At 34.3% G+C, this 72,089-nt stretch overlaps 3 protein-coding genes across 4 annotated transcripts; 2 read left to right on the forward strand and 1 right to left on the reverse strand.

The window, feature by feature from the left end:
* Positions 1 to 7,377: 7,377 nt before the first annotated feature.
* LOC145315485 (enkurin) lies at positions 7,378 to 14,614 on the reverse strand. Its single transcript, XM_080155468.1, has 7 exons — positions 14,481 to 14,614; positions 13,318 to 13,404; positions 12,766 to 12,956; positions 12,299 to 12,435; positions 10,954 to 11,037; positions 10,351 to 10,497; positions 7,378 to 8,059 (listed from the first exon to the last, which is right to left on the reverse strand). Exons 2-7 carry the CDS (start codon positions 13,401 to 13,403, stop codon positions 7,871 to 7,873), a joined length of 834 nt encoding a protein of 277 aa, XP_080011594.1. The 5' UTR covers position 13,404; positions 14,481 to 14,614; the 3' UTR covers positions 7,378 to 7,870.
* A 6,222-nt stretch (positions 14,615 to 20,836) lies between these two features.
* On the forward strand, positions 20,837 to 28,762 carry LOC145317323 (fibrillin-2-like). Its single transcript, XM_080158345.1, has 11 exons — positions 20,837 to 20,979; positions 21,367 to 21,404; positions 21,842 to 21,925; positions 23,019 to 23,091; positions 23,343 to 23,458; positions 24,427 to 24,501; positions 24,688 to 24,782; positions 25,491 to 25,597; positions 26,533 to 26,627; positions 27,162 to 27,281; positions 28,626 to 28,762. Exons 1-11 carry the CDS (start codon positions 20,915 to 20,917, stop codon positions 28,730 to 28,732), a joined length of 975 nt encoding a protein of 324 aa, XP_080014471.1. The 5' UTR covers positions 20,837 to 20,914; the 3' UTR covers positions 28,733 to 28,762.
* Positions 28,763 to 29,066: 304 nt separating this feature from the next.
* On the forward strand, positions 29,067 to 55,904 carry LOC145317322 (fibrillin-1-like). 2 transcript variants are annotated; one of them, XM_080158344.1, is made up of 30 exons: positions 29,067 to 29,154; positions 29,636 to 32,238; positions 32,409 to 32,490; positions 32,787 to 32,851; positions 33,216 to 33,276; positions 33,746 to 33,840; positions 35,651 to 35,720; positions 36,362 to 36,513; positions 36,745 to 36,821; positions 38,405 to 38,514; positions 40,350 to 40,491; positions 41,260 to 41,312; positions 41,662 to 41,828; positions 41,996 to 43,562; positions 43,826 to 44,084; positions 44,496 to 44,550; positions 44,914 to 45,019; positions 45,924 to 46,005; positions 46,106 to 46,158; positions 46,673 to 46,778; positions 47,166 to 47,228; positions 47,482 to 47,525; positions 48,329 to 48,407; positions 48,831 to 48,964; positions 50,727 to 50,820; positions 51,362 to 51,434; positions 52,209 to 52,342; positions 52,802 to 52,840; positions 52,922 to 52,994; positions 53,282 to 55,904. In XM_080158344.1, the coding sequence occupies exons 2-30, from the start codon at positions 29,755 to 29,757 to the stop codon at positions 55,106 to 55,108; spliced, it is 8,346 nt and encodes a 2,781-aa protein (XP_080014470.1). In that variant the 5' UTR covers positions 29,067 to 29,154; positions 29,636 to 29,754; the 3' UTR covers positions 55,109 to 55,904. The 2 variants fall into 2 exon arrangements, with proteins under 2 accessions (XP_080014470.1, XP_080014469.1); XM_080158343.1 differs by lacking the exon at positions 52,802 to 52,840 and having other exon boundaries at positions 52,883 to 52,994.
* Positions 55,905 to 72,089: the final 16,185 nt, after the last annotated feature.

Here is a 72,089-nt window from a genome sequence, read left to right on the forward strand (position 1 = left end):
TTTTGTTTATCATCATTAGAGATGTACCTCAATTTAACGTCCATTGTCTTATCCCTTTTGATCCTAGAGTATTAACATATTCAATACTAGAGATGCTTAGAGCCTAATCTTCCCAAAAAGCATTATTCCAAAAATTTAAAACATGTTTTAAACCGACCTACCAACGCTATAGAGTTGCTATGCTTTCTATGTTGAACCTTCTTACAGGATTTAAACATTCGTAGTTTTAAATCAATAGGACAATTCTAACTTTCAATAGGAGCTATCTGTACAGATAAACCGACCGATTTTGATTTTAGAAAATCTTCGTTAAAAAAGGTACTATTGTAAGTGAAATACATAAAAGCAGTCAGACGGAAAACAGACATACAAGTTATAGAGTTGATACGGTGGCAAAAAAAATAATAATAATATGATGACCAATAGTGAAAAAGTATATGTTGGCCAGGGAGTGGAGGGGACATTGGTATGTAAATCATATTGGTCCCCAAAGTTTTATCCCTTCATTCTCACATAAACGACCCCTTTAATAGTGGATGTAAATATTCTTTTTTTCTCCCCGAGGTAGTCATTTTTTTCCCTGAGGTATCATTTTTTTCCCTGGTATCATTTTTATCCCCGAGGTAGTCATTTTTTTTCCCAGAGCATAGCAACCAGTGAACAGAATCCCAGTTCTGCACCACAAGCCTCGCACGACTGAAGTTCCCATGTCTATACTTTTTTTTGATGATTTTAAATTTTTTGGGGAAAATTTTAGAATTTTTATTAACTACTAAAAAAAGCATATAATTACCTCGGGGAAAAAAAGACTACTTCAGAGAAATAAATGAATTTTTTGCCCAAGTGAATAAATGATGGGGCAAAAAATATTCATTCCTAAACAAAAAACTGGATAGGAATACCCCATTCATTCGTTGGACACTTTCAATAAATCTTGATTGGTTGGTGTAAAAAATGCTGTCAAAACTATTCCAACAATAAGTTTATTACACAGAATGGGTAATATTGTCTATTATAATTGGATGTGTACAACAATTTATTTCCAATGTATTATTTCTTTAGTTCGCTGAAGTTGGCAAAGAAAAAATTTATTCACATCAGAATCAGATGGTCGATATATTATCTACAAGATTTGAACAGTTGGATTAGTTGTTCAGTCAACGAGTATTATAGACAGCTTTCTGCGGATATTAGATATAAAAATTTTTAAAACCAGTTTTGTTAGCACTTTGGGAGCGAACGCCCAGGCTAAAAAATCTCGTATCAATTTTAGGATTTTTATGTTAATATTCGTGGGAAAATGTCATTAATTTAATGCAATACATGATTTTTCAGTATGCCTGAGAACTGATTCTATTCCAGCGGATATTAATCGGTTTCGAAACCATACTTGAAAAATATTTCCATAACTATTGTAGTAAAACGTAAAAGTTTTAGTTTTACAAAGTTTAAATCGAATCTTTTTCACATTTAGGGTCAATCCGTTCCATTACTTAAAAGCCCGTACTTATATTTTAAATGTGCTGCTTAGAGTTAGACACTAACTTTTTCTATAATACAATTATCCTGTAAATATTTCATATTGATTACTAGTGCGACAAGATACAAAGTTATAAGTAAAGCATCTCGAAAGAAAGTCCCAAAAATGTAAGAGGGTCATTAAAAAAATCCTGTATTTACGCAATTTTGCAACATATTTGTTTAAAACCTTATTCAGCTTTAAATTAACAGTTTATATCAAGTTCTGACATATTCTAATTTTTTGGGCTTCGCTTTTAGTTTTATAGACGTTATCATATTTGTACTTTGTATACAACAAACTGTATAAATCTTGTAAGAATAGCGTACAAACTAATGTCGGATAAAGAATTATTAAGATGGGAATAATTTGTTACGAGAATGTATAATAATAATAATACGGTGTTCCTATGATATAAAAGGGAATAATTTTTAATGTATTTTCCGTTGTGTGTTACCATTTAGTCAAATGCGCTTATTAAGATTAAGAACAGTTTGACTTAATAAGCGCATTTGACTAAATAGTTACACACAACTTTATGAAAAATACGCGAAATTTTTTTTTAATAAATGAACATAGGAAGAGGATTAGTAGGGGAAGGGAGGGGATAATGGACTGTAAATTATACCCAACGTTTTATAACCTTGTTAACTTATTAGTTGGCTCAAAATCTTTTGAATTGGTTGTTTGTCTATTTGTTTATCAATAAAGGGGTTGTATATTAATTTATTGTCAAGTGTCTTATCCCTGTACATCCCCGAGGATTAGTCTTCCTCTGGTGTCAGGTCAGTATTGGAATAAGTATAGGTTGTAGAATACTTCAGTTGCATTGACCTATCCCTTTTTGCCTTATATTACAAACTTTTGTTAAAGTAATTGATTATTTGCAGTGTATTACTCAAACGACTGGATGTAGTAGTCAGGGAAGCTTATTCTATCTCCCAAGAAGGGAAGAGAGATCCATAGAATTATACTTCTATAATATCTAACAAATGCTATCATTAGAAAAACGTTTCAAACTCAAAGATCAATCTATCTCTCTTGATTGTTGTCGGATTTTGAAAAAAGCTTAAAATCAAACTTTTTACTAAAATTGGTGTTGGCTACTTGTGAACATAATTTTTATGCTTTGACAAATGAACACCATTGGTAATATATCTTTTTATTAATTATACTGTTCTCACACATAGATCAGAATATTGATTGTGTGTCCTAAGGAAACTTCACTAGAAAGTTGAAGATTAGATAATCTATTAGAATCGAAATATGGTGGTTTACGCACTAAGCTCAGGTTAAATGCGAAAAACTGAATTAATAGACTTTGCACTGTAGTGTATATGATATCAAACGGTAAATATTTATTCTTTTGATTATATATTGCTCCTCTAAGTATTCATTTTCCAGTATAACTTCGAAACCGATTAATATCCGCTGGATTAGAAACGGTTCTAAGCCATACTAAAAAATCATGTATCGTTTCGAATTATATCCAGTTTTCTACGATTATGGTAATAAAAATCATAATATTAAAACCAGTTTTTTAACCCCCTGCCCTCGGCATCTCCAGGCTACCAAAACTGGTTTTTATCTTATAAATGTTAATGTTTATATCCGCGGAAAGCTGTTTTTCATACGTTTCGATGAATAGCTATTCTAGCTTTATGAATGATTATCCTTGTTCTGTCTACTGAATTCTATATCTTTCTTTATTCCAAATATTGCCTGGCTTCATGCAGGGAGGGAAGGGACATTGGACTGTAAATTATGCTGGAACCCAAAGTTTTAGAAACACTCTACTCATTTTTTGGCTTGAAAATTTTGGATACTTGTCAAATCTTGATTGGATGGTACAAATTTTATAACAAATAATTTTAATCTAAAGAAGGGACGTATTTTCTTATCACTTAAGATCCCTGTTATATTCAAGCGACAAACCCAAAACTGTCCAGATTTGAGCAAGACGATTCCAAAAGAGATGGGAGAAAAAGGAAGAGATTTTCTTCCCCCCTTCCCTTTTTATATGACGTCACAGGAATCGTCTTGCTCAAATCTGGACAGTTTGGGGTTTGTCTATTCAAGCTAGTATGTTTGTTCTGAATTTGAATTCTTTTTTTTTGATTATCCCTTTAATCCCTGTATAAATATCTAATTATCAATAAATCTATAAACCCGAGGACTTATATACTAATACTAGCGGCTACGCTTCTAGCATCTAGAGCCCCTATGTTCGAAAGGGCAGAGGGGTACCAGAAAAAAAGATTAAAACCACCCCAAGACTTGCCTAACACTATTACAAAACCTGTACTAAGCTTGTCCAAAAAAGAAAACCCAATCGGTTAAGCTTCAGACAAAAATCCTTACTACTTAATGTAATAGGATTACCTTCACCACTAGTTTCTATGTCTCTGTAAATAGTTGGGTAAAAATCAGGAAAGGGCGTGTTTTAGAAGGTTTAACCCCCATTTGTAAAATAACAAGGATGACAACATCCATAAAAGCGAAGCACTGAAACGGTAGGACAAACGGACATTAACACTTGTATAGTGACTGAACTGAATAATCAGAATATAAAAGTATCGAAAGAGTCGAAGCAAAATTGTAAGTAAATTTGTTGAAAAACTGCTTGATACAGGATAATGTTTATGGACATACTTACATTTTTAGGACTTGATTATAGAGTTGCTTCGCTTCTACTATTGTTCTTTGTTGTCCCAGGAATCAATATACCAAAAATCAGATCAAACGGATAATTAGATCACAAAAAAATTTTTTTTTTAAAAAGTAGAAAAATCAACATGTTTAAAATGGACGTACGGACATTCTGGTAATGATTATAGAGTTGCTACGCTTTCTAAATCGTACATAACTACTACAGGAATCATCATGCAAAGTTTGAAATCGATAGGACAATTCTAACATGCCTAAATTAACCAATAAAAGCTATCTATCTCGAACGGACGGACGTACGGACCTACCCTTCCCTTTTGAAAATTGGATTGATCTCCCTTCCTCTTGTTTTAGCCCTCAAAGCTTACACAATCTTTAAAAATATATGTGCAATCCACTCAAATCAATTCGTAATCAATTTAGCCATTCTAAAAGCATTATATACCAAAATACAAATAGAAAAATTAGTCTTTTATACAATATCTATTTAAACTTCGCATAGATTGATATACATTATCTAAACTTCGCCAATAAAGATAGCTTTTTATTTACACAATAAAGCTATCATATACACATGTCCGTCTGTCCTTCTGTCTGTATCTATGAAAATACACTAAGACCTCATAAAGTGCAAGACCAATCGCTAAGTATTAGTCGAGGACAAATTGTAAGCTTTCGTTGAATGGTATGACACCCATATTACAGATATGTCCACAAAGGTTACCCCCTAAAAACATTTCTCGTATTCATTCGAATCCGGTGGATAGGAACCGGTTCTCATCCATACGATAAAACTATGTCTAGCATCGTATTATATCCAGCTTTGTACGAATATAAAAATGTACAATCATAAGATTAAAACCAGTTTTTTAGCCGGTAACTTCGGCACGCCGGGGCTAAAAAAAACTAGTTTTAATCTTATAATTGTACATTCTATATCCGCGGAAAGCCGTTTATAATAGGATGCGAGAAATAACTATTCTTTACAAAAGATAAGTTTGGGGCGAAACCTCCTGTAGAATCTATTAGTTTTATGTAAAATATATAATAAATAAAAAAGCTATCAACAGACGCAACATGTTTTACTGGGAAGCTACGCTCCTATCAAGACGTTTCTTTGCATTGATAGTTTTGTGATGTAAATAGTTGTACACAAAGTTTCAGAGAAAGAGGAACTGTTATTTATAGCTGCCCAACTAATAAATAATATGTTAAATATTTAAAATCACTAAGTATGTTAATCTGCCTATTGAATTGCGTATCAAATAACATAACTGTGCTTTACTTCAAAGTGACTTGCAAGCGAAGCAGCTTATAGTGCATAACAAAAATGACAAATTATAGGCCAGTATATATTTTACCATAGGTCAATTACAATGAATACTGTCCCATTATTGGTCATTTGTATTGTATGAAGTCATTTTTTATTTGGCACTATAAGCTGCTTCCTAACACAGAAAATCTCCCCATAACCCCCATTCTATTTTTCCCTAAATTTCCCTATGTTTTACTCCTGGCATGATATATTGTGAGTAGGAGATACACAGGGAGGAAGGGAACATAGGACTGGCTGTAAATTACACTGGTACCCAAAGTTTTATCAATATGTTAACTATTTGTTATCTTATGTTAACTTTGGGTACTTTTATTAAATCTTGATTTAAAATTAAAGTGGCTAAACTTTTCAACCAATAATCTTGATTTACCAAGTTATATTTTTTATGATTAATGGGGATGTACATCAATTTATTGTCCATTGTCTTATTCCTTCTAGTCCTGGAGATACATAAATTCTGTATCCTCCAAAAAAGGTGATTTTTTCAATCTCTTTTCCATTGTTATTCTATAATCAACTTTGTTGTATATCAATGTATTTATGTATGTATTTTCACATGTACATGATATACATATATATATAAAATACGTAGACAAAGACTAATACGGTTGTAACACTTGAAAATTGCATAACAATGATTTTGATTGTAAAAACTAGTTTTTATATGGCATATTTAAGTTGTGATAAGATTTTTAAGGGCTCCTTTGGGCGAGTTTTCGCAACTACATAAAAATAATATTGCGAAACATAATTTTGTCGTATTTTAAGCGAAAATGCATGAACTACACTAAAAAAAACATATAAAATAAGATGAAAAAGAATGAATTGCGCCTAAGACAACGAAGTTACTTATAGAGTAGCTTCGCAATTAAAAAAAAAACTAAAAATAAAGTGTATGAATTTATTAAATATGTAGAAATACAACAGTGAAAAAATTTTAGAAAGGTTTTTACAAATCTTATAAAAGAAATTTTTACAACAAAAAATCTATGTATATTGTGCTTTTTAGTCAAGACGATATAATTATATACACATTATTAAATTAGTTTTTTAATTACATTTTGGAAGATTTTTTAGAGCACAGCAGCTCAATAGATATATGTAAATGTTCGTTCTTTTTGTATAAAACTGACCTCCACATTATGACAATTTATTGATATTTAGTTTAAATTCTCATTTTTTCTTCCTGTTTTATTTTATTACTAGTTGATTCGCCCCTATCCTCTAGGGGAAGATAAGTGATATCGAGGCGGTGGGGGTGTGTCAGGAAAATAGCTTAAAACGTGCTTAAACATTTATAACGCTTCCCAAAAAAGTACAACCCATTCAGAGCAGTAATATCCGAGATAATAAGGGTCAGGTAAAAAAACTTTACTACTTTATATTATCGGATTAAAATGTTGTATTAGGTACTTGTGGATAAAATTACCCTTGTATTTAGATTAGTATGAAATATTTCAGTTTTAAAAAAATTCAATGAAAGTTGTTATACTTATAGAAAGATATAAAATTCTAAAACAATGAAAAAAATGCAAATAGTTAATTTTCTTCTTATAATTTGAATATTTCACTTTTAATGTATTTTTTTAATGCAGAGCTTCAGGACAAATAAGCCAAGTTTTTTTTGTCCTCAATGAATGATTTTTGTTGCCTTATTTACATGGTGGATCTGTAAAATCCAATTAACTTTACGTGGTTATGAACCTAAAAGTATGTATTCAACCTATAAAAATGTTTTACCCCTAAAGGGGGGGTAAAAAAATTACTCCTCCCATCAGATTTCAGGTAGGGTTATTACCCCCCAAAGCAAAATTTTACCCCCAGGGTAAAAATTTTTTTGGGGGGGGTAAAAAATTCGCGCGCCATTTAACCCCCCCCCCCAAAAAAAAAAAAAAAATTAAAAATGCTTGGACGCCCCTGTTATCATTACTTGGACCTTACACCAGATTTTTATGTTCTCTAATAAAGTGAAACACGCAGCGGGATAAAATGTCGATTTCCTACTTCCGTCCCCTTTACCCCATCCCCTCCCTCCTACAATGTTAGCAAACTAAAACTTAATTGACGACAATTGTCATAATTTCCACGTATATTCTACATTCATTTCTAGAAGTCCATAATTGGATTAAGGTATATTCTATCCCCGCCATCGGTATGGTTAAACACATTGGTGTGGGGCAGGGGGGTGTAGGGGTCAATCAACGACCCTTTTAAATTTTTAATTAGGAAGTCCTTTTTGCCTTGTCCTTTTTTAAATTGCTGTGCACGACACTGGTTGAGTACTTTTGGGTCTATAGTTTTGAAAAGTTAGTCCAGATTTGACTGTATACTAAATTTAAAATCTAGAATCACAACAAAGCATACGGATTATCAGCAATGTATATGACCGTGTGCTTCTCCAGGATCTGGATGAACCTCTCCAGCTTCTGCAGCTGCTCCTCCACCTTCACCTTCCTCTGCTTCTTGTACAGGGTGTCCGTCAGCAGGGAGAGACCCTGGTAGGTCTGATTTACCAACGACCAGTTACATCGCAAACCCTGTAATGATAAATAAATTTTAAGATTTAGAAATATTTTATTTACAAATTTTGCTGCAATTAAGAAAATAAAAGGGTATAGTCCCAATCGTGCCAACGCCCCTTAAGAGGCGATTCGTCGTATTTTGAAATTGGCTTTTGATAGGCTATTTTAGGTTAGGTTAGGTTATATTCCACGAAAGGGACTATACCCAAATAATATTATACTGGCTGTATGTAATAACAAGGATGACAACATCCATAAAAGCGAAGCACTGAAACGGTAGGACAAACGGACATTAACATTTGTATAGTATCTGAACTGAATAATCTGAATTTAAAAGTATAAGAGTCGAAGCAAAATTGTAAGTAAATTTGTTGAAAAACAGCTTGAAGCAGGATAATGTTTATGGACATACTTACATTTTTAGGACTTGATTATAGAGTTGCTTCGCTTATTATATTGTTCTTTGTTGTCCCAGGAATCAATATACCAAAAATCAGATCAAACGGATAATTAGAACACTTGAAAATTTGTTGTTAAAAAAGTAGAAAAATCAACATGTTTAAAATGGACGTATGGACATTCTGGTAATGATTATAGAGTTGCTACGCTTTCTAAATCGTAACCAACTACTACAGGAATCATCATGCAAAGTTTGAAATCGATAGGACAATTCTAACATGCCTAAATTAACGAATAAAAGCTATCTATCTCGGACGGACGGACGGACGTACGGACGGACGGACGGACCGACCCTAATTATAGAAAAGCTTCGCTTTTAAAAATGGAGTGGGGACAAAACACCTAATTTAAAAATACCTAATTTAAAAATGCCTAATTTTATAAATGTCTAATGTCACAAAACACCTAATTTATAAATACCTAATTTAAAAATGTCTAATTTAAAAATACCTAATTTTAAAAATGACTAATGTGACAAAACCCCTAATTTTAAAAATGCCTAATTTTACAAACACCTAACTATAAATACCTAAGTTTAAAAATACCTAATTTTAAAATACCTGATTTAAAAAAACCTAATTTTAAGTATATCTTAGAACTGTTGTTAAATATATTAAACCGGCGGCTACGCTTCCTAGAGGCCTCTAGGGTCGATTGCAGTGCGGAGAAGAATTCAATTAAGTCTTTGGGGAGGGGGAGGGTGAGGGTTTATGACCCCCCCCCCCCCTCCAGAATTTCAAAGGTTGAAGGACAAGGAAACAAATGAATTTTAATTTTTATTGGTTTTGTTCCCTAACCTAAGTAGCCATAGTGTCTCTTTTTTTTCTTGGGGGTGATAGTTGATCATCCCCCATTTTCGTTCTAGTTTGATAAAGAAAGATTGAAGAAATATTAAAAAACGGAGGGGGGGGGGGAGGGATTTTTTCAAAGGGCGATTTCTCATTGGAAGGTGTTGGTAACCTCCCCAAAACCTTCCCAACCTTATATAAACTATCCCATGACATACGGGAAGCTTCATTGTCAAGATGAACCATATTGGTTCATCGACTAGCAAGATCCTTCAGCAATAACAATCAGCCAATTGGATTAATGTTATCAAAATTTTAGGTATTTTAGTGAAAATATTTGATATTTTAGAATTAGGCATTTCTAAATTAGGCGTTTGGATAGTTTATAAATAGGTATTTTTAAAATTAAACATTTTTAAAATTAGGTATTTTTAGTTAGGCATTTTTAGTTAGGCGTTTTTAAATTAGGCATTTATAAATTAGGTGTTTTTAAATTAGGTGTTTTTAACGTAGGCGTTTTTAACATTAGGTATTTTTAAACTTAGGTGTTTTTAGTTAGGCATTTTTAGTTAGGCATTTTTAAATTAGGTGTTTTGTCCCCACTCCATAAAAATTGACCCTTCACGGTTTTGCTTACAGGAATAGTTATTTCTCGTATCGTATTATAAACGGCTTTCTGCGGATATAGAATGTACAATTAAAAAAACTGGTTTTAATCTTATGATTGTACATTTCTATATTCGTAGAAAACTGGATATAATACGATGCTAGACATAGTTTTTTTCGTATGGATGAGAACCGGTTCCTATCCACCGGATTCGAATGAATACGAGAAATAAAATTATTTGACTATTTTATACAGTAAATATATAAAATTTATGTATAACAGAACGCAATAGCCTGTATTTTCATTAGTCAAAAACGTGGTGTCGTTATCAGATATTTTTATTGTCGTTTGGCCATTTGTTTCAAAAACCCTGTTCAGTTAATCGTTGTACAGGGTGCTTTGCGCAAAACGGCTCTGATTTACATGACAAAGTTTATTCAAGAATGGTTTACCTGTAGAAGCGCCTGTCTCTCCTCCTCTGAGACCTTGAGGTTCTCCTTCCTGTTGTTCTGCCTGACCACCTCCTCCTCCCACCTCTTCTTCTCCTCAGCCAGCTCCGCCTTGTACCTCTCCAGGTATGCAGGCGTCCGTCCGTACGTCTGCAATTAATAGAAAAATATTATATTTTAAGAATGTGTGATAGGGGGAATTCCGCAAGAAATGTGTCAGGACAAATCTGACTTCATGAAACAATTTTTAAATATTTTAAATAGTGATGAAATAAGGAAATGCAACACTTTTTAATATAGGCATAAAACCTCCTATAAAATGAAAGGCATAACCATAGAATGTCTGTTAGTCTGTCTGAACCATTTTGGGAGAAATGTTTTTTTTATAAGCTATTTTTGAAGATGAACAGCTGATTTCTATGAAGATTCCAGTATACTATTTACTTAAAACGTTGGTCTGTTGGCCATTCTAAAAAGGCATGTACAATTGTACAATATACATATAAAAACATCTTATTTTTGGTTTCTCCATTCATGATTTTTTATGATTCACTAACTATGGATGTTGTCATCATTGTTATAGTAGAAATTTTTTAGAGAATTTACCTTTTTGTTCGTGTAAACGGGTAGGAGCCCAGCTTTTTCTGCGTACTGAAGGCTTCCATTTGGCTGGTCCACCAATTTAGTCTCCTAAAAATCACAATTTATTGAATTCAAAATTTTGAACTGTATTTGGAGAAAAAAATACGTAGTTTTGTAATGGATATAGAAAATTGTCATTATTTAAGGTTGTTAACATGAACATCATAAAGACGAAGAAAGTCCCTCAATGACGTCATAAAAATGAGGGACGAGTTGAGGAGGAGTGGGAAATAACCCCTAAAAAAAGAGATAAATAATGCCTCGTTTTTATGACGTAGCATGCTGATTTTTTAGAGACTTTCTTAGTCTTCGAACATCATGTATTGGTCAGTTCGTTCATCCTGTAGGAGAAGAAAGGGTGGGATAAAGGGGATAAATAGGGGGATTGTTTTTTTAGTCAGCAGTATTTTTTATAACTAATAAATAAAAAATCCTAGACTTTGTATCATGTGTCCTCTTTTCTGTAAAAGATTTCAATTTCATTGAAGAAAATTGTAAGTACGACGACTTTTAGACAAAGTTAATTTTTTTGAATAGATAATTTCTCAAACAAATATTTCTAATCTAATAATTAAGGGCTTACGTTTTACTATGTCCATGCCGTGGTGGTTATTTACAGGAAAGCTTCCTTTTGAATAAATATTAAGAAGAAGCTTATAGTGCCTATATAAAATATGAAGTCATACAATTCAAATAACCAATGATAGGCCAGTATTGGTCAATTAAAAAGTATACTGGCCTAGTATTGGCTATTTGTATTGTATGCCGTCATTTTTTATAGGCACAAAAAATAGTCTCAAAATGTAATAAAGGTCATGGCCGCAGTGCTCGGCCCCCTGGCCTGCCTAGCCGCGGGTGCTCGGCCCCCTAGCATATAACCTAACCTAACCAAACCTATGTTAGCCTCAGAACATTTATTTAAGAAAAATATCATCAACTGATAATACATAGGTGGTTTAGAATTTCGTGGATTTTGCAAAAAGTGGTTGATAGATTTTTACAATTCTTAATTTTGTTTTTACAATTTTTAATAATGTTTTTACAATTTTTTGTTAGGTTAGGTTAGGTTATAGGTTAGGGGCCGAGCGCCCGCAGCTAGGCAGGCCAGGGGGCCTCAGCGCTGCGGCCAAGTCCTTTATTAACAGTGGATGCTACTTTCCTTAGGAGGCTACTTTGTCCGGAAGCTACTTTGTCCTGAAGCTACTTTGTCTGAAGCTACTTTGTCCGAAGCTACTTTGTCCAAGATCCTTTCTAATCATATAATTTCCCCTGTAGGGCTCTAAATCCAACCCTGCCCAATCATACTTGCCTGTTGTCTGGGAGGACATGCCCTCATTTGATTCAATGCGTTCCAATGGACAATATTCTTCCTTGATTTGAAAAGTTTGGGCACTGATTCGGTTAATTTGGGCACTGGAGCCTTTTTCTTCTCTACTTGTAACTCCCCTGAAAAATAACACTGATAAATTTGTTCGTGGAATATAAGTCAAAACTTATAGCCTATAATATAATATATAGCCTGAAACCATCCGGGACCTAAGTGAAAATTCCCTAAAATAGAGAACTCAATCGGTTAAGTGGTTAGAGGGATCATGACTGACTAAAATATCCTTCTACTTTATGCAATACTAGTAGCTACGCCTCTAGAGGGAAGTCGACCCCCTACACTTTCAATTGTAGTTTTAAAAACAAAAAGTTGTAACAAAATTTTTTGTGGTTTAATCATTAAAGAATGGCTAAATAAAGAATAAAGTAGCTGCGCCACAAGTAACTTACTGTACGTTTTAGCAGAGCTGGACCGTTGTTTAATCTCCACCTTGCGGCCAGCCCCCGCCCCGCCGCCCTGATACTTTCTCAGGTACTGCTCCGGGTGGGGGAGGAGGGTGGCTGCCTCTCCCATGCTCAGATGTCCCTGGCGCCCCACCTCATACTCCTCCTGCACCTGCTCCGCAAATCTGGATTTGAACCTACAAATAAATATTTTAGAGTCAAGAAGTGTTTCATCAATCTTCATAATATAATAACAGGAACTCTGTCTGTCTGTTTGTACAGAAGGATCTTGCTTACCGCTGTAACGATATAGTTCTCCTTTACAACGAAGCTTATACTTTTTCTTTTTAAAACTAAAATAAATTTTGGGGGGTTAACTCCACTCCTGCCCCTACCTAAAGTGCATCTAGAGGCCCTAGGAGCGTAGCCGCTAGACTCATATAAGGTAAAATAACAGGATGTCTAATACGATGCTAGACATAGTTTTTTTCGTATGGATGAGAAACGGAATTCCTATCCACCGGATTCGAATGAATACGAGAAAAATGTTTAAGTTACCTTGGAGGTTTTGGAGGTAGAGGTACATCTGGTTTTGGAATTAAATTTTCTATATTTTCCTCACGAAAGGATACCACAGTCGCCATTCTACAAAAATAAAGGATCTACTGCAGTTCACGGTAAAATATTGCTGGTACACAATATTTCCAAATGGATTTTAAAGGCTGCTAGCTGCCAAACGGCTGAACGTGCAGATCATGCCCGCACACTGTTTTAAGCGGCATAAGAAGGCCTACAAATAATCTGAAATAGCCATAAATCAATAATGCATAATTATCTCGCAGTGCAGAGAAATACGCGAAAAAGACCTATTTTACGCGTTTTTTCTTCAGTGAAGCTTTCCCTGTGCATAATTGGATCTTTCCTACTCTAGATTATTTGTAGGCCTTCTTATGCCGCTAAAAATGGTGTGCGGGTATGATCTGTACGTTCAGCCGTTTGGCAGCTACCAGCCTTTAAAATTCATAGATTTTTGGAAATATTGCTTACCAGCAATATTTTACCGTGAACTGCAGTAGATCCAAAATAGATATTTCATATATAAAAGATATAACAAAGATTTCGACTTGTATTAAAGCAAGCAGCCTTTGGTAGCATTGCCTTTACAGTCGAGGCTTCGGTTGAATTCAAATTTTAGGTTCGAGAATGGCTTAGATTGGCTGCGGCTGAAGGTTAGTGCTACTCGTAAACTAGCTTCTGTCATGCAAACAGAGCCACTTAACGCTAGATTCAAACTAGAGAAGCGTTTCCCCTCAAAGTGCCTAGCGACCACCGAAAACCCCTCCCCTCAAAATAAAATGAAAATAAGAAGGGTATTGTTTTTCTCCTATGACTAATATGAGTGGTCATACCTTTGCTGGGCTATCATATATACCATTTAACCTAAGTGTTCTAAAATACACAAAAAAATACCCAAACCTCATTTATTTTTAATGTAACGTAGGGGGGAGGGTTCTTTACTCGGCTAGGCACCTTGAGAGAAAACCAACATATTTATATGATGAGAGAGAGGAGGCAGATATTATTGTACATATAAATTTAAAGGTTATTGAGCTACAGTTAGTACTTTAATGCTTTAGGTGTTTTTAGACAATTTTTAGCATAAAATATATTGATGTAGATGGGGGAAAAAGCCGGTTGAATATCAGATCAAATAACCTTACCTGTAAATAATATTTCACTAATACAATAATAAAAATGGTCTTAATTACACAAAACTAAAACTTTTTTAACAAAATCACATTCTAAGAGCTGAAATTTCCATGCACTAATAACCTAGAAAGGTATTTTAATTTACTGATATCAAAATATTCCCTTATTTCATACAAACATGTTAAATATCAGAAACACAGGCAACGTTAAAAACAAAGTGGAATTGTAACTTTAATTAGTTGTAGCAAAGCTAATTTATAACTCAATTTGTCCGTCAGTCCGTAAGGCTGTCCGTAACGCTATAGAGAAAGTATGATTTTCTCGGCTACTATTTAAGATAGACAGCTGAAATTTTTTGTGATGATTCCCTGTACCATTGAGTATCCAGTTTATGATTTATTGGTCCGTCAGTTTGTAGGTCTAGCTTCAAAAGATTGAAATATATTTTAAAAAGGTTTTTGTAATTTTTTAACAAAGAGTTATCGCATTTTTACAAATGTTATCAAACTATTTTAATTTCTTCTCCATTTTACAAATCCCTTTCTCCCTGTTTTAATAGTAAATACATCGTCATGGAAACTGGATGTAAATAAATCTATGAAACATATAGTAAACAAAGACAACTATGTCCATAAGCAGCACAGCATAAAATAATCCACAACCATTGACGAGCCATGGGCAATGTAAGAAGTGTTAACACTACATTGACGAAAATGAATGGTTGGCATCACCCCTTGATACAAATGCAAAAATTGCCTAAGTTTAATAGTTTTGGGGTGTGTTTTACTATGAGTTATAGTAAGTAATAACAAATTGAAAAATATCAAGGGAGTCCTTTTTAGAGGAAAAGGGTAGTGGGTATAAATTGCAAGTGAATGCCTTCCCATTTTTAACCCTCGTTAATCTCTGTGCACGTTTCTAAACAATGTATTCAATTTTCAACATACTAGAAATCGATGGGGCTAACTCTTAGATTTTCTCAAACATTCTTGAATTTTCTAACATTAACAAGTATGTACTTGTAAAGGTATAAAATTGATAATAAGAGTAGTAGTAATAAATTATTCCCCCTCTGCTTTGGATATAAGTACTTGTACTATATATTTCAAACTTTTACTGTCCTAATGTATATATTTTCCCTATACAAATGTATAACCTTTCCCTTTTTTAGTAATGTAGCTACTCTATAATTCACAACTAGGGTATGTGTGTCCGTAAGTCCAATCTTTACTGTAAATTGATTAAAAGACTCATGGTTATTGTTATATTGTTACGTCAAAATATGAATTACTAGCAGCTACGCCCCCTAGAAGCCTCTAAGGGCACTTAAGGTAGGAGGGGGGAAAGTCGACCTCATCTCATTATAAAATAGTTTAAAACCTTCCCAGGACCTATAAGAAACTTCACTGTAAAGGAGAACAATATCGGTTAAGCGGTTAGCGAGATCCTTCGGGACAGACAAAAAACGCTTACTACTTTATATAATAGGATTATGTCTTAAAACTAACTTTTGAGCTTGTTATAGCTGCGCTACTTATGGATAGGAAACAATTGTTCTTGTTGCTATTACTCTCTCTTCCCTGGCATACAAGGATAGGCAAATGGAGAATAATTAATCTTACTCCATTCTAAGATTAGATGGATAAAAATTAACATTGAAACAGATTGGAAAATATTGCATACATTGAAGAAAACATATTTTCCTTAGATATAAAATCAGAAATCAAGAAAAGTAGAGGGAAAAAATTCTTAAAGAAATAGGAAGATTTATTTGTTATTTATTCATAACATCAAAACATATTGGAATGTGTCATTTTTGTTAGGTTTGGTTATATGTGTAAACTTTAGGAGAGCCCTACAGTAATAAAGCCCTGCATGAACCGCCGTTTGTGCGTTCTAACTAAATAATACATGCAGGCATAAATAAAATAAAAACGTTGGGGCTCAGAAGGGTGGGGGGCAGGGTAAGGGCACCTACTTACCTTTTTAAAAAAAAATTTGAATTTCAGATAAACTAAAAAATCTCATTGTACCTTCGGTCTTTCTAGCGGCTACGTCTCTAGGGGCTCTTGAAGAGTTAAATTCGATAAAAAAGAAAAACTAAAAAAAAATGGAGGGGAGGGGGGCAATTTTTTTTATTTTAGTTTTTTTTTAAAGAATTAATAATTTTCTTTTTTGGGTGGGGGTAATTTTTCTAGAGCGATTTCTCTTATGAGAGTGGTGGTACCCCTCTCAAAATAGTTATAAATCTTCCAAGGACCTATCAGAAGCTACTCTGTAAAAGAGAATCATATCGATTCAGCGATATTCTTCGGTACAGATAGACATCCTGTTACTTTATTGTAAAGATTATTAGTTTCCTATACATTATTATTAGAATAGATTATTTAGTTAGATAGTTTGAACACCGAATAACAAACTGCGTAACACTTTCGCATATGTGTCAAATAAATGAACATACAGATCTTAAATAGGAGAACTCGATTTTTATTTGTTGTCATACTTTGACAAAGCCCAAATTGTGTTAAAATTGTGTCAAAAATGATCCATAATGATGTAATACCCATCTCTTTTTTAGGGGTTTTCTTTCCCACTTCTTCTTTCATCTCCCTTATTTTATTACGTCACATGGATCATTTTTGACACAATTTTAACACAATTTGGGCATTGTCTCATATTTTCATTAATCCTTTTTCATAGGGGCGAATATACTTAGAAATTACCATTTCCAAATTCAAGTAGGATGATAAGTTATGTCAAACGTTGTTGTCAAAATAACTAGAAAATTAACTGTTTACATTTTTTCACAGAGTTTTAGATAATAATTTTAATGTTGTAATGCTTTGTTTATTGTTACAGGAATCATTGTGGAAATCAATAGAACCATTCTAACATTATAAAATCTAAAACATCCGTTGCCGATTGTAAAAAATCTTCCCTTTTACTTAATTTAAAATAAACTATCTTAACAATCGTTTCATACTAATGTAAGCATTAAGTTAGGGTTGACTTCAGAGTTATCTGACAATCCTACAAAAAAAATAAACGAATCTTCTTCCCTAAAAGTCAGCAGATATATGTAAGATTTGGATTGTATGACTCAACTTACACCCACACACTCACAAACTAATTTTATGGATCTTATACAAAATAGCCTCGAATAAAATAACCTCTAACATAATAGCCTCACTAAAAAATAGCCTTGCAACATTTAATTAAGGAAAATAGTCTAAACTGTTAATAATGATCATAGCGCTCGGCCCCCTGGACTGCCTAGCCGCAGCGCAAGTTTTATCGACAAAATGTTTACCAAATGATTTTATGTAGTCCATTTATAAAGCTTTGTATCTTATTTTCAAAATTTGCTAAAAATACTAAACATTTTTTGCTGTATTGAAGAGACTCGATTATCATTTTATCTCCCCCCAAATTAAACTTATAGGCAAGTACATCGCGCTCTCCCTCCCTCCCCTCTCTCTCTCTCTCTCTCTCTCGCTCTTTCTATTATGTCCGTCAGTATGTCTGTCAGTGACACAGGCGGCGGAGAAAGCCAGAGCATCTTCTCCGGGAGCTACAAGTGATTTATTTTAAAGTTATAAACAAATATTTTGACAGTTTAGTGATTTATTTCCAAATGTTTATTAAGAGATATAAGTTTTCCGGAATTGTAATGTAGGGAGTAGATTTGAAATCTGCATCAAATTTTAAGGATTTTTTATAAAATTCGTTTTTTGTATAATTCTTTATCTAAAAGCGGAAATACAAATTAAGTTAATTAATTTTGGCATCTATGATTGGTGGATTTAAAAAATCTGCGCTCTGATTGGATGTCGTACATCATTCAACCAATTAGAGCGCAGGTAGTTTAAAATCCACCTATCCTATTGGTCAAAATTAATTAACTTAAATTGTATTTTCGCTTTTAGATAAAGAATTTTACAAAAAACGAATTTTATAAAAAAATCCTTAAAATTTGATGCAGATTTCAAATCTACTCCCTACATTACAATTCCGGAAAACTTATATCTCTTAATGTTTATACATGAAAATCCAGTTATGTTTGTTAAATGTTATAAGTACAAGTTACAAATTTGCAACAAAAAAATGTAATTTTATTGTAAATATTTTCGAAATAACAATTTAATATCTTTAACATAACGCACTTTGTGTTCTACAAAGGTACAGGGCATTTTTATGGGTGTAGTATGTTCAGAAGGCTTTTTAAACTCCTTATGTAATTTATGGGGGAAGGGGGGGAAAGTAATTTTTTTCTAAGGGGCGATTTCTTTTTGGGGGGTCGTGGTAACTTTCTCTAAAATAGTTATAAACCTTCCCAGAACCTATGAGTAGCTACACTGTAAAGAAGGACCATATCGGTTCAGCGGTTAGTGAGACATCGGTACAGACACATATCCTTTTACTTTATTATAATAATAAGTATAATCAAAATGTGGTGTTTTTCTGCATATTAGTTCAGGAAATTTTTTTTGTAATTATAATAAAAATAGCAATAATATGATATAGAAATAAAAAATATGAAAATTTTAGTTTTAGTTTAAAACTAATTTATCCATAGTTGAAATATCATTTGAAATTTTCATGACTGCAGTCTTTAAAATCAATTTATTTATAAAGTATTATTAGCATATATATATATCTGTATTTAAATCCTAAACGCTAGCTATTGTAATTATTACTTTGGGTTCAAAAGTTTCTGACACTGCTAGTTTGTACAACCCAATCATGACTTAATAGAATGCTCGAATGTGTTTATAAACGTTTGGGTACCTATAGCACTTTCACCACAGGCAAAAATAACCTAAAAATTATAAAATTATATCATCTATAATACAAAGTAGAACGATGTCTGTCTGTTTTTACCGAAGGATCTCGCTAAACGTTAAACCGATCGGGTTCTCCTTAACAAGGTAGCTTCTCATAGGTCCCGGGAAGGTTTATAACTATTTTGGGGGAGGTTACCATCACCCTCCCAAGAGAAATCGTCCATAGAAAAAAGTTTCCGCCCCCCAAATTTTTTTTTAAATCTAAATTTTAAATAATGGATTTTGGGATTCAAATCCTCCCTCCTCAAGTGCCCCTAGATGCCTCTAGGGGCGAAGCTGCTAGTTATTAATAAAGTAAAACAATAGAAGAAGATGGGGTAAAATAACTGTATGTCCCCACCCCGTGGAACCTGTGCCGACTTCCAATTGGGTCTATGAATAATGAATATCATCCAATAACGTTGGAAATATAAAAACAGCTAAGTCGCTACAAAATAGCAGAAATAAATTTGCTAGCTGACGATAAAGGTCCCCAATAACATCCAGGTAGTTATCTCGATTATATGCCCCAAGAGGTAATTATCAAAAAAAATTAAGTACCTCTGGAGCTGCCACCACTAATTTCAAATAATTTTTTAAAAATTGGGGGGATTTTTAAAATTTTTTTAGGGGGTTGAGGGTTTCCCATCCCCCAAGAAAATAGCCTAAAACCACCACAGGACCAGTAGGTATATTCTCTAAAGAGTAGAATCCGATCGGTTCAGTGGTTACCCAAATCTTGAGGGACAGACGGACGGACGGACAGACAGACATCATTCCACTTTGTATCATAGATTTATTTTATTATTGATATTTTAGATTAAAATGAATGTGCCATGATGAAAATATTTGATAATTGTCTAAAAAGTTTACAATGTACAGAAAAGAAGTGGCGACCCTAAAATGTATTAAAACGGAAGAATTATTGAAATCTGTTTTATCAAGTACAAAAACTTATGTGAAAATCATCTCAGTGAAAGTGGACCTCACGCTAACCCCCCCTCTATAAAAAAAATTATTTTGGGTTTTCTGAGAAAAAAGATCATCAAGTGAAGAAAACAAATTCTCATCCTTGTTTAAAATTATCATTATTTGGACACAATCAATTCTTCTATATTCGACTTTAATTTTATTTTTAATGATGGAAAGTTTAACTTTCTACACGGTCGAACCTAGTAAAAGTGTCTGACCCTGATTATGCCGTAAAAAAATTGACCAATATGGTAAAATTTATAGTGGCCTCTCATTGGCTAATTTTGTTTACGTCATAATCAGAGTCAGACACTTTTACTAGGTTCTATACGGTCATACTTACCCACCCAAAAGTAAAAAATTTTGATAATTTTTGTTGACTTGGGTTTAATAGAAGATTCCCATATTACTATCATATTAGTCTGATATTTTTGTCGTCTTTTTAAGCATTATTGATAAAAACTATATTTAACGAAAATCTAATAATGAAATTGATAATCAAATAACAGCATATAGTTCAACTTTGAAAATCTTACTCCAACAATCATTGAAAAAATTGCAATGGGGGGGTGGGTTAACTTGTGGACCACTTGTAGAATCAGGGAAGTTGCCCAATGAAATCATTGAAAAAGTGACCCAAATTTGTGAAAATGTGCAGCAAAATTATTATTTATGTTTTGTGTTTCATCAATTTTCTTCAGTTTGCTAACTCAAGGCAGGTTTTCTAATTTTTAAGTTATTTAAGAAAAAACAAGTTCATTTCCGCTATTATAAAAAGCATTTTGATTGCATGACCTTTGTCAAGAAGTCCTAACTGTGCATGAATTGCACCTGTTATGGGTCAAGGCATTCCCCCTACTTTCTGACTATTAATGTCGCGCAACTGACATTGCAGCCAAAAGAAATATTTTTAAAGTCTTTAGTTATGATGCGGTGCTAAGCCGAGATTCGAACCTATCACCTCCCCGATTGCTAAAATTTCATTACTAAAAAATTTAAGATACAATTATCTTAAAATGTTATTGAGTCGTTAATGTTCATAATAAGCAAATTCAGTTTCAATCTTTTAATACTTGTTACAAAAACCTTATGTGATATTCAGAGAAAGACAGTTTGCTTACCAGCAGCGTGGAGATCAAGGCAGGCAGCTACATGGAACCCCGCGGGGGAGTAGATTTTCAAATTTAAGGGTTTCAAGGCGAGAAGATTTTAAAATAGTTGTTATTTGTGCTGCATTACAGCTTAAAAACTCTTTCTGCGATTGGCGAAATCAAACTTTTTTGTAAGGTTGTCCAAAATTTTTCCCAATTATTTGATATTATACAATGTATTACATCCGGTTAGGTTATATAGGCTACTGGGTATCATCGCAAGGCAAAAAACTTCTCCTCAATTTTAATTTAATAAAAAAATAATAGGTGGGGGCCCTCAGTAAACTTTGAGGTAAATCACTGATTAATATATCACATTACCATGTCATTTAGCCTTATGTTGATTTAACAACAGTAGAAAAGTTTAACAGGATATTGACACATAACGTTATAAGAAGTTAATTATTGTAGCTGCCTGTCCTGCAGGTCCAGACCAGAGAGGACCATATGATCTCATTGAAAGGACAGGAACAACTACCAACACAAATAATAGAAATAATAATAATGGAGGTAAGTAAGTCCTTTTGTATGATTAGTCTACCCCAGTAATGTCTACTAGGAAACAACTCTATCTTATTCAAATGGATATAGAATACGTGGATTTGTGACAGGGGAAATTTTGTCGTCAATTTAGGTTGATAATATAGTTCAGATATTGGTTAATACGTTCCTCCATGGTCAAGGGAGGGGATTTGTGGTAGCTTTATATTGGCAAGCTGGAAGAAACATTTTATTAGTGTATGCACTGTATTTCTAGGGGGATATAGCTATGATCAGTCTAAAACAATAACCTCTACTAGAGAACAACCAAACCTTACTCTAATATATATTTCTAGGAGGATATAGCTATGATCAGTCTACTACAACAACCTCTACTGGAGAACAATGTTATCTAACTCTAATATTTTTCGAGGAGGATACAGCTATGATCAGTCTACAACAATAACCTCTAGTAGTGCATAATTTTACCTTACTCTAATATATTTCTAGGAGTATATACCTATGATCTTTCTACTGCAATGACTTCTACTATAGAATAATTTTAGCTTACTCTAATATATTTCTAGGAGTATATAGCTATGATCTTTCTACTGCAATAACTTCTACTAGAGAATAATTTTAGCTTACTCTAATATATTTCTAGGAGGATATAGCTATGATCAGTCTACAACAATAACCTCTACTACAGAATAATTTTACCTTACTCTAATATATTTCTAGGAGGATATAGCTATGATCAGTCTACTACAATAACCTCTACTGGAGAACAATGTTATCTAACTCTAATATATTTCTAGGATATAGCTATGATCAGTCTACTAGAACAACCTCTACTAGAGAATAATTTTAGCTTACTCCAATATATTTCTAGGAGGATATACCTATGATCAGGCTACTGCAATAACTTCTACTATAGAATAATTTTACCTTACTCTAATATATTTCTAGGAGGATATAGCTATGATCAGTCTACAACAATAACCTCCAGTAGTGCATAATTTTACCTTACTCTAATATATTTCTAGGAGGATATACCTATGATCAGTCTACTGCAATAACTTCTACTAGGGAATAATTTTAGCTTACTCTAATATATTTCTAGGAGGATATAGCTATGATCAGTCTACTACAATAACCTCTACTAGAGAACAACCATACCTTACTCAAATTCCAAGAGGAAAAATAGTTTTAAATGAAATATAGGATTAAATGTGATTTTCTCAGTTGCTATTAAAGATAGACAAATACCAGCTGCTTTTCATGATAAACTACTGTCTTCTTTCATGATTTTTTCTTATAGAATGGACTTAATTCGTTTGTTTGATTAACTTTTCTTAATATTTTGCTTATTATATTGGTTATATTTCTGTTCTTAATTTAATATGCTTGTTTTTATTCTGCTATGTCTAAAACTATGGATACTGGCAGGTGGACCCAATGTGTGCAGGTCTCGAGAAGGCAACCAGTGTTGTCCAGGCTGGAATATCAGGGGCAGTACGGGGCTTTGTCTTACCCCCACATGTTCTAATTGTGGTAATTCAGGTAGGTAAATACTTACCCAGGGGGTAATACAGGGTGCTATTGTCAATTATTAAATATTCTGGGCAGTCAAGGCTCTGTCTTACCCCCACATGTTCTAATTGTGGTAATTCAGGTAGGTAAATACTTACCCAGGGAGTAATACAGGGTGCTATTGTCAATTATTAAATATTCTGGGCAGTCAAGGCTCTGTCTTACCCCCACATGTTCTAATTGTGGTAATTCAGGTAGGTAAATACTTACCCAGGGGGTAATACAGGATGCTAATGTCCAGGATGTAATATCAGGGGCAGTACGGGGCTTTGTCTTACCCCCACATGTTCTAATTGTGGTAATTCAGGTAGGTAAATAGTAATACTTACCAAGTTGTAATACAGGGTGCTAATGTCCAGGCTGGAATATACGGGGCAGTACGGGGCTCTGTCTTACCCCAACATGTTCTAAATGTGGTATTTCAGGTAGGTAAATACTTACCAAGGGGGTAATACAGGGTGCTATTGTCAAGGCTGGAATATCAGGGGAAGTACGGGGCTCTGTCTCACCCTCACATGTTCAAATTGTGGTAATTCAGGTAGGTAAATACTTACCCAGGAGGTAATACAGGGTGCTATTGTCAATTATGAAATATTCTGGGCAGGCAAGGCTCTGTCTTACCACAATTGTGGTAATTCAGGTAGGTAAATTCTTATGCAGGTTGCTATTTTCCAGGCTGAAATATTCGGGGCAGTACGGGACTTTGTCTTACCCCCCCATGTTCTAAGTGTGGTAATTCAGGTAGGTAAAGCTTACCAAGGGGGTAATACAGGGTGCAATTATCTACTATCTATCTTTCTATTATTTTGCTATCTATCCCCTACGATATGTAAAACCCCGTTCTGATAGGCGGATATCAATCTCCACTATATATCTATCCTATCATATATAAACCCATATATGTATATGCTCTGTTTTTATCTGTCTATTTATCCTAGGGAGATGTGTAAAACCCAATATCTGTATATGTTCTGATGGGCGGATTTCGCCATCCTGCACTGGCGAACAACTCAAGGAACGCCCATTATCTAATATATTTTAAATTAATTCTGTGTTAATTTGATAATCTACCAACAATCTTTTAATATTTGACAAAGTCAACAAAAATTTGATTAAAACTTATGTTAACTTTTTTCCTTTCCGAAATAAGAATTTATTTAATTTTTTATATAATTTGATAATGAGCGTTATACTAAATTAGACAAGTGACTGTACAGCTACCTGTCTCAATGGAGGTACATGTTCTGAGGGGGTGTGTCTATGCAGGAATGGATATACAGGCAACTTTTGTCAGGTATAGAATAGAGAATATATTTAGCTACATGTTTTGAGGGGGTGTGTCTATGCAGGAATGAATATACAGGCAACTTTTATCAGGTAAATAATAGAGAATATATTTAGCTACATGTTCTGAGGGGGTGTGTCTATGCAGGAATGGATATACAGGCAACTTTTGTCAGGTATGGAATATAGAATATAATATGGTGCATGTTCTGAGGGGGTGTGTCAAGCAGGAATGGAATACAGGCAACTTTTGTCAGGTAAAGAATATATGTAGAATATGATAAGGTTCATGTTCTGAGGGGGTGTGTCTATGCAGGAATGGATATACAGGCAAATTTTGTCAGGTATAAAATCTTATTACATAAATACATGTGTTTTAGTAGAATTGGATTTACAGGAAAATTTTGTCAATTAGGGTTACATGCCTATAAGTGCAAGATAATAATTATATATCACCTCTTATTATAAGCTGATTTCCGCCGAGAGTAAAAAGAAAAATTTTCTGATTATTTCCAGTTTTGTCGGCCCTGAGGGGCCAAAGTCCCACGCCAACTAAATTGGCTTTAATTTTATGATTTTTATCTATTTTTACTGAATAATTGCCTTTCATAAAAATACGATACATGATTTTTCAGTATGGCTTGTACCTTGTTCTAATTCAATGGATATTAATCGGTTTAAAATAAATGCTGGAAAAAGTCAATTAATGTTAATTCAGGAACCGGTTTGTAGTACGAGCTGTCAAAATGGAGGCAGATGTATTGGTCCTAACCGTTGTGCATGTGTCTATGGTTATACTGGCAGATACTGTCAAGTTGATTACAGGTAGATTTTGATAGATAGATATGTAGTGATGTAAACAACTAATAGATAGATTGATAGACATAACTTATCTATCTTTCTATACCATGCTTAGTCCTTTGACACTGTACATTATTATTATTTGAATGATTTGTCATTAATTGTATTATTCTTATTCAATTTTATTATTTGTATATGAATTTTTAATACCTATATTATAATACTGTTATTATTATTAATTGTTATGTGTGTCAAAAAAATATATAATCTATAGAAGGATGGAGAAAGGGGACTGTAGGTCTATCTACCTTTCTATTAATCTATCTATTAATATATCAATCTATCTAGGACTTGACCATGCTAAAGAAGAGTGGAGGAAGGGAAGTGTAGGTCTATCTACATATCTATGTATCTATCTATTAATCTATCTAGGATTGGACTATGCTATGAAAGGATGGAGAAAGGGGACTGTAGGACTAGGTCCATCTACCCATCTATCTATCTATCTATTGTCTATCTATTAATCTTACTAGGATTGGCCTATGCTATAGTAAGGTGGAGGAAGGGACTGTAGGACTAGGTCCATCTACCCATCTATATATCTATTGTCTATCTATTAATCTATCTAGGATTGGACCATCCTATGGAAGGATGGAGAAAAGAGACTGTAGGTCCATCTACCTTTCTAATTATCTATCTATTAATCCATCAATCTATCTAGAACTGGACCATGCTAAAGAAGGATGGGAGAGGGTAATCTATCCTTCTATATATCAATCTATTAATCCATAAATCTATCTAGGACTGGCCATGCTACAGAAAACAGAAAAGTAGAGGAAGGTGAATGTATGTCCATCTATCTATCTATTAATATATATAGGATTGGACCATTTTATACATTAAGGGGGGAAGAGAATGAAGGCCTTTTTATCCGGCTATTAATCTATCAATCTATCTAGGACTGGACCATGCTATAGAAGGGTGGAGGAAGGGGAGTGTAGGTCAGCCCTACATGGAGTGGTGTGTACACGCCAACTTTGCTGCGCTACTATAGGTTAGTTCAAACCTAAAACGCGCAATTCGTCTTCTATACAGCTTATTTTTCTAACCTTTTTGCGTCTGTATGAATTTTTTGGACCATTTGAATTGTAAATTTGTATTCTATTTAAAAATTGATAAAGTTATGTACTCTGATGTTAAAGGTTTGGAACCAAGTATAATGTACAAAAGTTTTTCTAACTTAATTTTAGTGAATCTAAGGCATAAAAAAGAAGTCTATACACACGTTAAAAGTTTTCATACAATATCTAATCTTTTTTCACGATTATCGAATTATTGACAGTTTTCCGAGGATAGTAAAATGAAGAATTGTAAGATTATTTTTTGTTTTGTTTGGCTCCGAAGAGCCGAAGGTCATGGCCAATAAAACATTTATGATTTGATTTTAATTGCCAATGGAAAATTGTCTTCATTATGATACGATACATGATTTTTTTTCAGTTTGGCTCAGAACTCGTACGTACTATTTTAGTGGGAATTAATCGGATTTAGAGTCATACTAGAAAACAATTACCATTTTTACTTTAAGGAGAAGCCTGGGGTCACCCTTGTGAGAGGTGTCCGGATAAACTGGAATGTCCGGACGGATTCCTCAAGAATGTTCATTCCGGAGAGTGCAGAGATATTGATGAATGCGATGCAATTCCAGGTATAAAGATCAGGAATCTAAAGGGATAAGACAATAGCCGATAAATAGATGTACGTCCCCAATGATGATGCACAAAATTACCTCTTCTGTAGATTACAATTGGTGGTTGAAACGTTTGCTCACTCAACTCAATTAATCAACTGATAAAAATTTAATAAAAGTACTCAAAGTTGTTACGCAAACGAATAATTGGGACTAGTGAAATGAACACTGAACAGGTTCATATACCCTCCCTCCCTGTTTAAAGATAGTTAGAGCTTTCACACAAAGTACCTTATTGAGCCCTGACACCCCCTCCCGTCCTAATTTTAATTAAATTGAAAATCAGTGGGTTGTGGTATAGTTTTATGTTGGTTTGTTTATTACTTTAGGTCAGGTTAAGTTAGGTTATATTGGATACTGAGTAGCCTTACAAGGTTAATTTTCGGCTTTAACTTTTTATGAAAAAGATGAATGCAGAAAATTTGAAAATGAAGTTTGCCTTGAATTTTTGCAGAGACACGCAGTTAGATTTATAGTTAGGATTTTGAAAGAGTTTAGTAATATTATAACACCAAAAAATAACTTTAGAACAGCTTATGCTAGGTTTTATTAGGTATTTTCACAGGGTTAAAGCATCGCAGTAATAGGCCCCGCTGGTTAAGGGCCTCCTGCAGGTGCAATTATGGAATAGCCCCACCTCAAAATTCTCTTCAAGCTAAGTCACTAGGGGCTAGTAGCAATAGTTACTGACAGGCTACCCCCACATAGGAACTTACACATTTATCTGTTATTTACTTCAACACTATATTGTATACTAAGAGTATATACTAGAAGTAGATACTTAGATATACAATATACATTCAATCAAGTCTCAAATAAATAATTAAATCAAAGTAGTGCCAGATCTAGATCATCTGTGACTTGTGGGAATATTTGTTTTCTTTAGATCAATATACTTTTCAAAATCCTAACTGGTATAATTTACAAAACATGTTATTTTTCTATTAAAATTATGAAAATAATCATTATCTTGCAATTTTTCAATATCTATACATATGGCAACATTTTGTTTTGCAAGTTTTTTTTAGAAAAAAATGAAGAATTATCCACAAGTAGAAAAGCAAAAAAATTTAGGGCTGCCAACTTTTTTTTCAAATTTCAGGGCTATCAAATTATTTCGAATTGTTTAGAAAATACTTAAACCTAAAAATGAAATAACCTAAAACCATCCTTACACTGATGTGAAGCTTCCCTAAAACAAAGAACTCAATCGGTCAAATGGTTATCTTAAAATCTTAAGCTACAGACAATATAACGTTACTACTGTTTACAATAGTATATTTGTATTATTTTATGTTTTAGGTCTTTGTTATGGTGGAACATGTAAAAACACAGTTGGATCATTTATTTGTACCTGTCCTACTGGCATGATTCTCAACAGGCAGGGTTGGCAAACTAATTATATTTAGAAATGTATTTTCCCACAAAGTGCCTGTCGTGCAATGAATATTCCTTCCTTTTCTTTTAAAAAATTGACATAAAGAGGTAGGTAACATAACTAACCTATGTAGGAGGCTCTACCCTGCTGGGCTACCTAACATGACCAAAAAATTTGAATCCTCCTCCCTTTTTGATTAATTTATCTTAAAAATAAGTAGGGGAAATGGTTTCTAAGATAAATAGATTGTCATATATGGCTTCTTGAATTAAAATTAGTAAAAATAAAAGTAAATATTAAATTTAAATCTGTATTAGAAATTTAGAAAAAAAAGTAGTATCCATTTTTAATTTGGCAACCCTGTGGTCAGAGACCAGGAATGCGAGGACGAGGATGAGTGTGTGTCTGGCAACCATGATTGTCATAATGGTCGCTGTCTCAACACTGATCCAGGCAAATAGTCAGTCAAATTCAGGGTCTGCTATTTAGCTAAAAATTCCAATTGAAAATGCCGCAAAATTTAATATTTTGTTGGAGTAAGGTTGGAGTAAGACTTGTTTTTTTTACGTAAGTGAAGGAGGTTGGATAAGAAGGGAAGAAAAAAGAGAAGGGGGTTGTGGGGAAATTTTCCTTTAGAATTGTTTGTCAGAATCACATTCCCTTTTCCCTGAGTCACGTTAAAATATTTAATCAATTAAAACTTCACCCTTAGGGATACATAGCACTAAGAATCAATCTTACCTTCAATCATTATGAGAAGTATTGTTCTAAAAGCTTGTATGAAGGGTGATAATTGATTTATTGTTTAGTTTTCTCTCCTGAGACGGCAATTAAATACATTTTTTAACAAAAAAACGACTAAAAATTTTATTGCTTCGCTAGTTTTTACATTTTTGTCCTTGCTTTATAAATATTTGACTGGTCAATCCGACAGGTTACATTTGTATCTGCAATCCTGGGTTTATCCCCACCCAGGACCGAAGATCCTGCCTTGACGGCCGACAGGGCACCTGCTATACCGCCCTATCACGTGATGGACAATGCTCCAACCCCATGTCCTTCCAGCTCTCTAGAATTGACTGCTGTTGCGGCAAGAGTATCGCTAAGGGCTGGCGGTATAAGGCGGAGGGCGCTTGTGAGGCGTGCCCCGCCCAGGGAACGCAGCAGTATAATATTCTGTGCAACCAGCAGGCCATGCAGATTATTGCACCAAATGAGATTGATGAATGCGCCCTGCGCTCAGATTTGTGCCCTAATGGGAAATGTGTAAACACCGACTCTGGTTATGAGTGCATATGTGGCGAGGGATTTAAACAAAACTCAGAAGGCCTGTGTGTTGACAGAGATGAATGTCAGGAGGGATTGTGCAAGGGAGGCAATTGTGTCAACACTAAGGGTGGCTTTGATTGTCTTTGCCCGGTTGGTTTTCATCCAAGCTCCACGGGATCAGAGTGTATTGACCATAATGAATGTGAACAGACAGGCATGTGCGCCAACGGCAAGTGTACGAACATGGATGGATCATTTAAGTGCGAGTGTGATGATGGCTTTGTCGTATCAAAGTCAGGTCTCAGCTGTTCCGACATTGATGAATGCCGGGAAAATCCAATGATTTGCCTCAAGGGCAAGTGTGATAATATACCTGGATCTTATAAATGTTCCTGTGACGAGGGTTATGAACTTTCGGCGGACGGAACATTTTGCCGGGATTCAAACGAGTGCGCCCAAGCTGGAATATGCACCAAAGGCCGGTGTGTCAACCTTGAAGGCGGCTTCAAATGCATGTGTGATCCTGGCTACCAGTTGGCGGCCAATGGCAGGAAGTGTGAGGATGTGAATGAGTGCGCCAGTAATCCTTGTCAGGGTGGCCAGTGTACTAACACAAATGGCGGCTATGTTTGCCAGTGCTTGCCCGGATTTTCTCTTGGACCAGACAGCAAAACTTGTACTGATAATGTGCAAGGCGTCTGCTATGGTTTCTACAAAGACGGCAAATGTTCAAATCCATCAGTTGCACTGATTCCAAAGTCAAAATGTTGTTGTTTTTCTGCAGGCAAATCTGACCTCATGGGATGGGGTTCTTCGTGTGCCCCTTGCCCGCTGCCCGGTAGCCAGGAATATCAGCAGCTGTGCCCGCATGGCTCAGGTTTTACCAATGGCGGCAATGATATCAATGAATGCGCCCAAGATCCTGAAATTTGTGGTGAAGGAACATGCGAAAATCTTATTGGATCCTACAGATGTATTTGTTATGATGGTTATGAAGTTGATGCTACTGGCAAACAATGTGTGGATAAAAATGAATGTAATATAAATAGTTTGATATGCAAGGGTGGTCAGTGTAAAAATACAGTCGGCAGTTTTCAGTGTATTTGCCCCACTGGAACTTTCTACAACAAGGAGAGAATGTACTGTAGAGACGAGGACGAATGTCTAAGACCTGGTGCCTGCACTGGAGGCACTTGTATCAACATGCCTGGCAGCTATAAGTGCTTCTGCCCGCCAGGAACAACCTTGGACTCAACAGGTACAATTTGTGTTGACGCCAGAAAAGGATCCTGTTGGACCAAAATAGTTAATGGACAATGTGAGAATAATGTTCAGGCCATGACGTTGAAATCAGAATGTTGTTCTTCCATTGGCGTTGCCTGGGGTAGCCCTTGTGAACCTTGCCTGCCCAGTGATACTGAGTGTGACAAGGGTCTTGCCAAGACTGACGGCAAGACGTGTCTTGACATTAATGAATGCTTGCTGGATCCCAATATTTGTGAAGGTGGCAGGTGTGTCAACACTGATGGAAGCTTCGTCTGCTCCTGTCCAGATGGATTAACCTTGGATTCCTCCGGCAGAAAATGTCTGGATCTTCGGGAAGAGACGTGTTACATGGAGTACAGGCTTGGTATGTGCAAACATCCTATTGAGGGAAGATTCAAGAAAGAAATGTGTTGTTGCACAGTGGGACAGGCATGGGGATATCAGTGCTCACAGTGTCCGAGAAATGGAACTAAAGAATACAGTCAGCTGTGCAAGAAGGGGAATGGGTTTATGGGTGAGTCGGATGTTAATGAGTGCGCCAGCTTTCCCGATATGTGCGCTAATGGTCAGTGCAAGAATACCATGGGTTCTTTCCAGTGCATCTGTAATGATGGCTTTGCTTTGGACGCCACAGGCATGAAGTGCAAGGATATTGACGAATGTCGTCTTATTTCTGATGTATGCGGCAATGGATCCTGTGTCAACGTTGAAGGAACATTTGCTTGCTCATGCCACGAAGGTTTCAAATCTGGCGGATTTATGGAGCCATGCATTGACGTCAATGAATGCGCGGAGGATAGATTTTTATGCCGCGGTGGACGATGTCTTAATACCCCGGGATCATTTGAGTGCGAGTGTCCGCCGGGTCATGAGCTGGCGCCGGACGGACGGTCATGCAAGGATGTGAACGAGTGCAGCAGGACAAGTGGTATATGCTCGCATGGCGTCTGTGAGAACATGATGGGTAGCTATCAGTGTGTCTGTGATGAAGGTTATAAACAAGTGAGATTTTATTATTTTATTTTCCAGTGTACTTTCCCCTATAGCCCTTTAATATTATCTATGAAGGGGAGGAAAATATTATATTACATTACAAAGAGCCATTTTTTAGCTTTTAGTATTACTTATACATACATTTGGTGAAGAATGTATTAATTATTATAATTTTTAAGGTGAAGGGTGGATTGTCTTGTGAGGATATAGATGAATGTGTGGTTAATAATGGTGGCTGTGATGAACTTTGTATCAATTCTCCAGGAATCAAACTTTCATTTTAATGATGCAATTTTAAAATGCTGGCTCTTTCCCTTTCAAAGTGGGTTTGAGCACTGACCCCCACCACCTCTCCCTATCTTTAAATAAATTGCAAAAGGGGAAGACTTCTTTTTAGGAAGGCCTAAACCTTTTTAGCCAATACCTTACTATCATACCTTTAGTGATTCTGCCTGTTCATAAACAAATAAAAAATGTTCTAGTACAATAGTTTGACAAGATGACCTAACCCTCCTACCTTTCTCTCTCTCTCAGATTATGAAAGTTTGATAATGACACAGGGGCATATAGCTGCAGCTGTAGTTCTGGAAAAATGCTACTCCTTAATGGTCGTACCTGCCAGGCAAGGGCGTAGTCATCATATTTTTGGGGTTGGGGAGGGGAAGGGGTTGCTGATATCCACAAAAGAGTTTAATATGAAACATAACCGATAGAATGACAGACAGAGTAAATTAACTCTCGTACTGTTTTCTATTTGTCCAATAAGTACATAGTACAAAAAGTACAAATGTATAAATCGAATATTTATCTGTTTGGTACTTTCTTTCAAAAATTATTTTAGGAAAATAATTAAAATAAGGGGGGATTTCTTTTAAATGCCTGAAGTGCCATAAAAGTTGTGCTCGAATAGAAACTTTGAGAAATATCGCCGTCGTTGGTTGAATTCATTCCTCCTATTATCTTTTTTCTACGCCCTTGATTGCCAGGATATAGACGAGTGTACTGTGCTTCAGGATCCCTGTAACGGCGGTGTCTGCACTAATACTGAGGAATATTACAATTTTAGCAAACTTAGAGTTTTAAATTTTAATGGGGAATCCTGAATTTTATATGAAAAAAATAACAGGATGTAATCTATCTCGCCTAACCTATATAGTTCTCCTTTATAATGATGATTCTTATAGGTGCAGGATAGGTTTTTTTACTACTGAGAGTTGGTTACCTTAACCCTCTTCGCTTCCAGTGAAATCGCTTCTAGAAAAAAATTAATCCCCAAATATAAAAAAAATACTTTTTCTTTTGAAAACTAAATTTTTTAAGTTCAATTGGTCGACTTCCAACTACCCTCCCTCTCATTACTTCAAGTGCCCCCAGACCCTGCAATTGCCAAATAAGATGATAAATATTTTTTTTTATAAATTTCCCACCTCATTTGATTATGAACGTAATTTTTTTCCTCCTTACGGTGATATTAACTGACTGAAATTTTAGTGCGTTCAAAAATTGTAATAATGTTAGGGGTCGTATACTTGTGTTTGCAGTGGTGGTCTCATGATGGGGCTTGATGCAACCTCTTGTGTCGACATCAACGAGTGTAACATCAACACACAGGTAATGTGGGATCTATTATAATTCTGTGTATGTAAGGATGGTCTGATGATGACCTTGATGCTACCTCTTGTGTCGACATCAACGGGTGTAACATCAACACACAGGTAAACTGGGATACAACATCATTATATGTCTGTAGGGATGGTCTGATGATGATTTTGACGCTACCTCTTTTGTCGACATTAATGAGTGTAACATCAACGCACAGGTAAACAGGGATACATCATCATTATGTGTCTATAGAGATGGTCTTATTATGACCTTGATGCAACCTCTTGTGTCGACATCAGCAAGTGTAACATCAACACACAGGTAAACTGGGACATTCCATCATTATGTGTCTATAGAGATGGTCTAATTATGACCTTGATGCTATTCTTGTGTAGACAAAAACAAGTGTAACATCAACACACAGGTAAACTTGGATATTCCATCATTATATGTCTGCAAGGATGGTCTGATAATGACCTTGGCGCTACCTCTTGTGTCGACATTAATGAGTATAACACTAATATGTTTTTGTCTGTAGCTAGTTCAAGATTTTGATAACTACTTAACGGATTGAGTTCCTCATTTTATGAAAACTTCATATAGGTCATAGAATGGTTTTAGGCTATTCAAAGTCTTTTTTAGTTTTAGTTTTAGATTTTTTCTGCTTACCCTACTCTTTGAATAAAGAGCTCCTAGATATGGTTTTAGACTATTTTCTTGACATTTCCGTTTTTTCCTAGAGGCCAGGTGCACCTTAATAAACGGATTGAGTTCTTTTTTTATATAGAAGCCCTAGGTCATATAATGGTTTTAGGCTATTCAAACCTTAGATTTTAGTGTTAAGATAGTTTTAGAATATTTTTCTGTTTTCCCTACTCTTCGAATACAGAGCTCCTATATGCTTGGGGTGCAACCACTAGTGATTCAAAAACCAAAACTATCTAATAGTAATAGGCATTTTGGTCTTAAATGCTAATAATAATACACAATAATTGTATTTATGTTTATATTATTATAACTCATAGTGAATGCAATAAAGTACAATTAGCCTTTTTATTGTTTATATTATATCTATGTTAAATGTGCAGAAATAAATATGCAATTAAATCAAGTTTACAATACAAATTATTTTTTATTTTTATTTATTTAGTGACAGTTACCCAGTTGTCTGTTTATGTATTCTAATTTAAAAATAAGAATGACCACCATTTATAAAAGCAAAGCGAAGATGATTAAAGTCCCTCAACAGATTATGACCTCATACGATAGAATAGCCAATGAGAGGCCAGTATACACTTAATTGACCAATAGTAAAATTTATGCTGTCCTCTCATTGGTTATTTTATCGTATGACGTCAGAATCTGTTGAGGGACTTTAATCATTTAGAAGCAAAGCACTGAACGCTAGTACAAACGAACATTAACACTTGTAGAGTGTCACAACTGAAAAAGCAGAATGAAAAATGTATAAGTCTAGACAATATAAGTAAGTAAATTTGTTGCAAAACTGCTTAAATACAGGATACTGTTTAAGGACATACTTACACTTTAAAAAATTGATTATAGAGATGCTTCGCTTATAAAATTAAAACTTGTTGTAGCTGTTCCCACATGTCCAAATTAACAAAAAGAGCTAACTGTCCCGGACGAACAAACTTTTCAGCAATATACGTTATTGTTGCAGGAATCTTCATAAATAGGTTGAACTTGATAGGACGAATATAGCATATCTGAATTAACCACCAGACCTTTACACGACGGACGTACGGACAGACCCACGTTTTAGAGTAGCTTCGCTACAAAAATATGCATTATTTAGATCTGCGGAAACGGAAAGTGTGAGAATATTCTTGGATCCTACAAATGTCTCTGTGATGAAGGATTTTCAGGTATTTTTTTTAAATCAAGAGGTATTCCATAAGTCGCTTTGTCTGTACGTTCCGCTATTGTTCAAATATAATTTTCTACGCAGCTACTTAAGATAGTCTGCTGATTTTTCCTGTGAAGATACATCTTGCAAAAACGCATCCTGTAGTCTGTCAGTCTGTCGGTCATGCTACAAAAGACATCTTTTATATATTGATATGTAAAGATTTCGTGATTTTCTATCCAACATCTCATCCACCTTTCTTTTTCTTTTCCTTCCTCTTTTTAATAAATATCAGTTTGTGCATACATAAATTTTTATGCCTTGCTTCTTCTGGATTCTACCATGATAAACAAATTTATCCATCACTGCTAGTTTGAATCAACCAATCAAGATTAATGAAAGTACTCAAATTGCTAAGCAAACAAAAACTCTGCATTTAAGTATTATAATTGAAGACAGCGCAAAATGGCACCCAAAAAATGACGCCAATGAGAGGATATTATATATTTTACCATTGGTCAATTACAATGTATACTTGCCTCTCATTAGACAACTTTATTGTATGACTTCATTTTATGGTGCCATTTTGCGCTGTCTCATTAATTGCATTCCCATGATACAATGATTAAGACCTATAGAATGGCACCTTCACATTTCTAGTGACAGGTAACCTGGATGGTGGGTGCCAGGACGAGGATGAATGCCAGCTTCAAATCCACAACTGTGACAGATTTGCTACCTGCTCCAACACTAACGGCTCCTATGACTGTACCTGCCAGGAAGGCTTCACTGGGGATGGATTTAACTGCAAGGTTCGACCGCTTGTTATTGGCGCAGCTGCTCTTTAACAAATTTGGCTGTACAGCACCAATCAATGTCCGTTGTTCGACTTTTAATACATGAATCTGACAGAATTCAGAAAAATATAAAAATTATATTTTTATATAAAAATCTCTCAGGGAAATATATTTTAAAATTTAGAAGAAGGGAAGTGGTAAATTTCAGGGATATTAAATTTAAACTTTCTAACTTTGTTATTCTAGGATATAAATGAATGTTTGAAAGACAATGGAGGTTGTGACCAAGAGGCCCAGTGTATCAACACTGATGGAGGTTTCAGGTATGTTATTTTTTATACTCATTATTCTATATTTTTTTTAAGTAATGGAAGTTTAAGGAATATTGTTACTCTATACTCATTATTCTATTGTGCTTGAACGTTAATGGAGGTTTAGATCAGAACCTCCCTCCTTCTATGGCATTATTACTCTTAATTATGGCATTGTTACTCTTGACTTATTATTCTATGGAGCTTGGAAGTTTTTAAAAAGTACAAGTGTATCAATACTGATGGAGGTTCGGGTATAGTGTTACTATTTACTCATTATTCTATGGTGCTTGAAAGACAATGGAGGTTGTGATCAAAATACCTAGTATATCAATATATACTCATTATCCTTATAATAAAGTAACAGGATGTTTGTGTGTCTGTGTGTCTGTGTGTTTGTACCGAAGGATCTCGCTAACCGCTGAACTGATTGGGTTCTCCTTAACAGGGTATATTCCCATATGTCCCGGGAAGGTTTATAACTATTTTGGGGGATGGTACCACCACCCTTCCTAGAGAAATTAATTTTTTTTTAAAATTTATCGATTTAAGAAAGAGAGTTCAACGAAAAATAAACATCAAACGTTAAATAGCTATATTTTGAATATAAATAAAAACAATTAAAGTGCCACTAGAGGCCTCTAGGGGCGTAGCCGCTAGTTCTACATATAGTGTTTGAACAATAACATTCCATGTGTAAATATATTATTGTATGTATAGATGTGTATGTGACCATGGCTATAGTGGAGATGGGTAAACATGTGAAGATATACATGTAGATGAATATTCTATATACATATATTATTCTATGTGTAGATGTGTATGTGACCATGGCTATAGTGGAGATGGGTATACATGTGATGATATAGATGAATATTCTATTTATATATTATTCTATGTGTAGATGTGTATGTTACCATGGCTATAGTGGAGATGGGTATACATGTGAAGATATAGATGAATATTCTATATATATTATTCTATGCGTAGATATGTATGTGACCATGGCTATAGTGGAGATGGGTATACATGTGAAGATATAAATGAATATTCTATATATATTATTCTATGCGTAGATATGTATGTGACCATGGCTATAGTGGAAATGGGTATACATGTGATGATATAAATGCATACTCTATATATATATTATTCTATGTATAGATGTGTATGTGACCATGGCTATAGTGGAGATGGGTAAATATGTGAAGATATAGATGAATATTTTATTTATATATTATTCTATGTGTAGATGTGTATGTTACCATGGCTATAGTGAGATGGGTATACATGTGAAGATATAGATGAATATTCTATATATATTATTTTATGTATAGATGTGTATGTGACCATGGCTATAGTGTTGATTGGTACACATGTGAAGATATAGATGAATATTCTATATATATTATTCTATGCATAGATGTGTATGTGACCATGGCTATAGTGGAGATGGGTATACATGTAAAGATATAGATGAATATTCTGTATATATTATTCTATGCGTAGATATGTATGTGACCATGGCTATAGTGGAGATGGGTAAATATGTGAAGATATAGATGAATATTCTGTATATATTATTCTATGTGTAGATGTGTATGTGACCATGGCTATAGTGGAGATGGGTATACATGTGAAGATATAGATGAATGTTCTCGAGATCCTACTCTGTGCAAGAATGGAAAATGCATCAATTTTGGAGGTAAAGTCAGGAAGGGAGGGGACATTGGACTATAGAATATAATGGTCCCAAAAGTTGTATTTTCTCATTTGTTTTACTAAATGCTTTATGGGTTATTATTATATCTTAGTCGGCTAGTACAAACTATAACTGTCCAAACTTTTCCACCAATTAATTTGATTTTAAAAAGGCGTTATTTTATTTATCATAAGTGGTGAAGTCATTTATTTGTCCATTGTCTTATCCCTTGAGATCCCTGAAATATAGTTCAGAACAAGGATGATATCCTCCAATAAAGCAAAGCTTGGTAAATCAGAAAATCAGTCAAACAAATTTTTGATTATAATTTTCATTACTATCATAGAAATCTTCATGTAAAGTTTGAAATCGATAGGAATATTATTACAAGCTTTCTAATAAATTTTTAAAGGTTTTTATCCAATAAGAACGGGTCATCTCAAAAAACGCCTATCTCAGTAAACGCCTATCTCAAAAAACGCCCATCTCAGATTACGCCTATCTCAAAAAACGCCCATCTCAGAAAACGCCTATCTCAAAAAACGCCTTTTTCATAAAATGCCCACTACATTTTTTTTAAAAAAGCCTAATTTATAAATAGTATTCAATAGAATAATACAATACTTGTCATTCATGATCTCTTATCTAAAACACAGATAAACAGTTACCAAATCGTCCAGTTAATAAACTATGTACAAAGATGGATAAAATGGTAAACTAAAGAGTAACTGCTATATTAAGAGAATAGGGATAGTTTAAATAAATGGAAGAAAATTATTTTTTAATCTGGTAAAAATAAGAAGGAATATAGGGATAAGACATTACAATAACCTCACCCTATTTTCCCCCCAAATTCATCAAATATGTAGGTTGTTAAATTGTTAAATAGAAAATGTTAAATCGCTTTATGATTTATAATAATTATTCTAAACTAATTTTTTTATTTTGAGGAACAGCTATACAATTCTGATAAGTTTAAAGCATATCATACTCAATAAATATTTTGTATATTATTTGTGTATGTTAATAATTATATAACATGAATCAAAAATTTCTTTTAAGCATAATAAAAACTAGAACAAAATTTTGTGTTTTCCAAACTATTTATCCCTTCCTTACACCCTACCCAAATTTCATTACCCTATTTTTAAATTCACCCATCCAAAATTCCACAACATCTTTATGAATATCTCTTAACAAATTTACTAGGTTTAGTCATATTTACAACATTTCATCCTGATATTCTGTTAATTCAAGATATTAGGTCAAATAATAAAGAAAATAGATAATAAGTATGTTTTGATAGAGCTCATAGTTGTTCATCTTATTGTAATAACCGAAAAATAAACTGTGTTGTTTGCAGTAGATATATGAAATAAAGAAACTTAAAACATGAATTTAATAGGAAAAAGTTTTTGTTATTTAGTTGTGTTGTGATCAAGTGCCTAAGGAATGTAAAAGAGTGACATTATACTTCAGGGGTAGATATTTCAATATAAAGATTTATTATGTAAACATTGTACAATATTCACAATACCTTCATAGACTGAGATGTTTCACTGCAAGATAATTTTTAAAAATGTAGTAGGCATTTTATGAAAAAGGCGTTTTCTGAGATGGGCGTTTTTTGAGATAGGCCTTTTTTGAGATGGGCGTTTTTGAGATAGGCGTTTTTTGAGTATTGCCATAAGAACCTCATCTTTCATAGCCCAATTGTGTGAAAATTTCTACACACAATCGCTTCTATCAGCTGTTTAATTCATGTTTATCATCTTGAATAATTGTTCAAATTTTTGTAGGTTTTAATACAACGCTAATGACAGTCCAAATTTGTAAAGGTTCGTACCGCTGTGAGTGTAACAACGGGTATATGCACCCCAACCCCACCACCCAACAGCTATGTGTCGATATTGACGAGTGCTCACATTTCGACGACATCTGTGCACATGGACGATGTGAAAATGTGCCCGGTGAATTCAGGTAAGCTGCTGTTGATAAGGAAAGAGTAATGGAAAAAATCTTTATTTTTGATTCTTACTTATGATTGTTTAGCTTAAAAGTATTAGGAATATGATTCATTTGTCATCAATTTGAACCTCCCTCTGCATGCCAGATTAGAGGGATATAAATATCAAAGGATATAAAAATGAAGGACCGGATAAGTATATAACAAATAACGATGAAGATTATTAAAATTCTACCTTTTTGATAGCTGATTAACAATAATTGCCCCCTTCCATTCTGATAAATTCACTCTTTTAACGTGCCTTATTCGATTTGAACTGGAGAAAGTGTCTCTAATCTTCCATGTGACGTCATAAAATGAGTGATTATCCATCTCTTTTTAACCACTTCTCCTCTAAACTCCCTCATTTTTTTGACGTCACATGGCTGATTTTTGAGACACTTTGTCCAGTTACAATATTATTTAGATTCTTGTCAAAACAGTTTAATAACATTACTAGTCTTTTCCTATAGTGAACAAATTGTATTTATTTTTAAATTAATGTTTTGAACAATTAAATTTTTTTTCAAGTCATTTGTATGGCCCTTGGAACCCTAAAAAACAGTCGTCCTGTAAAATAATGGGATGTCTATCTGCCAAAGTACTAGCATGTATGTTTGTCTCTCTATATAATATTTTTCGTTACTGAGCCATTCTCGACGGATTTTGATTTTTTTTGCTTGTAAGATTGAAAAAGACATAAGCTTTCATGAAAACTTAAATTTGTTTCTTTTTAATTTTAGATGTATTTGTAACCAGGGTTATGTCAGAGATAAATCAAAGAAGAATTGTACAGGTTAGGTTTTAGAAATAATATTATGTTTATTGATATTCTTTTTTTTAAACACTTAATGTAAAAAGTCACGGAACCTTGTGTAACTGAAATCTTAACATACCAAAATTTACTTTTTTCTACTAGTTACACAAATAGATGTGTCTTAAATTTTGAAAATAGTGTACTTGACCCCCCTCCCCCTTAATTGAAATGAATTAACAATAGGTTTGAGTAGCGTTAGGTCGCATTGGGTACAAGGAAGCCCCGCATGATATGGATTTTTGAAATATAAACAAAGCACTTTTTACCAGTAATGAATGTTTGAATTAATATTTTGTTTTATATTTTACTTTAGATAATCTATTTTCAGACATCGACGAGTGTAGCGAGCTCGAGGCCTGTTTGTACGGGGCGTGTACGAACACCGAGGGGAGCTACGACTGTAAATGTCCCCCCAACTTTGAGTTGCTCCCCTCTGGGGCGGGCTGCGTTGATAAAAGAAAGGGGGTGTGCTATCTGGAGTTCACTACGACTGACACAGGAATACATCAAAATAAATTATTTTTGAAAAGATATATTCGACCCTGCTGTAACTAACAACTGAATTAATTCGAAGAAATATTTGGTAATTTTAGTAGAGTTTTTCGTGATTTTTCGACCAATTAATGACAATGAAGTGAAAACAAAAATTTTGATGATGAAATACAGGTATGAACATCTGTGGTATGCGTCTTGACGAGGAGGTTAGCCGGTCAGCCTGCTGCTGCTCCGGCACAGCCAAGGCGTGGGGACCAAACTGTGAACAGTGCCCGGACAAGGGCACAGAGGAGCACAAGATGGTCTGTCCGGGTGGATACGGGTTCAAACCCAACCCGGAGACAGCCATCCTGGAGGATATAAACGAATGTGAGGAAATGGAGAACATGTGCAAGAATGGGAGGTGCAGCAACACATTCGGCAGCTTCATGTGCACATGTGAGGATGGATTCGAACTTGACAGCTCGCACATGATGTGCGTTGATGTTAATGAGTGTAAACAAAATCCGTCCATTTGTGGGACTGGTAATTGTGTGAACCTAGCTGGCAGCTATGAATGTGATTGTCCGCCAGACTATATGGTCTCACAGGATGGACGGGAGTGTATTGATATGCGGAAGGAAAGATGTTACATGAAGTTTGCGGATAACTCTTGCAGCCAACCAATGACGCAGCCGCAGACAAGGATGGTCTGCTGTTGTTCCATGGGAGCCGCTTGGGGTGTCGGGTGTGAGGAATGCCCAGCCGACGGCAGTCAAGAATACAGGCGGCTGTGTGGTCAGGCCGGGCCGGGCATGATGGTGGACCCCATGACCGGTACAAGGACTGAGATTAATGCATGTGAGCTGATGCCGGGCGCGTGTCAGCACGGCAGCTGTGTCAACACAGTTGGCAGCTTTAGATGCGAATGCAACAATGGTTATGAATTTGATGAGGATTCTCATCAGTGTGTGGATTTAAATGAATGCCTACAAAGTCCTTGCTCTGGAAACTCTGAGTGTGTCAATATACCTGGAAGCTATACCTGTAAATGTCCAGAGGGCTACAAGCTGGGTCCTACCGGTCGTGACTGCCGGGACATTGATGAATGCAGCGAGATACAGGGCATGTGTGACAACGGCGAGTGCCGCAACCTTGCCGGCAGCTTTCAGTGCACATGCAAGGAGGGATTCACACTGACATCGGCTAGAGATTCCTGTGTCGATACGGATGAATGTTGGAATAATCCAGGTATTTGTGGTAATGGCACCTGTCATAATCATGTTGGCGGCTACACCTGCAAATGCAATCCTGGCTTTAAATTGGCCGCTGGTCAAGTGTGCGAGGATGTTGACGAGTGTAGGATTGATTACAATCTGTGCCGGCACGGCCGCTGTCGCAATATACCCGGCAGCTTTAGCTGCGAATGTGCTGACGGCTTCCAACTGTCAGCCGACGGCCGTACGTGCGAGGATAAGAATGAATGTGAAGATCCGAACTTTTGTCCGCCACCAGGCGCATGCGACAACGTCATGGGCTCCTCAGTTTGTACATGTCCGGTGGGATTCAAACTTGATGCCCAGGGAGCTGTTTGTCTGGACGTCAATGAGTGTGTGGAGGACAAGACCTTCTGTGTGGACGGGTTCTGCAGGAACAGGGATGGTGGGGCTGACTGTAGCTGCCAGGATGGATGGAGCCTGGATGCTTCTGGCAGGCAATGTTTAGATAAGAGACAGGGAAGATGCTTTGATCAATACAGGAATGTTTTTACAATACAGATATTTTGTTCATTCTCTGTTTTGAAATCCATACATAATGTCTTTCTTTTTTTGGCAAAATTTTCTCTCTCTCACACACACACACACACCATTTCTCCTACTTTTCTTTCTGATTTTTTTTCTCTTAATTTTTGTCTCTATTATCATCTTATCTACTAATTTGAACAAATTTACTGTTATTCAACATAATCACCCTTGCTGTACTATAATTTTGCTCTATTGTAAACTCTCACTTGTTGAACAGGCGGGACATATGTCTAGCGCCGCGGCCAGGCGTCCTCACCCGCAAATCATGCTGCTGCACCATGGGACAAGCATGGGGGGCTGACGCCGCCAGCGGTGGATGTGAAGAATGCCCGGCGGACGGCTCCGCCGAGTTTCTGAAGCTGTGTCCCGGCGGGATGGGGCGCGGCGAATTCGGCGAAGATTATAACGAGTGTGAGATGATGGAGGATTTGTGTAAGAATGGTCGCTGCATCAATACTGATGGCTCTTACAGGTTTGTGCATTTATCACCTGAAAAAAATAACTTCTTTGTCTTTAATAAAAATAAGGTTGTATAATAAAAGGGTGAAGGAAGCAAAACATGAAGTAATTTTTTTGCCCTCTAGCTTCAAAAGAAGCTGAGATAATTATTTGAATCCGTAGGTAGCTCGTTAGATGTATTTGGGTTTCACTGGAAATTGATTTAAAGAAATAGCTGGAATAATATAAAATGTAAAAGAAAACTTAATATTTATATAGAGGCTCAAGCGAGGGTTTTTATAGCGTGCAAATTGTGGAATAAAATTGTTGTTTTTAGAATTATGTTCACTCCAGATCAAATAGGCTTTTGATTACATATATACTTTCTATTTAAATAAGTTTAGCAAAATTAACCCCTCACAAGATTATAATGATCCTTGTTTAGATGTGAATGTGAAAGCGGCTATGTGTTGGATTCCAGCGGTCATGAGTGTGTTGACAGGAACAGTTACATACCTATACATCTGCACCATTAAGGAAGCACCTTAGAGTGCCTATAAAAAAATGACGTCATACAATTAAGATTGCCAATGATAGGTCAGCATACATTATACTGGAATAACGAACTGACCAATAAATGCCAGGGAAATAGCAACCAAAATTGACAACAATTTATCCCCTGTCTTTAATATCCACGTATATTCTAAATCCATTATAATAGTACCTATACAGAATAATATTAGAAACAACATTTGATTTTCTAATTTTTTTGTTTGTTTTGGAACTATTTGCAAAATAAACATTAGATTATAGAACAAATTACAATTATAACTATATTTAATTGGTATGAACTTCCCGTGGTTAGGAACGAGTGTGAGAGCCCGCGGTTGTGCGGTAATGGCACGTGTACCAATATGGTGGGTGGGTTTGTGTGCGACTGTGCGCATGGCTTCACTCCGGGACAAACAGGTAAACATGATCAGCTGATCAAGCACATGTACCATTGTGGCGGGACAAACTGGTAAACATGATCAGCTGATCTAACACATGTACAAATATTGCGGAACATACTATTAAATATGATCAGCTGATCAAACACATGTACCTACATGGTGGATGGGTCAAGCACGTGTAACATTATGGTGGGACAAACTGGTAAACATTAACAGCTGATCAAGAAGTCGTACCAATATGACGGGAGAGTTTGTGTGAGACTTCACTTCACTCCGGTACAAACAGGTAAACATGAACAGCTGATCAAGCAGGTGTACCAATATGGCGGGACAAACAGGTAAACATGACCAGCTGATCAAGTAAGTGTTCTAATATTGTGGCAGGGTTTGTGGGTTACTATGCGCAGCGCTTCACACAGAGACATACAAGAAAAAATGATAAGCTGATCAAGCAAGTGTCTAGTATTGTGTGGATAGTTTGTGTGCGAATCATGGCTTCACACAAGGACAAACAGGTAAACATGATCATCTGATCAAGCATGGGTACCAATATGGCGGAACAAACTGATAAACATCATCAGCTGATCAAGCAGGTATACCAATATGACGGGACAAACTGATAAACATGATCAGCTGATCAAGCACGTGTACCAATATGGCGGGAAAAACAGGTAAACATAAACATCTGATAAATATGTTGGGAGGATTTGTGCGCGACTGTGCTCATGGATTCACTCCAGGACAAACAGGTAAAAATAATCATCTGATCTAAAGGAATAATAGAATTGCCAATAAATTGATGTGCATCTCCAATGATGTTACACAAAATTACACCTTCTGTAGATAACAATTAGTGGTTGAAACGTTTCAATCCAATAAAGGTGTCAGACACACTTTTTGAAAGAAGTTCTCTAATTCAGGAATTTGCGAGGATGTTGATGAATGTTCAAACTCCCAACATGATTGTGCTTTCAGGTGTCATAATACTCCTGGCAGCTTCAGGTAAAACTTTGCTGTTGTCACTGCTAGTTTGAACCTATCAATCATGACTTTATTATTTTATTCTTATCAATATATTTTCATTATTACTTTTATAATTTAGATGCATCTGTCCATTTGGATATACTCTGGCTCCAGATGGTAAACATTGTCAAGGTATTATACTAGTTATTACATGCAATACATGTTCTATAAAGTTTAGATATACTGTTGCACCAGATGGTAAACATTGTCAAGGTATTATACTAGTTATTACATACAATACATGTTCTATAAAGTTTAGATATACTCTAGCACCAGATGGTAAACATTGTCAAGGTATTATGCTAGTTATTACATACAATACATGTTCTATAAAGTTTAGATATACTGTTGCACCAGATGGTAAACATTGTCAAGGTATTATACTAGTTATTACATACAATACATGTTCTATAAAGTTTAGATATACTCTAGCACCAGATGGTAAACATTGTCAAGGTATTATGCTAGTTATTACATACAATACATGTTCTATAAAGTTTAGATATACTCTAGCACCAGATGGTAAACATTGTCAAGGTATTATACTAGTTATTACATGCAATACATGTTCTATAAAGTTTAGATATAACCGTTATTATCCTATTTGATTATTTTTTTGATTTTATTTAATGCTTTGCTTTTTTAGATTTGAACGAGTGTGAGACAGATGCGAATAATTGTAGATATGAATGCAAGAACCTTATTGGAACCTTCATTTGTACCTGTCCAGCAGGATACAGGAAACCTGGCAGGTAACATGATTAGGTTCTTTGTTTGTAACTGTCCAGAAGGATACAGTGAAACCTGGCAGGTAACAGGATTTAATTCTTTGTTTGTACCTCTCCAGCTGGATACAGAAAACCTGGCAGGTAACAGGATTAGATCCTTTGTTTGTACCTGTCCAGCAGGATATAGTAAACCTGACAGGTAACAGGATTAGATCCTTTGTTTGTACCTGTCCAGCAGGATATAGTAAACCTGACAGGTAACAGGATTAGGTCCTTTGTTTGTACTTAGGAAACAGTTATCAGGGAAAAAAGTAATTTTGTGAAAAATAACTCAACTATTTTAATAAAATCTTATTGCTAAATATTCAATATTGTTAAAACATAGGACTCAATGTAGTAATATATATTTAGGGTGGATGATTGTGTTGATATAGACGAGTGTGGGGAGAATCCTGCCATCTGTGGAGAAGGAAGGTAAAATCCCTGATTTTTTTGGGGGGGGGGGGAAGATAATAGCAATTATCTAGTTGTAAAATCTTTTTTTTAAAAAGATTGATTTTGTTATTAAATTAAAGATTATAAAGGTTTGAAATTTTAGGTGCATCAAAAACGGAAGGAGGCTACTTATGACACGAAGCCCAATCTGTACTACTTTTGATTCCTGTGACGTCATAAAATGAGGGAGATGAGTTATAAGTTTTAAAATTTTCAAGGTTTTTAATTTAAGGTGTATAAATACGGAAGGCGGCTACCAATGTCAGTGTAAACAAGGCAGGACTAACATTTTAACAAATCAATAAAATACCAATCTAAGATTATTTTACATAAATTATATTTTACCTTTTTTTGATGGAAGTAGTGTTTTGAACCCCCAAGAAACTTTGTACAACCAGTTGGGATATTCCTTGATGAGCTTCATCACGACTGACGGACGGACTGTCAGACATTATTTAACTTTAGACAGTAGATAATTGTCAGAGAGGGAGGGGACATTAAGCTATTATAAAGTTTAAAATAACGTTTTATTAGTCGTTGGCTTAACTTTGGAGACTTAAGATTGGTTGGTTCATTAAGTTGAGTGTTCAAACGTTTTAACCAGCAATTGTTATCTACAAGTGAGTTAATTTTGAGTATCATCATTTGGGACTTACATCAATTTATCAGCCATTGTCTTATCCCTTTAGATCCCTGGATAATTGTATTTGTTCTTTATTTAGTGTTAGTTCGACTTTTTAAATGCATTTGATAGATATAACTTGTTCCTAAAAAAGTAAAAAATGAAGCACTGGAAAGTGTCATGTGTGAAGTCATAAAAGTACGTCTAAAAGGGAGGAATGAGAGAAGAAGTGGGAAAGGAAACCATTTTTAAAAGTGATGGATTTAGATGTATTTTTGTAACGTCACACATGACACTTTCCAGCGATTCGAAAAACAAGGGAGAATATGTCTGATTAGTTGGATAGGGAAAGATCTTTAAAGATCTTGGATTTTGGTAAAGCTTTATATAATTTAATTAGGCTAAACCAGTAACCCAAATTTATAAATAAATGTTAAAATGTCCCTAAACTAACAAGGATACGCTGTGTCCACAGATGGAAAGAAATGTGTAGATAACAGGAAAAGAGTTTGCTTCCATTCTATACAAAGTGGCAGGTATACATTTTATTCTATTCCACTGAGAAAGCGTTGTTTTTTAATCAAAGCTACCCTATAACTTACTTAATTAGACAGTTCTGAAAGAAATTTAAAATTTAATACATGATCTCTTTACAGAAAATGTGATTTATTGATTTGTGAGATGGCATCTGGAATTAAAGATTCTATAACCAGTCAGCAATTTATTTCTCTTAGCATCCATAATGTTCTTTAGATTAAATTTTTGGTTAAAAAGTGTAAACACTTCTAGATTGGAACCACCCAATCAAAACTTTGTGTACCAGTGTAATTTACAGTCAAATATCCATTCCTACCTGGTAAAAATTGAAATGAAAATTTGTTCACCTCTTATTGATATTGTGATTCTTTTATGTATCTTACAATTTAAATTTTTCTTAAAAACTAAATAAAAATATTTAGATGTGCTGACGGTGGCCAGATAGATGTGACCAAAACAGATTGTTGTTGCTCTATGGGAGTTGGTTGGGGACCTTCTTGCGAATTGTGTCCGGCTAGAGGCACTAAACAGTTTAAACAGCTTTGCCATTCTGAAGGTTAGTAAATTGTTGTAAAGACCAAATTGTTAGTTATATTTCCGCATGGTTACTTAGAATATTAATATATAAACGTTTGTAGCGGGACAAAGTGTCTCAAAAATTAGCCATGTGACGTCATAAAAATGTTGGAGATAAGAGAAGAAGTGGGAAAGAAAACCACTAAAAAAGAGATGGATAATCACTCGTTTTTATGACGTCACATGGCTGATTTTTTAGTCGCCTTGTCCCGCTAAAAACGTTAGAGAAAGAATGTCTACCTGATATGAATAAAAAGACACTATTCTAAGACATGAACATTTACTTTGATTTCAGTAATCATTTTCAAGTCATTTTGACATTTGTAGAAGTAAAGAAAATAAGTAAGAAAGTTAGTTTGTATTAGAGTGAGGGATCTAATTGTAAATTATGCCCCCTATAGTAGGGCGGGTCGATTTGCAGTCTTTTTTGGATTTTCACATTAGTAGACATTAGCAGGGGTTACTGGGCCAATATAAAACCCTGTGAAACTTGAAAGGGGTTTTTTAATCCAAAAACAACGGGTGCGCGGGGGGTATGAAAAGTGATCACGCCCTTATAAAACCAAAAATTGAAATTACTTTAAACACAGGCATGTTGCATATGAAAATGACCGCATTGAAATGATGATTACGAATCTGAAAACCGTTTTTAAAAACATTGCTCCTATTTCGAATAAGATCTCATTAAGTACCTAAAAACTGCTGATTTAGTCAAAATTGTTTATTTTGGAAGGTTATTTGAAAATCATTTCAGACTGAATCAATATTTTTTTAAGCGGTTTTCAGATCTGTAATCAGTATTTCAATGCGGTCATTTTGATATGCAACATGCCTGTGTTTTAAGGAATTTCAATTTTTGGTTTTATAATGAGGCAGGCACATTTTATATCCCCCGCGCGCCCGTTATTTTTGGATTAAATAAACCTCTAAAGTTTCACAGGGTTTTATAATGGCCCAGTAACCCTTGCCAATGTGTACTAATGTGAAATTCCAAAATCGACCCACCCTACCCTATAGTTGAATCAAAAACAATATATGACTGTCTGAAATAGTTGAATTTCATTTATGTTTCGATAGTAATAGACAAAGTTAACTTTCCAACTATATAACTTAATTATATTTTGTCTAGGAATGAATAATCGCGGAAAACAATGGCTGATCTCTTTAAAAATGATCATATTTTGTCTAGGAATAAATAGTCGCGGATAGGATATAGACGAATATAAAACAATGGCTGATCTCTTTAAAAATGATCATATTTTGTCTAGGAATGAATAATCGCGAATAGGATAAAGACGAATGTAAAACAATGGCTGATCTATGTCAAAATAAGCATATTTTGTCTAGTAATGAATAATCGTGGAGATGACATAGACGAATGTAAAACAATGGCTGATCTATGTCAAAAAAATCATATTTTGTCTAAATAGTAATGAAAAATCGTGGAGAGGACATAGATAACGTAAAACAATATGTAAAATTAATGATTATATTTTGTCTAGGAATGAATAATCGTGGAGAGGACATAGACTAATGCAAAACAATGGCTGATCTATGTGAAAATTATTATATTTTGTCCAGGAATGAATAATCGTGGAGAGGACATAGCCGAATGTATAACAATGGCTGATATGTGTAAAAATTATTATATTTTGTCTAGGAATGAATAATCGTGGAGAGGACATAGACGAACGTAAAACAATAACTGATCTATGTAAAATTAATGATTATATTTTGTCTAGGAATGAATAATCGTGGAGAGGACATAGACGAATGTAAAACAATGGCTGATCTATGTAAAAATGGTCAATGTATAAATACTTTGGGATCATTTAGGTAAAACTAATTTAAAACTAACTTTCTCATGTGTTTATTTAGTGGTAATTTTAAACTTGGGTCCATCTATTTTTGTATATGTTTTTTAAAAATCTTTTAAGGTCCATAAGTTTATCGTTCTACTAAGAAATTTAAATAGTAGGAACCATTGACTAGTATTTTTCAGCTTATATCCACCCATATCGTATCTCAACCCCTCCATAAAGAACTTTACAAGAATGACAACATACATAAGTAGCAAAGCACCTAAAATCATGAATAAACGGACAGAGTGAGTTTAAAAGCAGATGTTCAGTGTTAATAAAAAAGATTGAGTGAAAAAGTAAAGAAATATATTTTTATTAGTACAAACCAAGAAAGATAAACCGAGAAAATCACATCCACAGCATTACGGACGGACAGACAAAGTAGCTTCTTTCCTAATAATTTAAGAAATTATAAATTATTATAGAACCCTATTTATTCTAATTATTCTATTAGCCCCATTTCATTTTGTTTGACAACACAATTTCAAAACTTAATGCAAAATGTATTATTTTAGATGTATATGTGATCGTGGCTATGTACCTGACCCAACTAAAACTAAATGTCAAGACTTCAACGAATGTACTGGGGTAATATATTTTATGACAGACAAATTGAGGGTCTGATTTTGTACAGTACATCATGTGTACATATAGTTTTCTTGAGTTTTACAAATATTTAAATGGATTTTTGTACTAAAGTGTACAAAACTAAATTACATTTCAACTTATTACATAAAGAGAACGACTTTTTAATGGATTTATTATTACTTGGATGTTACTCCAGATTTTCATGTTCTCTAATAACATAAAATCGCAGCAGGCTAAAATAACGATACCCCAAATCCAACTTTCTACTCCATCAACTCCCCTCCTACTTGATAAACCAACTTACAAATATTGAGTTCCATTTAGCAACCTAAAATTGAAGATTATTTTCCCCCTGTCATAATATCCAAGTATATTCTATATCCATCACTATTCTCAACGTCTGTGTTTAAAATAAAAGTATAAAAAAGGTGTATTGATTTAAAATATTTTTAACAACTTTTTTTCATATATGTAGTAAACTAAAGTAGGTTAGAATAATTATGGCTTTTTATCTATATTAGAATGTCCCGTTGGTTCTTCTATTGCAAGATCTCCTTGACAAAAAATTGAAACAGTAATTTTATTCTGGTCCCCAAAGTTTTGATTGGGTTGTTCCAACTAGCAGTCTCCAAATTTTTACATTCATTAATTTAACGTATAAAAATTTAATTTTGTTTAGCAAAATTTGGATTGCATTTATTTTGTCGTTTATTGTCTTATTTCTTATGGTCCCTAATTAAAACTGATCACCAATTGATATTATTTTGTTGCTAGGGCCCGAACCCGTGTGAGCATGAGTGCTACAATACCTTTGGTTCCTACACCTGTTCCTGCCCGCCAGGATACATCCTTAATCCAGACAGCAGGACCTGTAGGGACATTGATGAATGCAGGACTGGTCAACACAGGTACAAATCATAGCTGGAGCTCTTTATTGTGCCTATAAAAAAAAGGACATCATACAGTACAAATGACTTACACAAAAAGCCAATACACAGATTAAATTACCAATCACAGGCCACCATACATTATAATTAAAAAATGGTAGGCCAGTATGATGTCATTTTTTGTAGGCACTATAAAAGCTTCATCCTAGCTACTCTATTATAATTTAATGTCTGTTCATCCGAGGGTCTAGCCGTCCATGAACGACACTAATTTCTCTTTTGTGGATGAATTTTTAAGATTGAAGATTTTTAATGATCATAATATACAAATATTCTGCTTCTTTAATACCAGGATAATAATATCCAGGTGTGAACAGGAGTAAACAGGTGTGAACAGTGTGTAAATACAGAGGGTAGCCACAGGTGTATGTGTATACCTGGGTGTTAACATATTATAGTTGTAATAATAATAATATCTAGGTGTGAACAGGAGTGTGTAAATACAGAGGGTAGCTACAGGTGTATGTGTATAACTGGGTGTTAATATATTATAATATCTAGGTGTGAACAGGAGTGTGTAAATACCGAGGGTAGCTACAGGTGTATGTGCCCGCCAGGCTACGAACAGATTGGAGACAGATGTGCTGATATCAATGAATGCGCAGAACAACAGGTAAAGACAAAAGCAAGGCTTTCCTAAAAAGCAGAAAACATTATCTGATTGATTGCTCTAGCAACAAATTTTATGTTTGCAACCTTAAATATCTTATTCAAAACTAAAAGTTCTAAAAAATCATAAATGTTTACTTATCTTGTTAGATATTGGCACAATATAACAATTGTAAAAGCTTAAATTGCCTAGATTTTCTCTATTATTTTTTTATAATTTTTCTTGTTTGTTATTGCTGAGCTTCTTTGTTTTTAAAAATCCAAGATAATTTGACAAATAATCATGTTTAGGGTCTGTGTCCGCCGCCAGGGTCCTGCAAGAATACAGACGGAAGCTACAAGTGTGTGTGTCCCCGAGGCTTCCATCTGGACTCTACTGGCACATTCTGCATGGAGGACTGCGCTGCCGGCTCTGATAACTGCGGCTGCGAGGATGGATATAAACTTCATCTTTACTATAATGAATGTGTTGATATCAATGAGTGTGAGGAAAAATATAATCCGTGTGGCAATGAAAGATGTATCAACACCATTGGAAGCTATGAGTGTGAGTGCCCGCAGACATTCTACTTTGATTATTCCCAGGGCAGATGTGTCCCGGAGGGAGGTGGTAGGGGTAGTGATGGACTTGGTCCGGACGGAGTTTGGAGGCCAGAACAGCCGTACAGGCCTGGAGGTAATCATTCTGAGGGGTATCCTGAGTATCCAGGTGAGTATGGAGGTGGTTCTGGATATCCTAAGGGCAATGGGCGACCTGGTGGCGGTTACAATGGTCCTGTTGGACCGGGATTCAATGGTAAACCTGGATATCCAGGAGAATCGGGCACTGGAGGTTATCCAGGTAGGCCTGGTCAACCTGGAGGCTACGGACCATCAACTGGAGGCTCCCGAACGACTGTTCGTCCAGATGGAAATATTTACCCAGGCTACCAGGAGGGAGGTGATGGTCCAGGTATTGGCCGACCAGGTTATCCTGGCCAAAATGGTAGGCCAGGTAACAATGGCAGGCCCGGATACCCCGGTCAAACTGGACGACCAGGCTACAACGGTGGATCTGGACAGACAGATGGATATGATGGAAGGCGCGGTGAGACTGACGGCTCCGGGGGTAGATATGATTTACCTGGCACAAATGGCCGCCCAGGAGGCTCCAGACCTGGTGGCTATCCTGGAACATCAGGACGTCCAGGCGACGGAACAGGAGGATTTTCTCCCGGTCAAAATACCAGACCTGGATATCCAGGCCAAGATGAAGGGTCTGGCTACCCACCGAGTGGTCAAAATGGGAGACCTGGGTACCCAGGATATCCAGGACAGCCAGGATATCCGGCCACGTCCCTGCAACCAGGAGGAAGATATCCAGACGACACGGGAAGCGGCCAAATTCCAGGTTACAATGACAATGCCAGACCAGGAGGATATCCGGGCACAGTACCGAGCAGGCCACCTGGCATGCATGGTCCTGGAGACAGAAATCAGGCTGGTGGCGGTGGCATATCAGGTTCTATGGATGGCAGACAAGATTGTGTGGATGCCACGTGCTCTTTTGGCTGCATCCTGCTGATAAGTGGAGCCAGTTTATGTCAGTGTCCGCCAGGTTACCACAGCATCGGAGATGGACATTGCATCGCCACCGTCAACCCTTCCTCCTACCAACCATGGGATTGGAACTTTGGCGATTGGAGCGAGGGTACCGATGACTTTATCGACACCGAAGGTTGTTTCTCGTGCCAGATGAATGCAGGATCGGCGGGCAGACGGCGTGGCCCCTTGCCGCCGCAGCAACGGCGTAGAAGTAAGCGTAGTGATGATGATACTGCTGTACAACATGATTTTGTTATTGAACTAACCGTTCATAAAAATCAAACAGTGAGTGATCAAAGTGTAATGAAATTATTAGCGGCTAAGTCAGACAAACCTATCAAATACAAAATCATAAAAGATCCTCGGAATATGTTTAAACTTGAACATATTGTAGATACATGGCAGTTATCTTTTAGAAATAATGTCAATGTGACGGATAAGTTTGTAATATTAGTTCAAGGAGACTCTTATGAGAATACAAATGTTCTTAGTGATGGTTATATTAATTCTTTAGTTCATATTTTAGTTCAATAAAAAACTTATACTAACGTGAAGACTGCAAATAGGGTTATTATGTGTTTTGTTATAAGTCAACCATCCCAATACCATCTTAAAATAAAATAGCCTAATACCACATAAATTAGTAGTTTTTGAAATCTTAAGCAAAAAACTTACCTACTACTTTTTATACTTAATGATAGGAGTATATTAAAGTAAAAATGATCGTGTACTTTAAGCGATTGATTATAACATAGTTTAATTTCTTCTAATGTTTTTTTTTATTTGAGCTAGTTTTAAATACTTTTTTTGCTTAATTTGTACTTATTACTGCCATATTACTTTAAAGTATGAAAAATCTATAATATAATGTATTAAGTTAAATTAAATTTAGTAATTTTAATGTAATTTATCGATACTTAAAGTCAAGTTCATTTTGAGATTTTAAATCAGAGTTTGGAAGAAAAAAAATATAAAAGTAAAATTACATTTCATTTACTTTTCTCATTTTTGATTAAATAGGTAGAAAAAATTTAACATTTTCAGTTTTTTCATTTAATCGTTTTTAATTTTTGTGTTTATATAACTAGCCAAATAACTGAAAACTTTTTTACTTTACTTCTATTCAATTTTATTTTTAGTCTTATTAAATTAATGCATAATTAAATAAAGATAAGTTTTAGTACTTTTTAAGTAGATATAATTTAAGAATGTAGACAAAATGATTTTCAATGTAATTTTAAATCACTGCCCTTGTTTAGCTTAATTTTTAATTTTATATTTTGTGATATTAACTTTTTTTACAATTTAATAAAACTTGAACAATTTATTCTAAGGATTTTTGTTTCTTTATTATTAAAGCAACTCCTTATTCAGGTTTTGTGCGTTTGTATAATTTGAACGTTGTGATCAGTTTCGTTTTGCCAGGGGGTGGCTGAATCGTACCCGAAAGCTTTGACAACCCCTCAAAGCCAAAATCGAGGAGGTGTATTATAGAACACAAGAGTGGTGTAGTTTTAGCGTTTGGGGGGTGTCCTTTTACACCCCTCTCTACATAATCAACATTCTCAGATTTCCAATAGCGTCCTTTAATTTGAAAAATGTTTTCACACACTCTCACTTTTTCACCTTGACACCTCTCTTGGGTGTTATCACGGGGTGTAGGTCAAGAGGGTTTAGAGGGGTGTAGTGGGTGGATAATCTGCATGACTCTGGTTAAAGGTAATTTTTTGGATAACTCTTTCTTATAAATATACTAAAATCCAGCTCATACCAATAACGAAATTAATTCGGAAGAAAATCACAAAACCTATACGTGTTTTTCAGCTGTCGTTGGGGGGCAACACATCGTAAAATTGACGACCTCTCCGTTTGCCCCCCAAATATTATTTTAGATTTATTTTGCTTGTTGGTTATACCTTATTCCTGACTAAAATCAGTCATAAGGAACTATATGATGATTTTTGCAAGAGATTGAAAAAAACAAGGGTAACATTCATGATTTAAATAGATTGTAATCATTGAATAGTAGTCTCATTTTCACCCTTCTTGTTAACCAATTATGTTTTTTTTTAAACAACTGCTAATAAAAATGTGGATATCTCGGATTCTATTCAAGCAGACGACAAAATTTTTTTGTTAAGACTCCCTATTTACCGAGTATATAATTTACCTGGTCCGTCGGTCTGTTTGTCATGCTACGGAAATGTAAATATTGAAAAACATGACAGGATTCGTGATTTTCCCCCTAATTATGGATGTTGTCAACCTTGTTTTAAAAAAAACAGTTCACTGTTCTGTTTTTTCGTTACAGCTGTTATTAACTACTAATGCTGCGCTACTTATAAACATAATTCTCCTAGTTTGTAGTGACACTCACACAAAAACAAAAGATTCACAATGAAGGAAGATTATCGGGGGGGGGGGAGGGTAAAACAACAAAAGGTTTTGGAAATTTTTGATGTCATAGACAGGGGGTGTTGTTATGAAATAGAATTGATAGGTGATTGTGCAGGGATAAAAGGATATGATTGTGGAACAGAAAAAAGTTCTACAGACAACCAACTTACCTTTGATTTCACCACCTTTGTCTGGAGGTCCTAACTCTGCAAGGTAACGAGGAGCGCCTGTTTTATGCCAAGACATCCATCCTACTCTAACTATTTATGTCGCGCACCTCACCTAGCAGCTAGGAACCATTTTAACATCTTTAGTTTGAATAGGATTATGGGATAGGGTAGCAAGTTCAAATCACTCATCAATGCAGTCAACTTTTAGAGTACTTTTTTCTTAATACATGTCCCCTTTGTTGGATAGTTTTGATTTATTTAGATGTCTGTCTGTCATAGATACAAATCTTTCATTACTATTGCCCACCTAGTTTTTTTTCAACTAATAAACATGGTGTTTTTGTAACCTAACATTATTTTAAAAATAGCAATCAATAAACCAGGTAAAAAATCTTCGAATGCAAGTAAGGTAGTTGAATAGAGTAAAAATTGGTTATTTTACAGCTAATTTTGGCCTGTTTAGATTAATCATTTTGAAGCTTAATTGTCATTTATCAATTATAATTTTTTCGCATTTTTCTTATACATTGTTTCTTTATTGTTTGTGTAATAAGTCATACAGCAACAAGATGACAAAAAGATCAAAAATACATAGGTAAGAAGTATGAAAAGAATATATAATTTGTTAAATACATAAAGTTATAACATATTTTGCTGTTTTTAGTATATTGAAATATAGTAGTTTTTAATAAATGTTATTCAAATTACCTCCCTCCTCCTATATTTTGTTAATCCTATTGGTATTTTCCGTAGAAATTATCACCGATCCCCCCCCCCCCCACCCCCTTAAAAAGGGTACCACCATCCATCCACCCACCTTACTCTGATTTTTTTAAATACCATGGATTTTGTTTAAATAAATATGTTTAAAAATTGGATAATTCTATTCTTCTATCATCAAATACACCCCTAGTATCTATGAGCTTTGTATTCGAAGGGGCAGAGAGGGGCTGGAAAAATAGCTTAAAACCATCCCAAGACTTAAATCTTGAAATAAATAGTCTAAAACCACTACAGGACAGATGTGAAACCTACCAAAAATAGAGAATCGAATAGGATCAGTAGTTATTGATATCTTAAGTTTCAGACAAAAATATACTTACGACTTTATATAATAGGATATTAAATAAAAGTGGTCGTGGTTGACATAATACCGACATAACTATATTCCAATCATATTTTAGCTAAATACTTTTATTGACAAAATAACAATACAATTTTTTATCTCTTCCTTTATCCATTGTTAATAATGCCTTTGCTTAAAGTATTTAAATAAATCCACCACTTAAATTATCATCCTTCTTAAAATAATTTTAACAATAACAAGGACAATTATATCATTAGAATACAATGCTTCAATAAAGATAATATCAGTATAGTTTTTTATCACATCTTATTATAAACAGCTTTCCACGGATATAAAATGGTTTATCTAATTATTGTACACATGTGTATCGTAGAAAACTGGATGGAATACGATGCTATACATAATTTTTCAGTATGGCTGAGAACTAGTTCTAATCCATCGGATATTAGAAGGTTTCGAAGCGATACTGAAAAAAATATTTAAATTGTTGATTTTATGACCTAAAAGTCAAGAGACTTACTTGATGGATAAGACAATGGACGATAAATTGATTTACATTCCCAATGATAATAAAAAAATTACCTCTTCTGTAGATTAAAACTATTTGCCGGAAAGATTTAATACTGCTCGTTTAAACCAACCAATCAAGATTTAATAATAGTGCCAAAAGTTCTCAATCCAACGAGTGAGAGACATTGTTTATAAAAACTTTGGGTACCTGTATAATTTACAGACATTTCCTGCTTTTTACGTCGACATTAGCTCCAATATTAACCAGTAACAGATATCTACCGACCATTTAACGCTTTTCTTATAATAAGCACGCAAAAAAGTTGACAAAGTAAATATGTTAAATGGCAAAAAAAATGTTCGGGAAACGGTGATGTAAAGAACAAGCTTTGCGTGCAAATAATAACTAAAGGTTTTTAACAACAACAATATTCAAGTTATTTACGTTTTATGCCGGGATTAGCCAAGATTAAGCTTCACAAAACAGGAAAAGATAATAAAAGAACAATTGCGATTATTAAAATCTAATATTTAGATGCCGTTTTCACCATTTTTTGTATAATTTATTATATTTGAAATATATTCAAAACTGTTTAGAAAAAAAATAGGTAAGCTAAATAATTGATGCAAAAATTATTTAAGTTTTTAATTATAATTTCTATATACATATGTTAATTATATTTTTTAGAAAATTGAAATAAATCACGCAACCTTTGTAGATTCTTACTGGAATCAAATAAATATATATAATTATAGGTATACCTATTCCAAATATAGATGCGATAAATATACATTATGTGTAGTTACTACAAGAAAAAAATAGTATGGCTTCGTGAAAAGGTGCTTCTTCTTAATACGCTTTTATTTAAAATTCAAATGAATTACGTGAGATAAATAAGAAAATACCAAAAATCAGCTATAGCACAATGAATTGATTGATATACCACTAATTTCTTATTATCATTTTAGTAAATGCAGTGATTTTAGAGGAAGGGTAATGTGAGATAAATCTATATATCCTCCATCAGAGATCGTTTTAATTTAACCATCATTGTTCTCTCCCTCCCTGGCACATTAAAAATTCAAGAGAGCCATTATAAAATGCATTAAAAAAGTTGTAAATAAGATTGTTCATGGGGGAAGATATTAGATACCGGTTGTGATTTGATTTCATTTTATCCTTTTATATAAAGTAGAAAGGTTTTTTTTGTCTGTAGCTTAAGATTTCGATAACTACTCTGAACCTTTTGAGTTCTTCATTTTATGAAAGCTTCTTATACATAGGTCCCCGGATGGTTTTCAGCTATTTTCCTACTTTGCTTACTCCTTCGAATACAGAGCTCCTAGATGCTATGGGCGCAGCCACTACATGAAACACTGCAAAATTTTCACAGCAAAAAAATGTAAATTTTAGTGGTTTCCCTTAAAGTGCCCTGTCGATAAAGAGACACCCCCCCCCCCCTTTAATTTAAAAATAGATTAAATTAAGGGGTGGTAGTTTTTCGTGTTTTTATTTTGTACCTTAGGCTGGGTTAGGTCAGGTTTGGTTGGGTGTGTTATTGCTCCATAGGGTTAGAGCACCGCAAATTTAGGGCCGCAGGGTTGATTAACAATTTATTTAACAAAAAGGACGGGGGGGATCCTGTGCTCGTTAGTCACTTTGATGGAAAGCACCTTTAATTTTTGACTATTGTACTATAATTATTTGAATAATAGGAATATTTTCAAACATAAAAACAAATTTATTTAACAAATAGCGGACCTAAATTGGGAAACGAGAAAAACATTTTAATTTATATTTTTCCATACAAATCCACCCCCAATCTTCCCCTCCCCCCCACCCATCACCTTAATTTTCAATCTTTTGCATAAAAATAAAGATAAAGCCAACCGCCCCTTTTGATTTTGAATAACACCCCACTTAAACAATATAAAATAAAATTTTTTAAAAATACTACTTAATAAAAAATTAGATTTTGAGTCCTTTTTTATTTCTAATTCTCAAAAAAAAGCTTTTCCCTTGTTTGATTAATTTAAGAGATCTTAAAGGAAAGATGTAGACAATTGAGCTGATGTTTACATCCTAATTACGACAAACAATATTAAACCTTCTGTAGATTAAAATTTTTGGTGGAAAAGTTACGACACAAACCCATAATAATTCCATACAGTTTTAAAGCCAACAAATGAAAGAATGTTTATATTACTTTTAGGACATGAAAAGTTTATATTAATAAGTTAATGTCCCCTCCCTCCATAGATTATTATAATTATGATAAAAATTGCATCAATATCCCATAGTGCGTGAATGAAACACCCACCTACCCCCCCACACTATTGTATTGTCCCCCCGCCATCTCCGCCCCACCCACGCAGAAATACCATTTCAATATCAAGATTTATTCACAAGGTTGATTAATAAACAGGTTACTACAAGTTACTTCGCCCCTAGACTAGAGGCTTTGTCTTAAGAGGAAGGTGAGATGTACTATTCTCCCCTCCCGAAAATATCAAATTTGGGGGGTAGGTATTGCCCGACTTCTTTGTGGTTTTACCTGGTGTAACTCCTGTTGTGCAAATTAATTCTTTATCATACAAACACAAAATTTTCAGGGATTTTGGGGGAAAGGTAAGGAGCCTATTAATTCATTGGAGTTTTAGATAGATTATGCTGAAGACCAGATTTTATAAAACAAACAATAAAATTTAGTTTTTCTGTGTTTTCTCTCAAAGTGCGTTGCAAACACAAAGCACCTCAGTTAAAGATAATAAGGGGGAGGTTGTTCTTTATGCCTGCGGGGTCTGCGCCTGCGATATCCTACTCTGATCTAACAAAACTTCAATGTATATCACAAAGTAGATCCGTTACAAAAGCAAACTAAATTTTAGATCCACAGTTCTTGCCCTCTATTTCTGAATGATATCATAGGGAAAGATACCAAGATAAAATAAATTTAGAGGGATACGAAATATAAAATGAAAAGTTACTAGAATCAAAGGGATCAGTGACGTCAGAAAAAGAGCTTAAAATTAATAAAAAGAATTTAATTTAACCTAACACCATCCCAGGATCTTCATAAGCGTATCTAGAAACTTATTTAATTTAATGATAGGAAAAAATACAAAGCTACATGAATAGATCAATCTGTCATAGAAAAATTGTGTTTTTTTTGTTGTGCTGTAAACTAATATTTTAATCAATCAATTAATATTTTTTTGTGAATTGCTGACCTAACAGATGTAAAATGTACGTGGATATTTCAGCCCGATGCGAGTTTCACTTTATTAGAGGATCATATCGGTTCAGCGGTACAAACAGACAGATATCCTGTTACTTTATTATAAGGATATGAAAATCTGGTATAAGATCCATATATAATAATATATCCATTGCTGACCTAAACATAGGTATATCGTGCGAATAAGAACTTAAAGAGAAAGATTATAAAAATAAATAGTTCTATAAATAACATATCCGCAACAATTCAATTAAATCCCAACCAAACATTTTTTTAATAATTATAAAATCCTTTAATTTTAAGTTTGGCGCCTCTATTTCCGGAGTGTCTGTTTCTATAATGGATATAGAATACGTGGATATTGTGAGTAATCTCGCATACCCTGATAAATTGTTTCTTACAGCTGGTTAATATAACAACTCACCCCACTATTACTTTACCCCTTCCTTGACCATGGAGGATTGTATTGACCAATATATGAGGACTATATCAGCAACCTAAATTGACGACAAAAATTCCCATGTCACAATATCCACGTATTCTATATCCATTGTTTGTATTAAGTAACTACTCTATAAATAAAGGGTTTTGCCAGGAGTATGGCAGCCCTTGCCAATTTCAATATTAAGGGGGGGGGGGGTGTTGACACTCCCCTGTACCGCACCACCATTATTTTTTGTCGAGGGACATTTTTTCTCGAAGTGTATGACCTTACTCCCGAGAGAAGCTAAAAACCACCACAGAAACAGTAGGTATCTTCTCTGAAAAATGGTTTACACTAATCGGTTCATAATATGGACAAACGGACGGTCAGACGGAAAGACATCTTTTTTTGTATTATAGTTAAAGATATGTTCTCTTTATTCAAAAATATTACATCCCAAAAATCTACAAAAAAAAATATGCAATTTTCTCACTGCTAAACGAGATAGACTCTTATATATCACTTTAATTATATATTCATATTCCAGCAATACGTTTTAGTCACATTACCGGACGGCCGTATATATCTCATATATTTAGTAGCTACTCTATAAACTTAGCATTGATGTACACTCCAATATTACGTTAAGAAATATCACCCCTTCTGTAGATTAGAATTATTGTAGAAATGTTTGGACACTGCTGGTTTTAGAACACAATTAATATCTAATAAAAGTACCCAAAGTTTTTAAACCAATGAATAAGAGAACGTGTTTGTGGCCCAATATAAACTTAAAAGAAGAATGTGTTAAAATTTTCTGTTATAAGAACCGAAATTCAAATAAATTACGTCTTGTAATAGGAAACCGACTTATAGATTATCTACGCTCATTAAGAGGTGATAATAATAAAAGAATATTAAAAGAATAAATAGCAGAGAAGTAAATTAAACTTCTTATAATGATTATTGAATTCTTGAGCCCTCCCCCTTTTCAAAATTTTCCTGTTAATTAAGAAAGAGTGTTCGTGCATTGCATTGTAAAAAAAATAATGTTTCTTATTTTTGTGAAAATTCTGTCTTTAGTGCTTTTTAACATTGATGACTGAATAGTTATTTATCACATCGTATTGTAAACAGCTTTCCGCGGATAAAAAAATCTACAACTATAAGATTAAAACCAGTTTAGCCCCGAGATTAAACTTATGATTGTACATTTTTATATTCGTAAAAAACTGGATATAATACGATGCTACACATAGTTTTTAATTACGGTCGGATATATATTTAATATTCAAAAAATCTAAAATAAAAATATTCTTCAAAATTCAAATATTCGTTGGTATTTGGGAAAGACTTTTCAATAAGGGGAGGCGGAGATTTTATATAAATATTTGGGGGCGGAGTCTGTCAATTTGAATTTACTATTTCAACTATTTAATCCCTTAACTTAACTTTATTAGCTTTATAATCATAATTACAGTTTTATTTTCTTTAAATATTTTAAAGGAAACTACGTTTTCTATATTTTAAAGTTAAATAAAAGATTAATAGAAATAGATTTAAATTAAAAACATCTACTCTGCACTGGAGGTAAAATGGATAATAAATTTAGGTACTTTCCCAAATATGATAAACAAAATTACCATTTTTGTAGATTAGATTGATCTCTTTTATTTTAAACCAACCAATCAATATTTAGTTTTGACGTTTTTAAGGGAGTGCATATGATTTATTTTCTAGGGATGGGCCCACTGAAAAATTATCTTAGTTAGTACATGATTTTTTTTCGTTGGGGGGTGATTTTTGTCTCCTCCCCCCCACTTAATTCTTAAACCTCCTTAACAGTGAAATTTTTCTCCTAAGTTAACCCATCCCTAGTAGTGGTATACGCCCCCCCCCCCCTCCCCATGTGTAAACATTAAGTAATGGACAAACAATTCTTGTAGTTTTGCTCCTAAAAAAGAATAATGCAGATAAAGATATATAGTTCACTATCCTTTTAAGGATTAAAACCTATGATTTACTATTTTAAATCTAATCTTAGAAAAATTTATGATTATTATTTAATTTTCAGCAGCAATATATAAAGTTATTTTTTTATTGTTTATAGGTTTAAGGATATAATAGGTGTAATCCTTATAATAAAGTAACAGGATGTCTATATGTCTGTTTGTACAGAAAGATCTCGCTAACCGCTGGACCGATCGGGTTCTCCTTAACAATGTAGCTTCTCATAGATCCCAGGAAGGTTTATAACTATTTGGGGGGAGGGTACCACCACCCTCCAAAGAGAAATCACAAAAAATTCACAATATATACGACTAGAATGTGGGATTAGTAAAAGTGGTCATAGCTGACATAATATCGACATGTCGATAGTGTAATGACAATATGATAACACACTTATGTTGGCATAATAATGATGCTATATTTTGACAGGTTAGGGCAGATGGAAAATGGAACCTTGCGGTCTTAAGGGATAATAAATGGACATATGTACAATACATCCCCAATGATGATAAACAAAATTACCTTTTCACAACATTAAATAATTGGTTGAAAAAATTGGACACTGCTAGATAATTAAATAAAAGGATTGAAATATTTTTTTTTCTTCTAAGTTTGTTCTTTTTGTGAAAATGTTTTGTTTCATGCTTGTTTTGAGTTAGGTTAGGTTAAATAAGATTAAGTTGCTTCCATCAGTGGCTACAAAGGAGTTCTAAATAAAAAATTATGAGTTTTCTTAGAAAGCTCTGCTACGTAGTCATCCTTGTTTAATACACATAAAATATATTTTTTATGTTTTTATCTGGCATTTGTAGTTTTTCTAAGAAAACATAAAAACCTAAAAGGGATAGTTTCACGAAATGCATTTGAACTTAATTTAGTGAACCGTATATTTTTTCCTGTTTAATTGGTTAAACTACATTTATATGGCATATATTTGAAAGAATTTAAATTTTCTACCACGTAGTTTTTAAAATATCAGGACTACGTGGTAGAAAATTGAAATTCTTTCAAATATATGCCATATAAATATAGTTTAACCCATTAACTAGCACAAAATATGCGGTTCACTAAATTAAGTTCAAATGCATTTCGTGAACCTATCCCTTTAGCTTTATCTTGATTGACAGATAATAGGTTAAACAAGAATAATAAAATCAATGTGAAGCAAAGCTGAAAATATAAAAATTACAAAAATAACAAGGACAGATTTATATGCGAATTGAGATAGGAGTAGATAATTCTGGTAATGGGAATCTTACATTTTTTTTAATCCATGAAAGACGTACATCCACAAAATTTCAATCAATTTATCTTTATTAGCAGCCGAGTAAATCATATTTTCTACATTGAGTACTGCTGGACAAACAGACAGAGTAAGTTAAGGAATAGCTTTGCTACTAAAAATGGGTTACCTAATCTATCCAAAATCCCCCCCGCCTCCTTAAGCCCTCCCATTTTTTTGCACGGCGCGTAACCTCAGAAAATTTCACCCTTTTAGATATACCATATTATGTAAAAGCAGGAACTTATTTCCTGAAGAACAAATACTAATTTAGACTAGATATTTCCTGTTAGGTTTTAGTGCCTTTGTTATATCAACATAAATCCCAGAGAGAAAGGGGACATTATGCACTAAATTATAATGGTCCCCAAAGTTTTATAACACGTTTTCTAATTCGCTGTATAAAAACTTTACTAAAGCTCGATTGATTGGTACAATAAACCACTATTAAAGGTCTAAAACAACAAAAATTCTATATTTTTATCTATGTCCATCATTATTATGGTCAAGTTTTAACTCTTTTTCGTGAAATAATCGGTGTGTCATCATTTCCGTCATACGCTCAAATTTTCGCAAAAAAATGACGCAATTGCATTGATATCTGCTAAGTATTAAGAGAAAGGCAAAATAAATGGGATAGTTTGTGCTGCGATAATAATTCACTTGGACCTTAATAGTCTGCTAGCAAATTGTTTTCTGCTTCTTTGGTGTGTTAATATTCCACAGGTTATTGGTTGATTTTGAAAGACCCAAATGAAAGTAACATGGATCTTGGGATGGGGACATATAGTTATTTAACCCCTTACCCCTCTATTTATTTACCTTAATGGACATTTTATATATCTTTTTATGTATATATTTAGAAGAAGTGATAGCACAATGAAATAATCAGCGACACAACCCTCCTCCTCCCTTCTTTTTAATACTTTTCTTTTTTTTCCTTCCCTTACTTCTAACCCTCTCACACCTTTGGTATTTTTATAAAATTCCTAACTTTATATAAAATAGCATAGAACATGCGGATACTTCAAATTTGTATTCTGATAATGGAAGGTGAAAAAGAAAGTAAATCTAAACAAAATCTTAAAGATTTACTACTCTGTAAATCGTTCGTTTTACTAAATAGAAGCAAAAACGAATAGAGAACAATTAGCGAGGTTTATTTTAAACAACTCAATCATATCTTAGCGGACAAACGAACCTACTGTTTTAAATCATATTTTGAAACTATGTGCTGAGCCACTATCGAGGATTGGAGGAGGAAAATAGCTTAAAACCATATAAGACTTGAAATTTAAAAAAAAAAAAACTAAACCCACCAAAATATCTACATGAAGCTTTCCCAAAAACAAGAAATCAATCTGTTCAGTCGTTAGCAAGATCTTGATAAACAAACAAAAACCCTTTTACTACTTAATATCTAAAAGTTAATTAAAAACGTTTACATTTTTTGAAAGATCGCTATTTTTTTAATTGTCTCTTTTTGTGAACACTTAAAACACCTAGGTAAAACCATTTCTTTGTTGCAAATATTTTTAATACAAAAACAAATTTGGTTAATTTTTTAGAAATAAATAAAACAGAGTAAAGTTTTAGTAAATTGTGAAGTTGTTTTCTTTTAATCTCTTGTTAAACCTTTATATTATGTAATATTTGTGTAACTTGATCTCGAAAAATCTCGTATATTTGCGAACCAAAGAAGAATGAATACACTTTTGTTTTATTACCCCCCCCCCTCACCCATTTTTCTTGGTTTCTTTCCTTATTTTTGTTCTTCCCTATTATATCTGGTATATACTTTGTGTATGGGTGTTTCTATCAACGAGCAAATAAAGTATGATTAGCCGAAGTCATAAAAATACAAGTGCAGCAAGCAAAAATTGAGTGGATATTTTTCGAAAGGGAATAACCCACTCCATACTACCCAATTAGGGGGGATTTTTCTTCATACACTTCAAGCTTTTGATGTATCGTGGCAGGTAGTGTCAACAAATCACAAAGTATTATATCTATGCTATAAAAGACATGATTTACAATTTTTTATTGTAGATTTAATATTCGACAATGGACAAGTGCTGATTAATGTCTCTTGCTAAAAAATCCCTTTTAGTTTACTTTTAACATCCAACTAAACTCAAGGTTGATCATATTATTTTTTTATTTTTTTCGCAACATTTTCTGCCTTTATAGTTCTACAAATTTCTTTATTTTCACCAATCTTTTAATATGTTAAAAAATTTTATGATTTATGTCATAACAAAACATATTTAATTCTAGCCCCTGAGGCTCTTTAATTTACATAACACGACCTAACCAAAATAATGCATAAAAATACGGTTTTTTTCAAAAGTTCGATCACAAGAACTTACATTTCTGTTTAATTTGAAATAATATTTTATTTCTTTATAAGTTGAAATAAAAAATAATATACAGCATTTGACATCATTTGTGACTTCGGCTCAGAAAATTTCTTTAAATAGATTTTTAAATTGATTTTTATACAAATTTCAATACATCCAATAATATAAAGTAGGGTTTTTAAAGAACTCGCCAAACACTGAACCAATTAGGTTTTACATTTTATTGAAGCTTCAATTAGGTCTCGCGTTGCATAAAGGCTATTTTATTTGTCACTCGGATGATCTATAAAATTGTCATTGCTAGATTACTTTTTTTGCAAGATTCTTCTAGAATATTTTAGAAAACTGCAAAAACACTTCTGAGCATGAAAAATTGTTCTCTTCATTTAATCCCGTCTCCTACCCATCACTAGTAGATACATTTACCGGGATTTTATTTCCTTTTTTAAACATTTATGTTTTTAAAATAACACTTTTTTAGAGTATTAAAAGATTTACTTTATTTTGGCATTTTGCGAGATTTGACCTATTTACCCCTTTATGGTTGGAGCCTGTATTCCTATACAGGGGACGAAAACCAGTGACGAGTGGGGGGGGGGAGAACTTAAAGGGGGGTGGAGACATAAACCCACAATACCAGTCTTGTATACAACTGATAAAAAGAGGGGGTGAGTGAGAGGGGTTAGGGGGGACAAGGGGGAATGGTTTGTTTAGCGAGAACCCAAAAATGAAGGTAGGGTCTCGTTTCTGTACCTCAACCCAACTAGTACATCGTTCCGTCCGTTCTGCGCTTAGGCGAAAAGCACCACAACTTGGAGAGGGGGACAGAAGAGGGGTGATAGTCTATTCTGGGCAGGCCTTTTGCTTATACAGTAGACGTACAGCCTTGCTGCTAGCAAGAGGGGATCTGCATACTTTAAATTTCAAGTGAAGAAAATTATATAACCATACTTGAATAAATATAAACAATTGTACACTAAACTATACAAAAATGAGTGATTGATAAATGGTTTCATTTATTTGAATATCTAAATAGTGAAAGAATCACTATTGTTAAGTGAATTAAAACCATATTTATTTGCATAAAAACTTTAAAGACAGCTGTGCCTGTTAGTGTGACATAATGCGTGGAAAACCAGTTAAACTTTTTACACTTTTCTTATTGTGCACCCACAATGTCGTGCTCGCCCTTGACTTGGTTGAGGGCAGCGGGGACGATACCCTGCTGGACCTAGAGGACGGCGATGTTGATGATGGACCTGACCTCGAGGAGGGCAGCGGCGGCGGCTGGGGAGATATCAGTTTTGGCAGTCAAAATTTTAATAGTAATACCAATGGTGTTGTAAATAATGGTAACAAAGAAGATGCTACTGTTAAAGACACAGATTATTATTATGATGACAACTATGACTATCTTGAGGCGTACATCAACAAGGAGAACGATTACAAGCAGGAGGAGAACCTGATCGACTATCTTGACAAAGAAGAATCTGCCATTGAGCACGAGATTGAAATAGCAGCCCGTCCCGACAACGCAGCAGCCGAAGAAGAACAGATAGTGCTGAACACATCACAAATTTTCATCATGGTCGGCAGCTCCTTCATCAGCTTCGCCATTTTCATGCTTACCTTCTTCTTGTGCAGAAGAATAATTACAAATAAGCAACGCAAGGCGATGGCCTATGCCAATACACCGGAAAAGCCGCCGCTAAAAGAGCCGCCTATTGTTAAGGACTACCAGAAAGTGCCGACAAGCGCGCAATGCAGCTCGCCGCGTGCAAATATGTACGGCGAAAAGGATCCGGAGAATCCTCTTGCTGCATCTCTAGTGCCATAAACTTTTCATCATTATCAGTATCATCATTCTCTTTCCCTACCTTCCCATCTAGGATATCCACAAACCTATTAAGTTGTAATTGAAGATAATGCTCGTTAATCTTGCTGGCGACCTTTCATTTATGACTTGTTGTAATGCATGCCAAATTCAAGCTATTAAGAATTAAGATATACAGAGCAATAATAATCAACATTCCACTTCATGTAATACATTCATTTGAAAAGTTAAATTGTGAATTAATGTATAATTTATATGCAATAGTAAGGCACAGGGTTTATAGGGATTTGGGGAAATAATTATTATAACTTTTGGGTTTATGGTGGGTTGATTTTTTTGGGTTTTTATAATAATTATTTCCCAAATTCCTATCCCTGCAGGGGAAGAGAAATGTATAATTAACCTAGTATTGGCTATCACCCACAGTTTTAGCGAGTCTGTGTGCGTGTGTGGTCTGACCTAGAAATTAATAAATTAGCCAGCTACGCTGCCAGTCTGTCAGTTTTAGCAAGCTTCAAAATGTGATTTTTTATACAAAATTAATACTAAAACTCAGTGAACAGTACTCGCTAACAATTAATTTATATCTAGTTACAAGATACTTGAGATACTTTATATTATATATAAATTGTGTTATTATTATATTATTAATCTTATTTTTTTCCAATTGTATTCATCCTGATATTATTGAAAATATACACTTCTGCTTATTATTTTATTGCATTCTCTTAATATTTATTAGCTAAGCTACTCTATAACTTACTTTGATCGTCGGTCCGTCCGCACATCCTTCTGCATGTACGACTATGGGGAAATGTGCTTTTCTTACTTCTAATAAAAATATAAAAATTATTTTTTTGTTAAAATGGTAAAGACCCATGCGCAAACGGCCATTACATTTTTTCATAACTGAATTTTCTTGTGAAGATTCTACTAATGTTTAAGCATCTATTCTATAACACTCATTGACTGTTTGTATGTTAATAAAGCTACAGAGTATATGAAATCAGATTCTGAAATTTCCTAAGAAAATCACATTTCTTTTCTGGTTATATATGTATTTGCTTCGATACTTCTTTTACCATTTTTGTTTTGATTCAGTGTAAGATAAAAAGTTATTTACCGCATCGTATTATAGACAGCTTTTCGCGGTTATTAAAATGATAAGATTAAAACAAACTTTGTTAGTCTCGGACGCCCGAGATAACAAATTAATATTATGAATTTTTTTTAATATTTGCGTAATATTGTCTGTAATACGACGCTATACATAATTTTTCAGTATTAGAACTGGCTCTAATCCAGCGGATATTAATCGGCTTAGAAGCCATAATAAAAAAGCAATTTTATCTAACTTCTCCTTCCGTTACAAAATAACAAGGACAAATATGTTCATAGGAAGAGCAGCAATAATATTTTTTAATTGACTTCAGTAAGGATCATAAAGGATCTACAGGGATAAGACAATGGCCGATAAATTGATGTACCTCTTCTGTAGATCACAATTAGTGGTTGAAACATATGGACACTTGATGAACAAACCAATCAAAATTCATTGAAAGTCCCCAAAGTTGTTATGTTAACCCAACCAATGAAAAACCGTTTTTATAAAACTAGTGTAATAAACAGCCCATTGTCCTGTCTCCCTCTATCTCTGGTGGCTTTGAAACTGGTTCTTGCATTTATTTCCGTTCGCCTGAATCTTAAGATTTTGCTAACCACTGGACCGATTGAAAATCAGAAAAGATGCTTGTTGGTCAAAATTATGATTTAGTTGTAGTAAAAATTGATTATTAGATTTAACCCCAACTTCTCTAAGGTCAAATCAATAGAAAATAGCAAACACGCTGGTCAACTTTCCAGGGATCTAAAGGGATAAGACAATGTACGATAAATTGATGTACAACATCCCCAATGATACACCAAATTACCCCTTCTGTAGATTATAATTAGTGGTTGAAACGTTTGAGCTCTTAACTTAAAAAACCAACCAATCAAAATTCATTAAAAGTCCCCAAAGTTGTTAAGCCAACAAAAAAACTTTGGGGGCTAATGTAATAAACAGCCCAATGTCCACTTCCTCCCTGTTAATTTTCACAATTAGCTACGCTGCTATAATATTACATTGTCCTTGAATTTGTAATAACAAAAGTACGTGATTAGGAATAAGAATTTTAATCTAGGAAACAAATTTACTCTACA

The sequence above is a fragment of the Acartia tonsa genome, chromosome 4 (assembly GCF_053477335.1).
Source record: "Acartia tonsa isolate MP-2025a chromosome 4, ASM5347733v1, whole genome shotgun sequence".
NCBI classification, from domain to species: Eukaryota; Metazoa; Arthropoda; class Copepoda; order Calanoida; family Acartiidae; genus Acartia; species Acartia tonsa.

What these genes read in the sequence shown, in the direction of transcription:
- LOC145315485 (XM_080155468.1), bottom strand. Translation starts at nt 13,403, where the DNA reads ATGGCGACTGTGGTATCCTTTCGTGAGGAAAATATAGAAAATTTAATT. An exon ending in CTACCTCCAAAACCTCCAAG is followed by an intron (nt 12,957 to 13,317) that starts GTAACTTAAACA and finishes ATTTATTTGTAG; the next exon opens with GTTCAAATCCAGATTTGCGG. An exon ending in AGAGACAGGCGCTTCTACAG is followed by an intron (nt 8,060 to 10,350) that starts GTAAACCATTCT and finishes TTATCATTACAG; the next exon opens with GGTTTGCGATGTAACTGGTC.
- LOC145317323 (XM_080158345.1), top strand. Translation starts at nt 20,915, where the DNA reads ATGTGCAGCAAAATTATTATTTATGTTTTGTGTTTCATCAATTTTCTT. An exon ending in CTTCAGTTTGCTAACTCAAG is followed by an intron (nt 20,980 to 21,366) that starts GCAGGTTTTCTA and finishes TGTGATATTCAG; the next exon opens with AGAAAGACAGTTTGCTTACC. An exon ending in ACTTTGCTGCGCTACTATAG is followed by an intron (nt 26,628 to 27,161) that starts GTTAGTTCAAAC and finishes TTTTACTTTAAG; the next exon opens with GAGAAGCCTGGGGTCACCCT.
- LOC145317322 (XM_080158344.1), top strand. Translation starts at nt 29,755, where the DNA reads ATGTCCTTCCAGCTCTCTAGAATTGACTGCTGTTGCGGCAAGAGTATC. An exon ending in CTGTGATGAAGGATTTTCAG is followed by an intron (nt 35,721 to 36,361) that starts GTATTTTTTTTA and finishes TCACATTTCTAG; the next exon opens with TGACAGGTAACCTGGATGGT. An exon ending in ATGAATGCGCAGAACAACAG is followed by an intron (nt 52,995 to 53,281) that starts GTAAAGACAAAA and finishes AATCATGTTTAG; the next exon opens with GGTCTGTGTCCGCCGCCAGG.